The sequence below is a fragment of the Spermophilus citellus genome (genome assembly GCF_964194105.1).
Source record: "Spermophilus citellus genome assembly, chromosome: 2".
NCBI classification, from domain to species: Eukaryota; Metazoa; Chordata; class Mammalia; order Rodentia; family Sciuridae; genus Spermophilus; species Spermophilus citellus.
The window spans coordinates 26,083,225-26,155,313 of NC_138183.1; the positions used below are offsets into that span (position 1 = coordinate 26,083,225).

General features: G+C 38.7%; 1 protein-coding gene across 1 annotated transcript; it reads right to left on the bottom strand.

The window, feature by feature from the left end:
* Positions 1-9,724: 9,724 nt before the first annotated feature.
* Positions 9,725-50,891, bottom strand: RAD23B (RAD23 homolog B, nucleotide excision repair protein). The gene is made up of 10 exons (XM_081262253.1): positions 50,373-50,891; positions 38,486-38,567; positions 36,762-36,841; positions 33,490-33,758; positions 29,119-29,174; positions 23,643-23,770; positions 18,020-18,155; positions 16,776-16,903; positions 15,862-16,032; positions 9,725-12,156 (listed from the first exon to the last, which is right to left on the bottom strand). The coding sequence occupies exons 1-10, from the start codon at positions 50,436-50,438 to the stop codon at positions 12,043-12,045; spliced, it is 1,230 nt and encodes a 409-aa protein (XP_081118379.1). The 5' UTR covers positions 50,439-50,891; the 3' UTR covers positions 9,725-12,042.
* Between the last annotated feature and the right edge of the window lie 21,198 nt (positions 50,892-72,089).

Genomic DNA, 72,089 nt, shown 5'->3' on the forward strand with positions numbered 1-72,089 from the left:
GTGTAGCTTGAGATTCTGAGCTCGGTTAACCCATAATGAAGGGGATTCCGGAAGGTGCTAAAGCAACCTGGGCCACAGAGAAAAAGGGCTCTCGGGAAACTTTCCTGGGTGCCGACCCCCAGATGGCCTCTGGGGCCCAGGGGCTGCAGGGACCACTCACTGAAGAATCACATGAGCGAGTGAGGGCCGTCACTGCAGCTGCACTAGGTCAGCGATGGTTAACCGGGGGTGGGGAGCTTCAGGGGGGGTTGCAGGCCAGACAGTGGATCCTTCAGTGACCTCAGGCGTGAGGCCCAGCCCTCTGGCTGCAGGAGCTGCCTGTGTTCAAATGGGTTTTGAAGGTGAACAGAGCGACCTTCTGACGGGACAGGCTTCTCCATCCCTGCCCCACTCCACCTGCAGTAACGTAAACCCGAGAGAGGAACACTCGTCTGACTCCAAATCCTATCCGCTCTTCCTGTGTCCTCCCTGCAGGGTGGCCTTAGGAGGGCAAGGGCCAAGACCATCCCTGAGACCTGAAGGGAATCCTGTTGTCTTCTGGACCTCTGACATGGAGGGGGTGGAGGGGCAGGGAGGCCTGCAGTCAGTGTGAATCCCCATCTCCACCAGCGGTGTTCTAGTTCTGAGCACGGGGGCCCGTGGCTCAGCCTCTCTGAACCTCGGTCTCCTCATCTGCGCAGCATTTCTTCCTGAGGATCTAGTGCACTACCTGCAGCCCTGTAGGTCGATTCCCTCTCCTTTCCCCTGTGGAGCCTGGACAGAGAGGCCACTATGGGCTGGACTTTCTAACCCAGGCATCTTCCCTTCTTCCTGCTGGCCCGATTCTCCACGGGTGGCATCCGCTCTCCCAGTGTCCCAGAGAACCCAGCTCTTCCTCTCCTGCCTGGACCTTCTTTCTCATTTGTGCTCCTCCCCTGAAGCCACCTGGGCGCTCCCTCACCACGAGGGGGCGCGACAGGGCACGCAGAAGGCGGCTCACCTTCGCCTTTCCAGCATGTTCTTGTTGGGTCCTGCATGTCCCTGTTACTCACTCGGGTTTTCCTTGTATTTTCCCTCTATAATGTCAGACGTGCTTCTCTCCTCCCCAATCCTGCGACCTCCCACGGCGTCAATGCACAATGCCTCGCCCTGGCCCGGTTAGCTGCAGCCACCTCTGGAGCCGCGACCTAGGAACAACTGCGCACAGACGGTGGCGGTCAGACAGGCACCTGGAGATCAGGGTGGAGCAAGGGCGGGGCCTCTGCTGGCCTCCACCGAGCCTCAGCAAGTGGGGGGGGGGGGGGGTCAGTGGAGGAGAGGAGCATGGAGGCTGTCTAAGCAGAGTGTCCAGTCCCTGTGAGTGGGCAGAGGCGTGGACAGGCCGGGTAACAAAGCCCTGGACCAGGTAGAAGGTGTAGACGGGAGCAGGTCTGCGGGGCACCTTGAAGCCAAGCCAGGAAGCTCAGAGGGGCAGAGGGGCTGCAGCTCCAGGAAGGCCATCTTCCATCCGGGTCTCCAGCGCTGCAGCCACCTTTGCAAACAGCGGCTCCAGTGTCACTCAACGAATCCGGGTGGGAAACCCATGGCACCCCACTTTTGGCTTAAGCACCTCTTTACCTCTCGGGAATCATTAGGAAGAGTCTTTGCTCCTGTGGATTTTACCTGTCAATATTTACATGATGGAAATGAAGGGTGTGAAAGAAATAATTGTTAATCATGAATTCATTTAAAATAAACATGTTACGTGGTGGGATTCATTTTGGTGGTGCTGAGGATTCAGACTGGGGGCCCTGTGCGTGCTAGGCAAGTGCTTTGCCAACTGAGCTGCATCCTAAGTTACCACATGGTGGAATTAAAAAAAAAAAAGCTATGAAAAATAACTATTTGTCCACAGTTTAGCAATTGTGAATTATGAAGCTATAAACATTGATGTGGCTGTGTCCCTGTGGTGTGCTGTTTTTAAGTCCTTTGAGTTTAGACCGAGGAGAGGGATAGCTGGGTCAAATGGTGGTTCCATTCCCAGTTTTCCATGGAATCTCCATACTGATTTCCAGTTTGGCTTCACCAGCAATGTGTGAGTGTGCCTTTTTCCCCCGCATCCTCGGCAACATTTATTGTTATTTGTCTTCATAATAGCTGCCATTCTGTCAGGAATGAGATGAAATCTTAGAGTAGTTTTGATTTGCACTTCTCTAATTGCTAGAGATGTCGAACATTTTTTCATGTATCTGTTGATTGATTGAATATCATCTTCTGAGAAGTATCTGTTCCTTGGCCCATTTATTGATTGGGTTATTTGTTTTTTTGGTGTTTAGTTTTTTGAGTTCTTTATATACCCTAGATTAGTGCTCTATCTGATGTGTGAGGGGTAAAGATTTGCTCCCAAGATATAGGCTCTTTGTTCACCTCACAGATTGTTTCTTTCCTGAGAAGAAGCTCTTTAGTTTGAATCCAACCCACAGCAGCACAATTCACAATAGCTAAACTTATAACCAAACTGGATGCCCTTTAGTAGATGAATGAATAAAGAAAATGTGGTATATGTACATAATGGACTATTACTCAGCAATAAAGGAGAATAAAATGGCATTTGCAGGTAAATGGATGGCGTTGAAGAAGATAATGCTATGCTAACGGAGGTTAGCCAATCCAAAAAAACCAAATGCGAAATATTTTTTTCTGATATAAGGAGGCTGATTCATAGTGGGGTTGGGGGGAGAGCATGGGAGGAATAGACGAACTCTAGATAGGGCAGTCAGGTGGGAGGGGGGAAAGATGGTGGAATGAGATGGTCATCATTACCCTAAGTACAGGTATGAAGACACGAATGGTGCGACTCTACTTTGTGTACAACCAGAGATATGAAAAATTGTGCTCTATATGTGTCATAAGAACTGTAATGCATTCTGCTGTCATAGGTAACAAATTAGAATAAAAAATAAATTTTAAAAATAACTCTTTTTTAAAAATTAGAAGCAAGGTGTTGTATCTGATCTTGGCTGATCTCTCTGGGACCTAGTTTCACAGAGGACTGGATTCTCACAGCCATTTCACTCCACCTGCTGGATATCCCACCACAGGGACCTCTGGAAATGCCACTGTGTGGTTCACGCCACAGGTGGGCATGAACATGGCAAGTGGAGTCCTCGTGTCACTGTGAAAGTGGTGTGGACCACAGAGACTCCCTGAAGTGGTGCTTGTGCCACACCCAAGGAACTGCCGGTCTGCAGCAACAGGACAGTCGCCAGACTGCTAATGGCTGTCAAAGCATCACGAAGCACAGACATCACGGGAGGGATGGAGACTGGGTTCAGGGAATGTGAAGGGGCAGGGCAAAGGAAGCCAGCGTCACCTATGGGACCTGTGTAGTAGCTTTGCCCAGTTGACCTCAGTTGAACCCATCTGTACAAAAGGCAATAACACCTTGTCTAAGGAAAGCACATAGCACAGGGTGAGGCCCTGGACTTGTCAGCTCCCTTTCCTTGGACCAGAATAAGACTTTACAAAATCAGTAGCATTTTAGTAGCTGGGAGATGTGTTTCAGTACATGGTAGCTGTGTCTACTTCTGTAACAAGGACCAGACATGAACCCCAAATGCATGGACACCTGGAAAACTCTGGAATGTTAGCACAACCACTTCATCTAAGTGCAATGTGGCTGTCCAACCAGTGAGCTCAAATTTGGGCTGCATTACTATAGGTATCATGCACAGAACAAGGGAGGTGAAAGCTTTCTGAGGTTCATAGTGCTGAGATCCTCCCTACAGTATTGTTTATCAGAGATGGGGAATGGACTGAACACACTCATTCTACTCGGATTTCGTTTTCTCAGCATGGAGGAGACTTGGCTAAAGGATGGGAAGTAGTCAGGTAGACGCACAATCGCTTTTCTAAAAGAGCTGAAGAATTGACCCAGTGAAGAGGAGTGAAGAGGGGCACAGAGGGCCCCTGAAGAAGGAAACTAGGGCCTGAGGATGGATCAGACAGAGGCTGAGAGGAGACTAAACTGTCCAGTGGCCAGAGAGCCTGGAATCTCAGGCCTGAGCTTGCAGGTCTGAGTGCCAGCACATTCACATGGAGGCAGGAGGGGCACCGTGCTCGAGCCCTGGGTGACCATGCACAGGCCCTTCCCTGAGTTCTCAAGCCTCTGGCCAAGAGGAAGCCACAGCACCAGGAGACGATGGTCCCTGGAGGAGGTGGGTTTTATTTTTTTTAATTTATTTTTAATATTTTTTTTTTTTTTTTTTTTAGTTTTTTGGCGGACACAACATCCTTGTTGGTATGTGGTGCTGAGGATCGAACCAGGGCCGCACGCGTGCCAGGCGAGCGCGCTACCGCTTGAGCCACATCCCCAGCCCAGGAGGTGGATTTTAAATATTGAGCTCCCTGCAGCCCCCTGGGGATTCTGGATGGTGACAGTGCAGGGGTGGGACCAAGGCACCCTGAGGTCATAGAAATCACTCCCACTATTGAAGACAGCAGAGAGGGAGAACCTCCTCAGGGGGCAACAGCAGAGAAGATGTTTCCCCCCAGGCTGGCTTTGACTTCACCCTCAGCAGAACCCTTACTGCCCTAAAGCTCAGAGGATTGAAGAGACGGAGGAAGGCGGGAGGCCACGTCACTCAGCCCATGCCCCATGAAGGTGGTCTCGCCTTCAGAGTGCAGCCCGGTGGACCCACTTCAGCAGCCCTGCAGAGCAGTGGTGCATCTGTTCTCCGCCTGGGTCTCAGAGGCAAGGTCATCTGGCTTCTCAGCTGTATCCGGCTGTGTCCCCAGCCCTCCCTCTATCATGTGACTTTCAGGATCTGCCACAAAGGCCCCCGGGCTGAGGCAGAAAGCCAGAGCAGCCTTTGGGCCCCTGAGCGTTCTCTCAACTTCTTGGCTTTTAGACTGCAGGGGGGCAGAAAGGTGGAGAGCTGCAGGAAAACGACAAGCTGTCACCACCGCTTGCTCGTGGTCGTCCACCCTTCCACAGGGCCTCAGCGCCTCCCTGTCCAGCCTCTCCCTGGGATCTGTGAACAGAGGAAGGCCACAGCCCTGAGCCTCCGAGTCTACAGAAGACATCCAAGACATCCAGAGGGATGGGGTCCCTGTCCTAAATTAGGAGGAGGGGGGTCCTGGCAGGGCTTCCAGGAAGAGGGGCCATGAACTTACAAGTTGCAGAATTAGCAAGATAGAAGTGGGAACGTCCCACTCAAGTGAAGATGGCTCGTTATTGCTGGATGTATGAACCACGTAAGCAGCAGAGGCCAAGACGGAGGCCAGACAGCGGTCACCCTCTACACCACCTGTGGGCCTCACTCCACCTAGCCTCCAGGAGGCATGCAGCTGCAGCAAGACAGATAAGGCCTCCTGGTCCAGTGAGAAGGAGCCAGGACTGGACACTGAGCCACAGCACCATTTTCACCTCCACCTGTAAGGCCAGCGGAAAGTAGCATTTAGCACGTCAGTGCTCAGGAAAGGATAGTGGCCAAGCAGCTTGGCACCCAAGCTAGAAAGACACCAGCTGCCATGGGAACTGGTGATGGGGGAGCTGGAAATGACATCAGGGATGATGGGAACAATTTTCTGTTAGAAACATGGGAAGGGAGAAACCAGAAAGCCTTGCGTGCGGATCAGTTATGGGTACGGAGTGAAGGGAGTTTTCAGTGCTGGTGTAACTTGTGGTTACTTTCTTTGCCTGCTGAGGGGCTTGAAGCCGTGGACTACAGCAGCAACGAGTTCACCCAGCACAAAGTGTAGGTTTCTTCCTTCCTGTACTGGGGGTGGAACCCAGGGGTGCTCTGAGAACTACACCCCAGGCCTTTTTATGTTTTGTTTTGAGACAAGGTCCTGCTAAGTTGCGCCGGCTGGCCTTGACCTTGTGGTCCTCCTGTCTCAGCCTCCCAAGTAGTTGAGATTACAGGAGTGTGCCACCATGTTTTGGTTTCTAAATATAATGCCCAAGGAAGAGAAATGGAGCTCCTTGAAGTAATGGCTGATTCCAGGGCAGAGTTGTAGAAAAGCATGGGGTATCTTACTGTTCCAGGAATTAAGAGAGGCAATGGCATGTTAAGAAAACACACAATGGCAGAATCTGAGCCAATATGAGCTACAAAATAACAAGTGAAATATTATATGCCACTGAATAAAGCAGAAATCCAAGTCCACTCATTACAAATAAACTGAGGAAAAACAATGCAAAGATACGGAATATTATTACCTGAAGTGGAATTTGAAAACCATCCCCGGCAACAACCAATGCAGAAAATCAATAATGCTAAAATTAATGGGCAAAATTTTGACAAGAAAAAAGATATGAGCTGGGCTTGGTGGCTCATGCCTATAATCCCAGCAACTCAGGAGGCTGAAGCAGGAGGTTCACAAGTTCAAAGCCAACCTAAGCAAGTTAGTGAGGCCCTAAGCAACTTAACAAGACCTTGTCTCAAAAAAGGCTGGGGATGTGACTCAGTGATTGAGCACTCCTGGGTTCAATCACTGATTGGGGGGGGGGAGATGCACAAAGGCTCAAAATGTCTCATCAAATTACTATCGATTATTAAATACAAAAGGACACTAACATTCCAGGAAAGCCTGGCAGACACCACCTTCAAGTGGTCCAAGTGAACAGCAGTGACGGGACAGAGGGGCAGTCTGCCTGTGCCAGCTCCCAGGACGTGGTGAGGAGCACCGCAATGCTGCTGCTTTTTCCCACAGTGCCACCCTGAGTCCAAAGCTGAGGGCCACTACTGAAGATGGCTGGAGGGGCACTCCACAGCAACTGCCTTGACATTAAAAAAATGGTAAGGTCATGAAGATGGAGGAAAGTGGATCAAAGGGGACAAGTGTTGACTGACTACATGTGGTGAGTTCACGGAGCAGATCCTTTCGCTGCAGAGGACATTAGCCAAGCACCTGAAAAAATTTAAAGGGCTCTCCGAGGTGGTAGTGGGGTGAATGGAGCTCTCTGTGAAGTTCCTGTAAAGATGGCCCAGCAACTAGGGAGGCTGAGCCAGGAGGATCCCCAAATTCAAGGTGAGCCTGGGCAACCTATAAGGCCCTAAGCCACTTGGAAAGACCATCTCAAAACAAAAAAATAAAAAGTGGTAGAAACTATAAATCAGTCAAAATGCCAAACAGAAGTAAATCTAATTAAACAAAAAGAAGTCCATTCCATTTCTTCAAATGAAATATTGTAGACTACAATCTAAGTTTAAAAATCACTTGTCCTTATGAAACCAACCAATTAATACCTCAACTCCTAAACTTTTCTAAGGCATTGTCCCAAATATCCTCAGCAATTTTTAAATTAATTTTAAGGCAATATATTATTCTTCTAATCTGCTATTAAGTGCAAATACACAGCTTTTGCAATTGTACAAGCAAACACCTCATCTTAAAAGCAGTTTGAGACATTTCTAGACCTTTGTTATGGAGTGGAAGCTGTCAACAACCCAACCCAGTATCTTTATTGACCATTCCTTGAATCTTAGGATGGCAATTCAATTGGGCCAGTTTGCCTTCTTGAGCTAGATGTCTTTAGCCCTTGGATACTGGCACTCCTGATTCCCTGGCTTTCCAGTGTCCCCCAACCCAGCCTTTCCAGACCTCTGGCCTTGCACTGAATCACACTAGCCTTGTGGTTCTCCAGCTCACATACAGCATGCTGTGGGACTTCTAGGCCTCCATAACTGTGAGCCAATTCCACAATAAATCTCAAACCTCTACCTAGAAATTATCCTTTTAAATTGTTTTTTCTCAAGAAACCCATCTGATCCAAAATCCCAACCAGAGAGCTACTAAAAAAGTGTAGGATAGAGCTTCTCAATCTTTCCACCATGGCAAGTAGATGGCCCTCTGTATGTATGGTTCCAGATCCATGGATCCAACCAACTGCAGCAAAACAAACTTTGTGTAAAGAAATTGCACCTTTGTTCAGATTGCCATTCCCTAAATAGTGTAATGACTGTTTATACAGCATTTACATTATAAGGTACCTCTAAATAACCTAGAGATGGTTTTAAGTATACAGGGGGAATATGCACAGGCTACATACAATGTCATCTGCAGATGTGGGTATCCCCCATGGATACCAAGGGGCGACTGTTCCTGTACAACACGTTGAGGGATGCAGGTGAAGCTGTGTAAGGTGGAGTTGGGAAGAACACTACTCCTACACATCTCTACCCACAGCAAGTCCAAGCTGGGCAGCTGTGGAAGAGGAAGATGAAGAAAGCCTATAGCAAAATAATGAGAATGAAAACTCAAGTTTGAGATTGTGGCTGAGGTCTGGGATGAACTCTATAATTTGTGCACCTGGAAGGCACTGTTATACCTGTTAAAGAGGATCCATAACTATTAAAATGGCCAGTTAGTGTTAGTCCTCTGCACAGTGGAAAAGACCACTCTAGGGTCACTTTTTCATCCTCCCAGTCCCCTCTGTGGCAAAAACCCTATTAACAAGACCACTGTTTCCAAGTCCAAGTCTAACTACTTTACATTTTTTCATTCTTTATTACTATCCTTGCATTAATGACAGTGCTTCTTCCCATCAAATCCAAGCTTTTGTTCCCTGACTTCTGGTCATTGCCCTTCCTATCCCCCAACTATACCCACAGTCCTCACAATGACCTGCCATCCAAACAGACCCAATGTTGTACTCCTCCCTCCAGGGCTCCACCCATTCTTCTCCCACTGTGGTCGATTCTGGGGCCATGGATTCCCACAAGCATACATACAACTTCTTCACTGTGCCAGGTGCTTCTGACAGTATGCTCAGTACTGAATATCACTATCTTACTGTAAGAACTAGAAGTAGATAGCAATGGTGAAGAGTAATCTCAAAGTAGTCACTCAGACAGACACCAGGAAGCTAGCACAACAGGCAGGGGCTCCTCCTTCTGAATGGAGACGCTGGGGCTGATGCAGTGTCTCTGGGAAGTTGTGATGGTCACATGGAAATAAAACTAAAGCAAAGACCTGAAGTCAGGAGTCTAAGAAAGCCAAGAAAGGAATAAAAAACATCATTCAATGTTCAGAACGGGGCTGGCAAACTTTCTGTAATGGGACAGCTAGGAATTATATTTGGGTTTTGCAGGACATAGTCTCTGTTTCAAGTATTCAATAGCAAACCTTTGTAGCATGAAAGTAGCTATAGACAAAAGGTAAACAAATGAGCATAATTGGTTCAATAATACTATTATAGACACTTGAGACTGAATCATAAATTTTCATGTAATAAAAACTATCTTTTCAACACCATTTAAAAAAAAAGACCATTCCTAGCTCAGACTGTACGACAGGTGGTAAATCAGAGCTGGCTCATGTGGCTATAGTTGGCCAGTCTCTCTGGCTTAGAACAACAAAATGGAAAATGGACAGAAGACAAATGAAAGGACATATGCCCAAACCTCATAATCAGGGAAGCCAGTAGAAGAGATTTGGTAAGAAATTACTCATTCTTGGAAATTTAGCTCATCGTTTTACAGCAGCCTTAGGTTTGCTACTCTCAGTATGGAAAAGAAGGGGATTCTATAAGTCTCTAGCAGCCTTCATGCATCTTGGCTTACATTCCCACCAAGCATCCCATCTCTTTGTTGATGCGTTGGTTGAGAAAATAATCAGGAGACCCAATAACATCAAGCATGGCCACCTATATGTTATATTCACCAATTACTGAATAAAATACAAGTATCGGTGACAGAGGTATTGTCAACTTTCAATCTAAGATTCTATGAGAATCATTTAAAAAATGAGAAATGCAATGTTGTATGTATTGAAAATACTTTATAATTAATTCTCTAGAATCCTAGCCATCTGGTACAGGAAAAAAAATCATGATGAAAAACTTCATTATTTTTAAACAATGAAATATTTGATCAGAGGATGGCAAAAGAATTTTACAAATATAAACTCAAGACTTCCTCACATTTTCCATAAAGCAGCTAAACAATAGACGTATTCAAGAAATAGTTGACAACATACCTCAAATGCAAAATTCCAAAATCAAATAGCCACTTACATTTAGAGATTTATCAAAACTATTTGTAAATTAAACAATAAGAGCAAAAGGCACAAAAAGCCTATTTCATTTATGGTGTTTCAGCTGATTCTTTAAGAAGCAGATAAACAAGTAATGTAAGGAATGGCCAAATCTTGGCCTGAGCTGTCTTCCGGTAATTAATCCTACTATCTGTGGTTGTCCAAGGATAAAAGCTCCATGCCTTCAACTTCTGCTGTCACTTTCCAGAGGAAAGAAGCGGCTGCTGTTTTTCCCCGTTGCCAGTTTTTACTATGCTTTGAGCAACAAGGTAGCAGAGTGTCCTAAAAAAAGCGACAGTATTCCATTCTCCAACCAGAAATGCCACCCCTCTTCCAACTTATTGTTCGTCTTTGAAAGATAAACATATTTATGAATCTTCTATTTTATTATTCTCCTGAGACATTATGCATGATCCATTATAAAACATACAGATAATACAAAGTCCAAAAGCCTATCATGTTTATGGAATAAACACAGGATAGTTAAACATGGTACATTGTGAAGGAAAATCATGGTTTCGTTTATTTTCATAAAGACAGGTTACGAGTGCATGACGTAAGAGCTTAAGAGAGTCATCACCAAACTGTGCTAAGGAATTGCATGAGATTACGCAGGGAGAAGTCTGTGCAAATTCATCTTCTTACTTTCAGATGGTAGGAAAAATATTATTTATTTAAATAGTCTTGTTTATAGTCAGGAAAATAGATTTGATAAACTGAACAAGTAGACATCTGCCCCTCTTTCTGATCAAATATCAATGTCAATGAAAGAGATTCCAAAGAAAAATTGAGATGAAAAAAATTCCAAATAAAAGCCAACACTGCTATCAAGGTTTTTCTTTTAATATGCCATGAGTTATCTTGATTGTATATTTTCCAAAGTACTTTTCCAGACACGTTTCCCAACCCTTCCAAGAGACTTCCTCAGTCAAATATGCTGGGTTATAGTTCTGTCCATCTCCTCTTTTTGAAAACAGTATAATACTAATGACCTTAATGGTAATATATTCTTATCTAATAAGGAAAAACATTTACAAATATCAGAAACCCAGTTTTGAAACATTTGCATTATTTTTGAACTGATTCAGCATTTTGTGGGTTTTAAAAAGACAGCAGGTTTGACTTACGACTTGCTGATAAGCACATTTTTGCTGAGGAAAGGGGGAAGAGTGAATGCTGCATTTCTCCATTGGCCCCAAAAGTGCTAATTTCACAAAGGGATACATCAAAAGCAAACATGCAATGGTGGTTTTAAATTTTTTACTGCAATATAACAATGAAGTAAACAGTAATTAGACACCTACTAATTTCTCCCCAAAACAAACAAAACAAAAAAATGTAAACAGGAAAATAACTCTGCCTATACTTGTACAGCTTCTCAAATCATGTTTGAAGGGTCTCACATTCAATGATCAAGAAATTTTAAAATAGCAGTAATTATTTTCAATTTAAGAAAAAGTTCCCCTCTTCCCTCCCCCACCCCAAGTATTTAAGATGAAAGAATGGGCTTCCTTACACATTAATTTTATACTTTATGTGAAGCAGCAACAATAACCATCAATAATTTGGCATTTCTGTTTACAGTTGCTCCAAAATTATTTTAAATTTTAAAAAGCATTATCCAGTGTTGCCATGAAACAGAGACTGTAAATTCTAGGTAGCAAAGATCCTTTCAGAAACCAATATTAGGTCAAAGAAATATAAAGCAGGGCATTACACTAAATTTCTGGATCTAGTACACTAAAAAGAGTGAAACCCAGGAAAAGGTACCTATGTTTTATAGAAGAAATAATGACCTGCAAAAGCTGATTTTTGGTTGTATAATATTTTACACACTGTGTGGATTTGCGGCATCTGCTAACAGAAGCAGACATGCACTGTATTTATCCCTGCCCAATAATCTAGATCCCGCCCTCCCCACCCCAACAATCTACTACCATATACCAAGTACTGTGGATATGAGCCCAAGTCATCCCAGACAATCCAGTGAACAAAGTTAGTGTAATGCACTGGTGTGAAGTATGAGATAAAAAAAAGTCCCTTTCAATCTTCATCAAAGTTCTGCTGTAGAAGAAAATTGGCAGCCAAATTCTCATTCTTCTCACAAGCAAAATATGCTTGTATCACAAGTCCTTCAGGAAATCCTAATGCCTTTAACTGGAAGAAAAGAAGGAAAACATAAATGTAACCCATTAATTATGGCCCTTTTAATTTTCTTCATATACTCTGAATTCCAGCATAGCACTACTAACAGATCATTACCTGAAAACAATACCCACACAAAAGCTCTGAGAATTTTACATGAATTCAGTCCCACCTGAATTTAGATTCATTGTCCAACCCAAGGGCTAGAAGGTACTATGCAAATACTCTTTGCCATTAACACCAAAACCCAGAAAGTAACTATAAGGGCTTAAAAATAATCGATCTCACAGCAATTTGTAGATCCAATAGCTTATAGAACTTTAAAGGTGAAGATAAGGATGGAAGCACCTGGAGAGGCTTTAACTGTCTCAATGAATTACTTGTAAATGTTTTATTTATTAAAGTAACTTATGTCTTTCATTTGGATTAAATATTATTCTCAATCTCCTTCCCTTATTCAATACTTCACACTAGAAAACCAGATGATTATTTTGAAATCAACACATATGGTGACATATTTGGGGACGGTGGGGTTGGGAGGTGGCACTCAACCACTGAGCCACATCCCCAGCCCTTTTTTGTATTTTTATTTTGAGACAGAGTCTCACCAAGTTGCTGAGGCTGGCTTTGAACTCATGATCCTCCTGCCTCAGCTTCCCAAGCCGATGGGATCACTACAATGCCACCGTGCCCAGTATGGTAGACTATTTTCACTGCTTAACATGTATAGCATTTTTTTTTGAGAGAGAGAGAGAGAGAGAGAGAGAGAGAGAGAGAGAGAGAGAGAGAGAGAGAGAGAGAGAATTTTTAGTATTTATTTTTTTAGTTTTTGGCGGACACAACATCTTTGTCTGTATGTGGTACTGAGGATCGAACTCAGGCTGCACGCACGCCAGGCAAGCGCGCTACCGCTTGAGCCACATCCCCAGTCCCCATGTATAGCATTTTTAATGGTGTTTACCAGCTACTTAATTTCCTTTTCCTAGTCAATTAAAAAAAAAAAAATACCTGTGACTCAACATGCACTGCCTCTAAAAGACTTTTAAACACTCAAGGCAATTACCTAACTCATTAAGTATTATCATTTGTCAGCCAAATGCTATTTATGAACACTCTCCTCAACTCCTCAACTGTTTCAATCACCCTATATTAGACTATTTTTAAAAGTGACTTGTAAGAACTGGGCAAAATCCCAATTCAGTGTAAGTATCTATTTATCCACAAATAGAGGAGAACAAACTAAAAGAATGAGATGTTATCTAAATCTTGTTCAGCTCATAGCTGGGACAGTGGAAATAAAAGGTAGGTCAGTCAATAGAGTACATTCCGACCACATGTTTCTTTCTGTAAGAGACACACACTTTAGATTCAAAACCCAAAAATGTTGAAAATAAAGGAATGGAAAAAGATGAATATTGGTTTTGTTTTTAAACTTCTACTCAGTAATATATTGGAGGTTCTAGGTGGGTCAATTAGACAAGAAAAAAAAAGGGAAGGTATTCATTTTGGAAAAGAAAAAGTGTCTCTATTCTCAGACTTGTATATAGAAAATTCCAAGGAACATGTACACAAATTATTAGAACTAATAAAAATGAATTCAGGAACATTTTAGAATACAAGATCAATGTATAGAATTAAAATTACTTATGCTGGGCATAGTGACACGCTCCTATAATCCCAGGAACTCAGGAGGTCAAGGCAGGAGGATTGCAAGTTTGAAGCCAGCTTGGACAACTTACCAAGATATATATATATAAGTGCTGAGGGTGTAGCAAAGCATCCCATTACTCCAAAAATAAATAAATAAACTTAACAAAAGTAGTACAAAACACCCTGAAAACTATGGAACACTAATGAAAAATTATAGAAAACCTATCAAATGGAAAGATCCCACATTCATGAGTTGGTCAGACTTAAAACAAGGCAATACTTCCCAAATTCATCTCCAGGATAAACATAAACACAAGTCCTATTCAATTTAGCCAGCCTTGGGAGGGGAGGGGGGATAGTAGAGGATAGGAAAGGTAGCAGAATACAACAGTCACTAATATGGCATTATGTAAAAACGTGGATGTGTAACCGATGTGATTCTGCAATCTGTATTTGGGGTAAAAATGGGAGTTCACAACCCACTTGAATCAAATGTATGAAATATGATATGTCAAGAGCTTTGTAATGTTTTGAACAACCAATAAAAAAAAAAATAATTTAGCCAGCCTCATCTTTGTTTATTGGTGGCAGAAATTGAACAAGTTGATCCTAAAATTGAAACAGAAAGGCCAGGGATCCAGAATAACCAAGATAATACTTGGAAACAACAACAACAACAACAAAAACTGGGGCACTCAACACTTGCCAATTTAAAAACTTATTTAAAAAGCCACAGTAATCAAGAAAAGGAGGTAATGGCTTAAGAATAAATACACAGTTCAATGGAACAGAACTGAGAGCCCAGGAATAAACCCTCACATGTGGTCAATAGATTTTCAACAAGAGAGTCAAAACAATTAAGCTGGGAAAGAGAAGTCTTTTCAACAAATGGGGTACAAGTAACTAGATATCCATATATAAAAGAATGAAGCTCAATGCCCACAACTCACATCATATTTAAAAAGCAGATCAAAACTGATCAGAAAAGACAGGATAAACAACTTTCTCTCAAAAGCACAAGCAAAATTAGAAAAATAAAACATACCCCCCCCCATACACACACCATAATCAGAAATCATTAACCCTGACCTCAAAATAAAAACAATTGCTATAAAATAATTTGGGCAAATCTTTTTTACTCAAATTATATTACGGGGGCGGGGGGGGGAGCTCAAGACATAAATTAAAATCTTAGCAGGGTGCAAAGGTGTACACCTATAATTGGCAGACTGAGGCAGGAGGGCCTCAAGTTCTCAATCATCAAGACCCTGTCTCAAAATAAACAAAATTAAAAGGGTTGGTAGTGCAGCTTGGTTATAGAATGCTATAATAACTGGGGGGTTGGACAGGGTTGGGATGGGGACATGTAGAAAACACCTAATTGTAAACTCTGAACACTCTTGTGTATAATACATAAGGACAAATTATTATTGTCCAGATGACTTTTTTAAGTATATTAAGTTATTATACACGTTATCTGATTTACATCTCAAAACAGTTGGAAAAATAGGACAAGTATGATGATTACCTGTTTACAAATATCGAAAATGAGAGAAATCAAACAAATAATTACTGCATTGCCATGACCTGTACTGGTAATCAGTGTTAAAAAAAAAAAAAAAAAAAAAAAAAGGAAAAGGATGCAAAGAAAATCAGGATAGCTGGAATATGATGTATACTACACATCATTCTTATTAAATTCATATGCATATTTATATGACAAAAGTGAAGCAAAATTTGAAATAGAAATAATTTAGAATTGGGCATATACACTGTAAGATTTTTTTCCTTGAATTATAAAATGTCAATGAACATTTTAGTTTATTAATATATGTACATGTTTCATGCAAGAGAAGCACTTTATTTGTCCTATGGCTTTACAAAGGATAAGGTGGGGGAGTAGGGTCTCCAGGGCTAGATTCTATGTAAAATAATTCTCTACAGTGAATGGAAATGCTCTAGATCTGTTCTCTCTGGTAGTAACTACTAGTCCCATGTGACTAATAAGCATCTGAAATGTGGTTATTGTAACTAAGAAACTTTACTCTTATTTTTAGGGGAACTTACCCTTTCTATAGCTTCTTTTTCCTGAGGTGTTACTTGAATGTAATTCATATGCCCACTTCCAGCTTCTGCAATTCCTCCACTGCCACTTCCACCTCCTCCTCCTTGACCCCCAGATTCTTGAACTGGTTCATTTAACATCTGAATAAAATGCTCCTGGTGTTGGCTAATTTGCTGTGATTTGAAGGACAGAGGAAAACAATACACTGATATTAAATATTTTTTAGGAAAAACAGCAATTCTAAACACAAATAAGAAAGAAAAGGCTATAACTTCACAATGGCAATATTTTAAAAATAATTTCTCACCTATCATTATTACTAATGCAATTCAGTACTTTACACTAGGTAAACACTGAGGAGAATTCAAATTGTCTTTCATAAATGTCCCTCCCATAAAATCAATGTTCAAAGCTGTAGAGGCTGGATGCAGCCATGTATGCCTAAAATTCCAGCTACTTGGGAGGCTGATGTAGAGGATCTCAAGATCCAGGCCAGCCTCAGTAGTTTAATGAGGACCCCATCTCAAAATAAAATTTAATAAAGGGGTCCAGTGCAGCTCAGTGGTAGAATGCTTTTCTAGCATGTGTAAAGCCCATTCAATTCCTAGTGACAAAAAATAAAAATGTAAGCAGTTTTTGTTTAATTAAATAACTCTGAGTCTCTAATGTTAATATATACTGGGAATCTGCAAGAGGTAAATGTTTTCCAAATTTATTTGACAAACTGAAATTGATACAACTTCTATATCTCAACTTCTTTTCAATACACCTATATACAGCATAATGTTCTACTAAGTGTAATGTGGATTTAATCATTGTCAAGAACTAGTGAGGAGGGGACAGTATGTTCATGGACTTTTTCAAAATAAATATATTCTAAACCCACTTTTCAAATTAACACCAATTAAATAATCACCTGCAGTAACTGAGGATTCTCTCGACCTATCTGTTGTAGCAATGCAGGAAGCAGGGAAGGGTTCTGTTGAATAATTTGTCTCATCTGTTGAAACTGAGGCTGATTTCGTAAAAATTCAAGGGGATGCCCTGAAATAAACACAAACATTTAAAAATGAAAGTAGTGAATACACACACACACACCCCCCACACAAAGAGAGCTGGTTAAATCATATTTACACTGCAAATATTATCAAGTAAAAAATGAATTCTCAGATATAATAAAATGAATGATGCAATCTTCAAATTTTATCAATGTATGAATCTTATATCACAGAAATTACTATTGGCCAAAGCAGAAGAGTGCAGATCACCAAGAACCAAACTTCCTACAAGTTCCCTGCATACCACTACCCCCCCACCTGCAAAACAACAACAACAACAAAAAAAACCCCTAGGAATTCCTGTCCTACCTATATTCTCTCAAAATAAAAAGTATTAAATTTGTTCCAATTGTTCAAAAGTTGCTATGAAAAATATATACTAAAACTAACAAAAACAAAAACCCAGTTCCTTTATCATATAGACCTCACTTAAGGACAGGTAAATATTCTAAGAAATGTGTGGTTAGGCAATTCTGTCACTGTATGAACATCACAAACTGTACTGAAGCAAAGTAAAGCAGCTATGGTGTCACTAGGCAATACAATCTTATGGAACCCACTGGTGTTAAATGAAATGACTATATAGTCAAAAATCCATAAAAATCACTATGGTGAATTCCTGGGAAATGTTAAGCCAGAGAGAGAAAGGTATTCAGTATTTAAAAGTTAGGAATGTCAGGTTTGCACATTAGGAATTTTAATACAAGACTGTGTACAAAGCAATTAAGGGATTTTTGTTGTCAACCAGAGCTTAGCTCCACAAGGAGAACTAGGAAAAATACATGGAAGAATGAAGGAGAACAACAAGTAAATCATGGGCCTACCACAGGCTCCAGGCTTTGCTCTGAAGTTAGATCCACGGCAATGGAAGGGTGGATACTGACCAGTAAGGAGGCCCGAATTCAGGCTTTGTTCTCTTTAGATAATTGGAGACTTTAAACCTCTTAAGGTTTCATTTCCTAAGTTGTATGATAACTACTAAGATCCTGTAACAAGGTGAATGAATATAGAACTTATTTTCAATTATTCAACTGCTTTTGGAATGAATCCCACCTTAGCTATCTACAACCATTTCTCCCTTATCCAAGAGATTCCACTTTACCTCCAGAACTTGCTGTTGTAGTGGTTGCTGTTGTAGTTGCTGCAGCTGCAGCCACTGCTGAAGACTGAGGAGTCCCAGTACCAGCTGCTTGAGCAGGTTCAACCACAGCTTGACTTTCTCTATCTCCAGGAATTCCCTACAACACAATTTACAAGCTTTAAGACAATCCACCATACCAAATTAGCTAAATATTATTATACCAATAAAAGGCTGATAGTCGTTTTAAGATCCCTGCCTAATTTCCTAAAAGCATAAAACAGATGTCTACTTCAATTAAAAGTAAAGGATTATTAAACTGCATGGATTTGAATTATATTAGACATGGCCTGGGTGTATAAGGCAGCACTGACCAACAGAATTTCCCACAATGATGGAAATTTCTCTACTTGCACCGACAACTAAGATACCCACCAGTCACACATAATTATTTTAAGTTTTAAAATATTGATATGTATCTTATTAAAACTAAACCAAGGTTTTGAGCTACACATTCATTGCTCTAGTTGATTCTGAAATTCTCAGAAAATTTCAGCACCCATTGCTCAATGATACAAAGGACAATTTGTAACGACAGCCTTAAGACTATCCAAAGATGACGGTTCTGAAATAACTCCTGGGGGGAAAAAAGTTGACTCTCCCTCACTTGCTGCCAATGGCCTATTTCACAGTGTACACTCCCTGCTAATATCCCACAGAAATGCCCTGATTACTCATAGTTCTTCAGGTGAGACCAGTGTCCAGGACACTGGCTCCTCATGTCACTGGGGCTTATGCCAAAGATGTAAAAATTTGGTGCAGATGCCCAAGCCTTTCAAGGTGAAGACCTTGTAGCAAAGTAGCAGTTACAATGGGGTGAAAAGGAATAAAAATAATTATTCCATAGAGTTGGGAAAGTCTGAAAGTAATGAAAGATGGTATAACTATTGCTAAGTCAATAGATTTAAAAGATAAATACAAAAATATTAGAGGTAAATGAATGGAACTGGAGACTATCATGCTAAGTGAAATAAGCCAATCCCCAAAACCCAAATGTTCTTTCTGATATGCAATGCTAACACAATTGGGGGGGGGGGGAATAGAAGTTCACTGGATTAGACAAAGGGGAATGAAAGAAAGGGAAGGAGGATGGAAATAGGAAAGACAATAGAATAAATCAGACAATCTTCCTATTTTCATATATTAATACATGCCCAGTGAAACTCCACATCATGTACACCTACAAGAATGGGATCCTAATTAGAATAAGATATAAACCATGCATGTATAATACGTCCAAATACACTCTAGTACTATCATGTATATCTAAAAAGAACAAAAAAAAAATCTACTGTTAAAAAAATATATTGGAGGTAAACTTGTTCAGGATATTGCCAATAACACAAACGAGTAGGTCAAGGATGGCACTGCCACTTCTATGGTGGTATGCTCTATATTCAAGGAAAGCTTTGAGGAGATTAGCAAAGGAGCTAATCCAGTGGAACTCAGGAGAAGTGTGATGTTAGCTGTTGATGCTACAACTCCTGAGCATAAGCAGTCTATCCTTGCATGATAAACTCTTGGTCATAATTGCTAAAAATATTGATGGAGACACTCCAAGAACAGCTGTTTTAGTTGGCCTTTAGGTTGTGGCAGTAAAAGCTGCAAGTTTTAGTGACAACAGAAAGAACCTATTTGAAGATATAGCTATTGCTACTTGTGGCACACTGTTTGGATAAGAAGGTTTGATCCTAAATATTGAAGATGTTCGGTCTCATGAGTTAAGAAAAGTTGAAGAGGTTACCATCAACAAAGATGATGCAATGCTTTTGAAAGAAAAAGGTGACTAAGCTCAAATTGTAAAGTGTATTCAGGAAGTCATTGAGTAATTACTATGCTACAACTAGTGAACAACTAAATGAATGACTGGCAAAACTTTCAGATGGAGCAGCTATGCGTAAGGTTGACAGGCCAAGTGATGATGAAGTGAATGACAAGACAGTTACAGATGCCCTCAGTGCTACAAAAGTTGCTCTTAAGGCATTCTTTTGGGCGGGGGTTGTGCTCTTCTTTAGTACATTCCTGTCTTGGTCTCATTAACTCCAGCTAATGAAGATGAAAAGTTGGTATAGAATTAAAACAAAACAAACACAAACATTCAAGATTCCTACAATGACCATGCTAAGAATGCAGGTGTTGAATGATCTTTCATAGTGTAAAAATCTTTCAAGATCAAAGATTTTCTGAGTATGGAGGGAAAAGCAATCTGATCAAACACAAGTTGTTAAGTAAGAACTGCTTCAATGAATGTTGCTGAAGTGGGATTCTTCTGTTAACTTAAAGCAGAAGTTGTAGTCATAGAAATTCCTAAGGAGACAGATTCCGGAATGAGCGTGACGGAAAAGTGGTATGAGAGGTAGTATGTTCTGATTTTCAAAATAGTGCTTTATCATTATGAACGGTGACAGGAAACTCAAAGCAGGGTTTCTCACCAATAACTTCAGAGAAGTCAGTTGAAGAAAACAACTGAAGAATAGGTTAGTTGATGTTGAAGAAAATCACTATTAACTATCAGTTATTGGTTTCAGTTGACAACAGTTTACTGGGTTCACTGTCTAAGCCTTCAGATAATTTATTTTGTGTTTTTGAATAAAAAGACAATTATATATTTCTGATACTGGGTGCAAGAGCAGAGTACCAATACACTGCTTTCTTTTTTTTCTTTTTTTTTTTTTATTTTTTAGAGTGAGAGAGAGAGAGAGAATTTTAATATTTATTTTTTTTTAGTTTTTGGCGGACACAACATCTTTGTTTGTATGTGGTGCTGAGGATCGAACCCGGGCCGCACGCATGCCAGGCGAGCGCGCTACCGCTTGAGCCACATCTCCAGCCCCCAATACACTGCTTTCAATTTAAATCACTGGGACATTTCTACTACTATTCTGCTAAAAATCAGGATTTTAGTGCTTGCCATCACCAGACAAAGAAGTTCAGAAGCAATCTTTCTGTGGAGAATAACTGGGTACAAAGTAGAGATATTCAGTTATATGACAACCTTTGTGTAATAAAAACTGCTCAAAGTTAAATATTCTTTACTGATCCAATTCTGAGAATGTGTCAGAAAGTACCACATATAAAATTGTTTTCAAAACTCACAAAATAGATATTAAAGAAATTTAAATAATTTGACTCTTAGTTGATGCTTTTTATATGTCTGAAACATTTACCTTCTTGAGTTGTTATAGTTTAAAACTGCAAGAACACTTTCTGAACAACCTATTATGAATACATATACTTTTAGATTTTATAGCTACTACTACTGAAAGGACTTTATCAAATTCTTGGATTTTGAGTTGGGTCTGGTAGTGCATGTGTAACCTCAGTTACTTGGGAGGCTAAAGAATGAGGATCAAAAGTTTGAGATCACCCTAGGGACTTAACAAGACCCTGTTTCAAAAAAAAAAAAAAGAGAGAGTATTACAACTGAATAAGAATAAGAATGGTACATGCTTCTGTTTCCTAATAAACCAGAAGCCAAACCCATAAAATCACAAAGAATAAAGGGTAATGAATGGCAGGGTGATGGCTCACTGCATTAGAAACATAGTGGGCACTAGAAATGAGTATTTGGGGAATTGGTTGCCAATTCAAGTCCTCAGATGAAGTTATTAAGTGTTAGCAAACTATATACAGATTTAGGATCTTGAGTATCTACCCACTTCTCAACAGTTTTGTTAAACTAAAAAGTAAATCAACACTGCTATCGATCTACCTGTAATTTTCACACACGATACAGCTTCTTATTAGGTAAGTGGCCAATAATTCATTTCTTCTTTCCACTCATTCATTTTCACTTATATGTTAACTAGTAACAATTAAAGGTAGACCTTTTTCAGTCTATGAAATCAACCATAAATATATTCAAACACTTTAGACTGTTTCATGAACTTATTTCATCTGTTCTCATATATATATATATATATATATATATATATAGAGAGAGAGAGAGAGAGAGAGAGAGAGAGAGTGTGTGTGTGAGAGAGGAGAGAGAGAATTTTAATATTTATTTTTCAGTTTTTTTCGGTGGACACAACATCTTTGTTTGTATGTGGTGCTGAGGATCCAACCTGGGCAGCACGCATGCCAGGTGAGCGCGCTACCGCTTGAGCCACGTCCCCAGCCCCTTATCTTTTCATATATTTGTATTTAATTTTACATAGCCAGGAGGCTGAGACAGGAAGATAGAAAATTCAAAGCCAGCCATGACAACTTAGTGAGACCCTGTCTCAAAATAAAAATATAAAAAAAGGGTCAGGAATGTAGCTCAGGGGTAAAGTGCCCCTAGGCTCAACCTCTGGTGCCAAAAAAAATAAAATGAGATGCAAGCCAGGCACAGTGGTGAAGAACTATAATCCCAGCTACTATGGAGGTTGAGGCAGGAGGATCTAAAGTTTGAGGTCAGCACAGGCAACTTAGTAAAAACCTGTCTTAGAATAAAATATTAAAAAGGTGGGAATGTAGCTCAGTGGTAGAATTCTCCTGGGTTCAATCCCCCATACTGGTAGAAATAATTGAGGCTTTCCTGAGGCTAGCTGGCAACTAGAAAGGAATTTGCAAGGAATGGGTTACACTGTGATATGTATTCCTCAGAGTTATGATAGTGGATGAGGTTTGTGGCAATTCACAATCAGATCAAAACCTCAGAACACCAAAGAAAATGATAGAACAAAAATGTAAGATTAAAAAAAGATAACCTAGCATCATTCCAAAATTCTGCATTATTTTAGAATGTAAAACACATTTATATCAGGGCACAGTTGCACACAAGTCTGAGACAGGAAGACTGTGAGTTCAAAGCCAGCCTCAGCAATGGCAAAGTGCTAAGCAACTCAGTGAGACCCTGTCTCTAAATAAAGTACAAAAACAGGGCTGGAGATGTGGCTCAGTGTCAAGTTCCTCTGAGTTCAATCCCTGGTACCAAAAAAAAAAAAAGAAAGAAAGAAAAAAAAACCCCACATCTATAAAACTGGCAGATATTCATCCCAATAAAATGCCAAGGGCTTCAAATATCCACAATAACCTATTTATCAAAAACTTTTATTACCACTTAAAAAATAAAGGGAGGACCTATAAAAAGTTCCTTAACTGTTAATGACTATAAACAAGCTAACAAATCCAAATCCAGGCTAGGAATATTACACATGGAGGCACACACCTATAATCCCAACTCTGGAGGCTGAGGCAGAAGGATCCCAAGTTGGAGGGCAGCGTCAGCAATTTAGTGAGACCTTGTCTCAAAATGAAAAACAAAAATAAACACCCCCCTCAAACCAAAGTCTGTCCAGAAAAAACAGAAATTTAAGTTTTTATATTGTCCCCAACACATATTAAAATATGAAGCATGACTCCAAATGGATAGCCAATTGTATAACTCATTTAACCATGTTTCATCCTAACTAAAACTGTACCAGAATGTTTTAGAAAAGGCTGGATTTTATCAATACAAAATGTTAACTAATTCTAGGATAAATAAAAGCATTAATTATCTAGTAAGCATTATTTTTCTCTAGTGAATTCTTTTAAAATCTTTGAGATCTTGATCTTAAAACAAACAATGGAAACAAAACAAAACAAAAGTGTTTCTCACCATTAAAAGATACTCCACTGCTCTGTCAGGGTTGTTGAAACTGGCTCTCAGGGCTGCAATTACTTGCTCTCGTTCATAACCCATTGACATGATCTCAGTTACCATATTCTCGTATGACTGACCTGTCACTAAAAATGGGGCAGGGTATAGAACAAAACATTTAATGTACATTCTCTATACATTTCTTAAGTGTATATATGTATACAGTGTATCAGATACTACTGCTAGGATTACAAAAACAAATAACATATATGCAATAGACAGAATAATGATCCAGAATAAAAATCCCCCAGAAATGTCCATGTCCTAATACCTGGACAAGAGATTTAAAAACCATGTTAGATTACTTGGCAAAGGGCAGTGAACCTATAGGTAAAACTGAGGTTGCTATCATCTGACTTTAAGATAAGGTACCCCCACTGGGCTTCCTGGGTAAGTAGAAGAGGGAGGCAGAGAGGTTAAGGGAGCAAAAGCAGGAGAGAAAAGCTATACTTTTGCCTGTGAGAATGGAGAAAAGACCATAAATTTCAATAAAGTAGGAAGCCTTCAAAAGATGGAAAGGACAAAGAAAGGGTTTTTGCCCAATCTTCAGCAAGAACACAACCCTGTATCAAACTTCTAACCTATAATTCTGTAAGATAATAAATAAGTCTGTGCTGTCCTATACCACTAAGTTTGTGTTAACCTATTACAAGCCAATAGAAAAATAATACATTTCCTAAGTTCAAAAGAATTATCAGGTACAAATTAACAGAGAATTAACAGGAGACTGGGCTGCAAATGTAGCTCTGTGTAGATGCATGCTAGAATTAGTAGGAGATTAGGGAAGGCAACCTATAATAAGAAATACATGAGCTCAATTTTGATAACAGGTAAAGGAGCAATTCAAGCAACTGATTATAACACAGCAAGTTGGCAGTTTTCTTTTGATATCTTTTATTACCAAAAAAGTGGGAGAAAGGTGGTTAGTAAACAAGAAAGTTAGAATCTCCTATACAACACAAGACTGTTGTTATTCCAGTAAGTCACAGCCAGAAGTCTTTCTCCAATCTTCCCTTGGGGATGTGGCTCAGTGGTCAAGTTCCTATCTTGCTTTTCATGAAGAGGGCTGACAACACTTACCAAAACTATCAAGTGAAAGCTGTTTCCCCCCACTAATCTCATCTCACTTAAAATTATCTTCTCCTTTCACCCATGGTCTGGAAACTACTGCCTTTATTGCCACCTCAAAGCTCAAAGATTAGATCTGGTAACCCTCTCTTTTCTCCACCTTCCACCCTTCACTCCCGGAGTAATCATTCCAATCAGCAACTACGGATCAATTATGTATTTCGTTATGTGTCTTGTTTAAACAACTTCGCATGACTCCATCCTCATCTCTTTCAGCAACTGGTACATTTGTCTGCTCTCTTCCACACATGCTGGGTCCAATTCCTCACATTCCTCAACTAATTCCAATAAAGATTTCCCCTTAAATGTGTTCCTCTCCACAGGCTGCCTATCCACCTAAGTGCTTGAACCAGAAAGCTTGATCATTTCAACTTCTTTACCTGCCTTTCCACATCTAATCGGCCAGTATATCTGGTAGCTCCCATCTTTTTTTTTTAATATTTATGTTTTAGTTGCAGTTGGACACAATATTTATTTATTTTTATGTGGTGCCGAAGATGGTACGGAGGGCCTCACACTTGCTAGGCGAGCGCTCTACCACTGAGCTACAATCCTGGCCCTTCCATCTTAAAATCATAACCCAAACCCATCTAGCTCCTTTCTCCACTGCCATCACTCAAGATCAGCTCACAGCAACCACTGGTCTGGTTTATACTCTGCCCCCAGACCTACCACCCACTCTTTAGCCAGCAGCAAAAATGAGCCTTTGAAAAAGAAAAAACTCAGCTCAGGCTCTCCACCATCAGTAATCCTCCTCTACCCACAACCATCCTGAGTTTCTCAACAGGTCATCTTCCCTGCCGAGAACCTTCATGTGTGTAGCCTTCTATGGAGCCAGATCCTTCACACATTCCAGTTCTAAAATTAAAAGTGACAGTGTCAGAGAGGTATTGCCTAGCTATCTTAAGTAGAACTATTTTCCTTTGTAGAAACTCTCTGTATTAAAATCATTTAACATGATTTATAATTTATTTTTTTCTATTCCCATCCAAACACAGGTTCAGCCGAGCAGGGAACAGTGTCATTTTGCATATTTTTTCTATAGACTTTTCAAAATCTAAAGGTACTTTAATAGCAAAAACAAACAAACAAACAAAAAAAAACCCTAAATATGAAGTTTGTCCCTCCGAGGATGCAAGTGTTAATAGTGCTCTGTGTGGCAAAATGAGATGGAGACCCTCACTTATTTATCTAAAAGTGAATTATAAAAGAGCCCCTCCTCACTCTCCAGTTTCTTGTCTCACCACAGGAGCCTTCCCTCTTATACTTCTACCATCCTCCATGGAACCTTTACCAGAACACAGATGGGCAGATGTCAGTACCACATACTCATACTTGAACCTCCAAAACTGTATAAGCTAAACAAACCCCTTTTCTTTATAAAGCAGAGAGCCTCAGGTATTTCACTCCAGTTAAACACACATACACATACACACACACACACACACACACACACACACACACACACATATAAAACCTTTCTTTTCCCATCCCATAAACACTAATTTGTTTTTGTGTGCACCAAGGATTGAACCCAAAGGTGCTTAACCACTGAGCCACATCCCCAGCCCCTTTTAGTTTTTATTTTGAGAGGGTCTTGCTAAATTGCTTAGGACCTCACTAAATTGCTAAAGCTGGCCTTGAAATCACAATCCTCTTGCTTCAGCCTTGAGCCATGAGATTATGGGGATGTGCCATTGCTTCTGGCTACTTTTTAATATTCTTTTATTTTCCTAATCATCTATTGATGAAATTCTAGCACAGATCCACTCAAGTTGGCAAAATACTCTCCATCACCTAGTTTCCACATAGAAAAATAGATATCAATATTAACGAAATTAAGACATATGGAAGATTATATTTTTTGACATCATATATTTCATTTAGTTCTCAAAACAACCCAATGAGAAAGGTTTATTCTCATCGCCTTTTAACTACAAGGAAATTAAGGCTTAGAGATTATTACTAAGGTGATCAAGGTATCAATGGCTGGTAAATAACGGCACAAAGATACACAGAGACTGTGAGTCCAGAATACCTTACACCCAGTCATTGTACCACACTTCCTAAAATCTTATTTCTTAATTACTCAAGTTATTAAAAAATAAAAAAGACATGTCAGTCAGCAATCTGATACTTTTTAGATCTTAAAAGTACAAGCACATACAGTTGTACAAGGGACCATGTCATTCTTCAAGACTATAAGCAGTCTGATACTTATAGAAAAACTGGGGAGAACAAACAAAAGACAAAGCTAGTAATAAGGTTGAAGTGGCAATAAACATCCTTACATATTTCATTAAGAATGAGTTCTAGACTTATTCCAACCAACAATAATCCCATCAAAGTTGCCTTCTAGAAAGTCTACTCTCGCAGGGAGAAAGATCAAAACAAAGAAATGTTAAGAGTCAGGGTAAGAAACTAAACTAAGGCAACTAAGTAAGTGGCAGTGGAAACAAATATTCTGGAGACTTGAAAAGAATCAATCAGACTCACTGGGCCAAGGCAGACAGAGGATAATGCCAACTGTGAGGGAAAGGGTAGATAATGGTGTAAACAAGTTAGAAAACAAAGGCAAAGAATTGACGAGTGGAATAAAAAGTTGAGTCAATTTGAAATATAAGATATTTATGAAGGATGAAAGTTTTCTAACTGGTAATTTAAATAAATGAGTTTGGGAGTTCAGAGGGGTCTATATAATGGAGTTAAAACTTGGGGAATCCTTATGACAAATGCATGGTACTGTCTATTTCCAAAGTGTAGACTCTGAACTATGGCCTTAAAACAGAACCATAGAAAAACTTATATATTTTAGGGGCAGGTAAAATAAAAAGAATTAACTAAAAAGTCTGAGAAGAATGGTATGAGATACACATCAGGAAATGAGCAGTGTCAATGCCAAAGAAGGACAGTTTGAAGAAGTAGGAAAGCAATCCGGAGACCAGGTAGATGAAAGATTACAGGACAAAGGGGCAGTGGTGCGCACCTGTCATTCTGGCTACTCAGGAGGCTGAAGCAGGAGGATCAAGAGTTTAAGTCCAGGTCAGGCAACTCAGCAAGACCGTGACTCAACATAAAAGATATGTTGGGGATGAGCTCAGTGGTTGAGTGCTCTGGGTTCAATCCTGACACAAGGGGAAAGAAAAAGAGCAAAGAATTCTGGGACTAGAAAGCTGAGAAGGGGTGCTCCAGGAGACATAAAGATATAAAAGAAAGACATTGCCACTTCCACCAGAGGTTAGGTGTAGCAAGAGCAGGCAGAGCCTTGAATAATATCAGGGGCATATGCCAGGTGGTCCCACCTTTGAAGCTATAGAACAGTTTACCATTGTCTGGGTAACCTCCTTCTACAGCTGTTCTAATACCTTTGTAATAGTTCCCTAAGATTCGGCCTTTCTATGTTTGAAGTAAAGCAATTTCTGTCATCCTGATTAGATGCCAACTGCTATAGTACTTGGTGGCAAAGTAGTCCCAGTTAGCAGTCCCTCAAAGATGGAAATCTGGTTTTGATATATTCATGAACTATTAGGTATTAGGGTATCAGGGAAGTCCAAGCCCAGGGAGGTCAGAGGACCAACCCCACATCCCCATAGGCACTGTTGTTAGAATCCTACTGCTGCAGGAGCCCATACTGATCCCACCTGTTCCCAGACAATAAAACAGTACTATACCAGAGATAGTACAAAGGAGGGGAGCTGGTTTTTGAAAAAACACGAGTGAAGGCAGAGGAAAAGACTGTATTCAATAGATACAATTAAAAGTTAGGATGTTAGGATAGGAGGGCTGGAGATATAGCTCAGTTGGTAGAGTGCTTGCCTGGCAGGCACAAGACCCTGGGTTCCATCCCTAGCACCGCCAAAAAAAAAAAAAAAGGAAAAGTTAGGATAAAAAGGCATTTACTTGCTGTAAGTCAATAAAGTCAATACAAGGGACAAGATATAAATGAGAACCTCTAGGGTCAATGGGTAGGCATGAAAACTAAATGTGAATAACGTGAAGTATGGGGGCAGATGGAAGAATTTATTCCCTTTCAAAGACACTTTGTAACAAACTCACATTAGGAAATACAAATTACTTGCTATAAGGAACGGAATATGCTTAACATTAACTGTAAGAGTGAATTCTGAAAAACAACATTAAAAAATATTGTAGTCTTTGGTGATAACCCTGCTGAATAATTATTTAGATCAATTATTTTACAGCTAGACTATTAAAAAAACATGAAAATTAATGCATTATTGTAATCTTAAAAACTAACTTAAAATTCTTCCCTACCTCTAAGGTTATATACAAGGTAAATACTTACCAAGTGCACTTGTTGCATCTTCAAAAAGGTTTGACCGAGAAGCATCTCCTGATGTACTGTAAAGTTTTTAGAAAAGGCACATTTCACTAAGTATGTAATATTTAATTTATATTACTTTAGTAAGTATCCCATTTGTAAAGAGATTCTTTGTCTTTAATATGAAGTTTGGCTATAGTGCTTAAACAGTCTTGTCCAGGTTAACCCCAAAAACTTCACTGTTAACATTTTAAATTTGGGGGAAATTTTCAATCTCAATCCTCCTTCTATTTTGAGAACTCATCATTTAAAATGCCCAAAGTTACAAAAGTTAAAGACAGCTTATTCTATTTAAGAAATATGAAAAGATAATAATAGACAAACAAAATAATGCACGAATCAAGTTGCAACAGAGAAATACCAAAAGCAGTACACTGTAGAATGTCCATTCAGAAAACATGAGGAAACTCCATACTGAGGTTTATGGACAACTCCAAAAGACAAAACTAAAACAACATATACTTCAAAAAATATAGCATATGAAAAAAAAAATGCAGATGTGGGATAGCTTCAAGTTCTAACCTAAAGGAAACCAATGAGTCTAGTATAAAAAATAAACAAGTTATAAAATACCATGAAAAAAAAATGGATGAAGAAAAATAAACTGAAGGGCTGGGATATAGCTCAGTTGGTAGAGTGCTTGCCTTGCATGGATAAGGCCCTGGGCTCTAATCCCCAGCACCACAAAAAACAAGAAACAAAAAACACAAAAAATAAAAAATGAGTTGAAGTTTACAAATGTGGCAAAGGTACTAATTAGAAGTTTAAATGAATACACACACATATACTCTTACATCTCCATTTCAATTTTAAAAACAAAAATACATCATGCATCAAAGTTCTGAGAAGGCCTTTGTAGTATAGCAAGAATTAGGGAATCCAAGTTTGATTCATAAATTATTTAAACTTTCTAAGGCCTCAGTTTCTCCATCAACACCATGAGGTCAACTATAATAGTATCAAATACTCCGAAGTATTGTAGGTATGATTACTACCAGTGAAGTACTCAGGAAAGTACCACCCAATATGATTATGATCACAACAATCTTTTGGTACAACTGAAATTTCTTCATTAACTAAACAGTAAAATTAAACTTGTTGAGTCAAGTGGAGCACAACTTCAAAGCCGGACTCAGCAATTCAGCAAGGCCCTAAGCAACTTAGCAAGACTCTGTCTCAAAATAAAAAGGGCTGGGATGTGGCTCAGTAGTTAAGCACCCCTGGGTTCAATCCTTGGTACCAAAACAAAAAACATGTTCAGAAGGTAACATTTCAAAAAGAATATTTAAAAACTAATTTTCCTGCCCAAGGTCCCTACCACAGAGACAATGACTAATGTCAATTTCTATTTTAAAAAATGACTTGTCTTGCGTGTGTTTGTGGTTTTCTCACCTAATAATCATTCCACGTCAATACAATCAGATCTATCTCAATTTTTTTCTCCACACATGCATAATATTCAATTTAATGGACCAAATCAAGCTCTTAAAGAATGTATACTGGGTTTTCCAATCTTTATTCTTAAAGTTTTTCTCTTCTTCTCCACTAGTCCTCAGCTCCATTTTTTGAATTAAATCTTAATTGATCTGTATCTTAAATTCCTGGTTGGTTCTACTTCCAGCCTATTCCACAAGTTTCCAATGTGAGTCATTCCAGTTTTAATCATTACTACACAACAGATTTTAGTATTTGCTAGAACTAATTTCCTATAGAATAATTTGCACTAATTTCACAAATTGTTTTAAAAATTCTCTTTGAAGGATTAAAGACTTTAAAAAACCACCACTCTTCAATCTTGACTCTGCCTCACCACTTTTTCCCTCCCAGACCACAGGGGAAACCACTCATCAGTTAAGTATGCCAGAACTTTGCTACTTTTTCCTAAACAGTAACAGGCCAATGCACAAAAATATAGAATGTAGTTTTACAGCTGTTGTTTGGTTTATGGCTATTGCCTATACTGTTTTACAACTATTTTATTCAATAAAAAGCCTCAAAATCACATTCATTTAATATGCTTACATACTGTACTTTAGCTATCAAGGTTTCTCAAGTTTTAGTAAGCATTGAGAATTCACCAGGAAGAGTTTGTGCAAATACAGAATTCTGGGATCCACCCCTAGATAATTCTAATTCAGAATCTGGGGATTAAGAATTAATTTCAAACAAATTCCCAGTGATGCTGATTGCTGCCTATTGATTACTAACTACACTTTGAGTAGCACTGTTCTCTAGTATGAATAATACACAGGTCAAGTTCTTCCCTTATTGATTGATATTTAAGTTAATTTGAATTTGTCCTCTACTACACACAATACAATCTTTGTACACAAGTGCCATTACTCTAAAGCAGATATCATCTAGTAAAATGTACACTACAACAGACGGCTTTCAAAGAGCAAAAGTGACCTAAAGAAACATGTTCCTAAAAACTAAACATCAAGTTAGCAGTGAAGGACAAACTTCCTAACAACACACATACTCATTCCACATTTATCTCCTGATAATTATTCACAAAATTCCGTACTTTACAGAATTCTAGAGGTCTTACAGCACAGATGAAGGAACTAAGGCACATTAAAGCAGCTTGTTTTCGGAGTGTCCTTCATTCTTCTCATCCTGTATTATCCTCCTCTGAGATGGGTAATTTTGAAACATAAGAATAAGTAGCTAGCATACAAAAATCCAATTAGTGTCTGCTTTCCCGAACCACTGACCATCAACTCATTTATGCAACTCTGTAGATCTGATAAGGTAATCACAACTCTTCAGACTAGGTATACTATACCCCCAGGAAAAAAAGAAAAATAGAAATATAAAAAAATAAAATGATGACATCAGCACATTAAAATATACTAGCCAGTTATGAATTTCTCACTGTGAGATTTTAAAGGAGCTTAAAGCAATTAGAAAATAAGACATACTATAATGATTCCACATATTAAAGTTCACAATGTTTAAGTGGTTTGGGGAATCAGTGTGTTAAGTTTGTACCTTACTTTCATATAGACTGATCAACACCTCTTTCATGTAACAGCTTAACTTGACCCTGGGTATCTCCCATCATAAGAGAGTTGAATACTTTTCTAGTTCTGCAAGGGAAAGATGGCTCAAATTGGTGCAAGCCTGTAATTCCAGTAGCTCGGGAGGCTGAGACAGGATGATTGGTGAGTTCAAAGCTAGCCTCAGCAAAAGCAAGGAACTAAGCAACTCAGCTTAGAGACCCTGACTCTAAATAAAATACAAAATAGGGCTGGGGATGTGGCTTAATGGACCAGTTCAATCCCTGGTTCCCACCCCCACTCCCGCCCGACAAAAAAGATGGCTCAAATTAGGCAATGGTGCCACACAATGTTAATAGACAAAAATTCTAGGCAAACACAGGGAAAATATTATATTTCCTAAGCCCACAATATATTTACAGCATGGGTCCAGGTGACCCAGACTCCTTCAAACATGGCTGACTGGGTTAGATGCAGAAAACACACTTAAAGACAGAACACCAAAATGAAGTAGTTTTGAGTTACCCACAGTGAACCATAACCTGAAAATATTAAGTGAAATTTCCAGAGATAAATTATTTGTAAATTTTAAATTGTGTACCGTTGTGAGTGGCATGGTGAAATCTGTGCAAAAGTTCTGTCTAGAACATGAAGCGGCTATACTATGTATAAGACCTACCTGTTAAGTCTATATTATACTTTATATATGAAAGACTCATGTGTTAACGTCTTGGCCCCCAATAGAGTAATGTTTAGTGATGGGGCTTTTAGAAAGTGGATCATGAGGGCTCCAACCTCACAAGTGGATCAATACTGATACCTGAATTAACTCCTGGGGTGCTGAAAATGATAGGCAATGAGGCATACTTGGAGGAAGCAGGTCACTGGGGGGAATGACCTTTCGGGAAAAGTCACTTCTTGTCCCTGACCTATGCAACTCCCCCTTCCTGGCTGCAGGAGCTGAGCAGCTTTCCTTTACCACATCCTGACCAACACAGTCACTTAGCAGTCTCAGTCATCAGAGCTACTGTTGAGGTATCAAAGTGTTAAGTCACACACAGATTGCCAAGGTCTACAATACAATAAGACATTTTGAGAGAGTCTATATTCTATTGTAACTTTTATGACAGTGTATTGCTATAATTGCTTAAAATGCATTAGTTGTCATTAATACACTGGTAATGTGTGCCCATATTCCTATAGTAAACTATGAATACAGATCCAAACACATGGTTTAGTCAAATTTCAAAGTTTGGGGAGGGGGACAGTAGATAAGAAATCATTTTTTTTAATCAAAATTAATACATGCAAAAGTTCTTAATCCAGTTCTTACCTATCACTTGATGTTGGGCTGGTAGCCGCTGGTGTCTCCACTGGCTTTTCTGCAGCTTTCTCTTGCTGAGTTGCACTAGTAGGTGCAGGTTCAGAAGATGCTGTCGTTGTTGCTGGAGTGATAGATGCAGGTGTGGAAGTGGGGGCCAAAGCAGGGGTGGGTGTTGGAGCCTGAGTCACAGCTGTTGCTGTGGAGGAACTAACTGTGGTAGTAGTGGCAGAACTTGATTGCTGAGTTGGTGCTGGTGCTGGTGTTGTCACTGCTTTGGGCTAAATATATTAAAAAGGAAAATAATTATGAAAAAATACATCATTACATGAAAATACATCATATGAACTATATTCTCATGATGCTACCAACACCAATACAAAATTACAACTTGAACATGATTTTGTAAAAGAATATAATTATCAATACCAACACTTTGTTACTCTTGCATATTCAATATAATTTCCTTGAAATGCAACTGTAATAAGAAGTTTGATTATTAATGAACATGCTAAATATTCTGTGGCATTTTAGGAGGGGGAAAACTAATATAGAATGTAAATCAACAGGTACAAGTACAAAAAGGTTAACAATATTTTGAGATATATAAACAAAAAAATTAAGACCAAATGAATTTATAAGCACACACTCAGTGCTTTCTGAATTAGAAGCAGAGCCATAAGCTTCCCAGAGCAAAAATGCAATTACGTATGTATGAAAATCATACTGTATGGGCTCTATTCTCCTGGGGTCCATCAATATCCACTATCTGTTTAGCTCATAACTTTCCTAAGAGCAAAAAAAAGAGTTAACTGTTTTGGTGGAAGATGTGATTAAAATGCAACATGATTTGCTGTAAAAGTCAACAAACTGTAAAAGCTATGAGCTGCCTTGTATTTAATTTGAGGTAACAGACAGGATGTTAGAAAAAAGTACCTACTGCAAGGTCAGGGGAGAAGGTTTCAAAAAATACCAGTACCCTTTTACTCCCTTTATTCCTATTCCAGGACTCCTAGAGCTCGCTCTATGACGTTCTTTCTTTCTTTTTTTTTTTTTTTTAGTTGTAGATGGACACAATATCTTTATTTATTCTTATGTGTTGCTGAGGATCCAACCCAGTGCCTCACACGTGTGAGGCGGGTGCTCTACCACTGAGCTACAGCCCCAGCCTTCTATGACGTTCTTAATGGCCAATACAATACTCAAGATTATCAATATTCTTTTTTTTTTTTTTGAGGGGTGGTAGGGAAGGACCAGGGATTGAACTCAGGGGCACTCCACCACTGAACCACATCCCCAGCCCAATTTTTGAATGTTTTTATTAGAGACATGGTCTCACTGACCATTGCTGAGGCTGGCTTCAAACTTGTGTAGCCTCCCTGCTGGGATTACAGGCATGCGCCACTGCGCTTGGCCTTATCAATATTCTTTAAATACCAATGTTAGCAGAAATCCTTATGCAATGAGTTATTCTGGATAAACTGGAGCTTCACAAGGGTAAGGATTTCTATTTTTAGCACTAAAACATATTAACTGATCTAGATTAAATGCTTTATTTAAATTATCTGTGATTAGATGATTACTGTAGTAGACCAATGTCCCTATTTCCACAAAGTAATACTTGACCCTTATTCCTGACAGTACCAAGCCCCTTGGCTTTTGAAGTTTTTCTTCTTGCTTTTGATCTTAATTGGTTTCTCCTCTCTCCCTGTAACAAGGTCTTGCTTCCATAATGCCTAACTAATAGTTGGTTTCTGTTATAAACTTCAAAATAAAACAACAATGATTATCATCAGGATTCTGTGTAATAAATAGAGTACCAAGTAGCTATTCCTGGAAAACATGCACTTATTCTGACATCTTTTCTGCTTAATTCTTACAGTCTGAATAGTCAAGGTTAATGCAATACCAAAGGACTATGTTAACAATAACAAAACATCCAAATGTATGCCTATCTTATTCCCCCTTATGTAATATGTATAAAACTAGATTAAAAAATAACTTTACAAAGGAAGGAAATTATGGCATATGCTACACAAAACAGATGAACCTTGAAGACATTATGCTCCAAGTCACAAAAGGACAAATATTGTAGGATTCCTCTTAAAGAGGACAAATTCAGAGACAGAAAAGTAGAATGTTAGCTGCTAGGGGCTGAAGAGAAGAAGAATAAGAGTATTTAATGAGTACAGAGTTTCAGTTTGGGAAAATAAAATTTTTGAAGATGAATGGTGGTGATATTTGTACAGCAATGTGCTATATCCCTTATGCGCTACTAAACTGTATACTTGGAAATAGTTAAATTGATAGATTTTGCATTATGTATATTAAAACTAGATGATACAGGTTTTCCCACTTGATTCCTTCTCTGTATTTAAAGCTGAACTTTTAATAAGTACTTTAAGTATAGCTAAATGGCTCTTCTTGGATTAAAAAATTTTCAAGTCTATCTAAACCATTTAGCTGCTTTTTGTTTCTCAGTACATATAATTATTAAGTTATTTCATTTTCTACTATCAATTATGTAGTGACTTTGAAAATAACCTTTATATTTATTCCATTTTTGATCTTTGATGAACTTGTTTTAATTAATTCAAACTCACACTCAATGCTATAACACTACTTGCTATTGTTTGGGTTGCCTCACTTCCTCCCAACTCAAGTAGTTTAATCCCAAAGTTTTATTTTAAGGTATTAAGAACATGAATAATCAATCTTACTATGGTGTTTAGAGGAAGGGTCTTTGGAAATTGATGAGATCATTAAAATGGAATCCTTATGTCTAAATTCTGATCCAATGAACCTTTTTCTTATAAAAATTATCTACCTTAGGTACTTCATTATAGTAATGAGAAGCTCTTCTTTCTCAGATTAAGACAATCAACTAATGAGTTTATATTACACACCTTTTCTGCCTTGAGGAGTTTGTAACATTTAGCATATAACTTACCAAGCCCCTTTAAAGTACCCTTAATTAAAATTCCCAGAATAACACTTACTAGGTTTCTAAGCATAATTTAAATCACATGGTTATTTAACTACTCCAGCAAAAACAATTAATACATTTCATATTTCAACTGTTTTAATTTATATAAAAATTATGTTAAAACTACAAATGTATAAAACCATTAACTTTATGGTTGACTCAAGTAAATTTAAAAAATGACAGTTTCGTATGTAATCCTATGGAATGTATATAAATTCTGTCCACTGAGTGGACTTGAGTCATTCTTTTTTAAAAGACTAACATGCATAAAGACACACAGAATGAGGATGAAACTTACTTTTGTCACCATAACCACCACAAAGTTTTTCTCATCAATTTTGTATTCTTTGAGAGCAGTATCATCATTGAGGATTTTGCCTATATATTCATAGGAAAAACAATGTTTTTTAAGGCACAGTAATCTTTGACACATAAATGAAGTCAAAACAACTTTCTATTAATCACCAATGTTAATTCTATCAATTCCTGTCCCAAAGAAAATCATTATCCAATCAGTCAAGATAAAAATGAATGGAAATACAATTTAAAAAGGCATAAGCATTTGACTAAGTGATGTCAAACATATCTACTACACACAGAATGCCAAACAATTTTTAAAACTGTTATTAATTATATAAAAGACTTGCTGGGCAAGGAAATATAAAACAGATCCTGAGAAACGGGAGATTATAAAGACAAAGACAATTAAATACCGTGATTACTTTCATATTCGTTAGAAAATAACCCACATTCTCTCTCCTGATGGAAGGAAAGAACAACAAAACTTCCTTCTCCTAAAAACCAGATACGTAACAATTCAGAAATATTCCAATGTTAGAAATGTAAGATACTTGGGCTAGGGATGTGGCTCAAGCGGTAACGTGCTCGCCTGGCATGCGTGGGGCGCTGGGTTTTATCCTCAGCACCACATAAAAATAAAATAAAGATGTTGTGTCCACTGAAAAACTGAAAAGTAAATATTTTTTAAAAATTCTCTTTAAAAAATAAAAAAGAAATGTAAGATACTAAAAGACACTTCAGAAAATGACATGGTATACAAGAAAAGAGAAGATGGTACAGAACTTGGTAATGTACAAAGTAAACAAATGCAGTTATACTAAGAGTCAGGACTCCTTGAGGTTTCCGTTTCCTTAATTTAGTTTCTCATTTTTAAAAATTACTGCATCAAAAGCTGCAATTATCAAACCAGAAAGGAACAGTGTCTCTATTTTTTATAGGAATTAGACAACAGGCTGACAGAAACCAAAAATTGCAGTTCTATGCCTAAGACATCTTTTTAGGTTTCTGAATTCTGACCTATAAAAATACTGGGGTTGGATCACAAGGCTGGCATTTTTTCTAAACCATCTTAAAGAAATACTACGAAATTTTATCCAGCAAAGACAAAAGAATCTGCAGGCAATCAAAGACCACTGTATTGATAACTATAACAACATCGTTCAGTACTTCCTTTGAAGAACAAAGAGAATTTTTTCTCAACTAAATTTGGGTTTTGAGTCTACTTTTAACATACCTTGTCCTGGTTACCAATGAGGCTAATTAAATTTGCAATTTCCTATTCACATCTTTAGTTTTTCATTTTTAAAACTGGATCATCCTTTCCTTATTGATTTATAAGAAGTCTTAATATAAATTTAATTTTACAGGAATGATTTCGAGCACATAAACAAACACAATCAGTATAACCATTTAATACAGATTAAAAAAACCAAAATGCTGTTTGATTAAAAACACAAAAGCCAATTACATGATGCTTTAAAAAGATGAAAATACATAAAAATTATACCATTCAATGGAAAATATGTAGGGAAAATGTGAATAAAGAGAAGATTGAATATTAATGCCATATTCAAGTGACTGCTTTCATCACTTTTATCTATACAATTATGTTTCTGACAGAATCAATTTGAATATAGTATAATTTATAAGATAACATTTCTGAAACTAAAAGAATGTCACTATAAACAAGACAGTATATTAATTTCAATATTTAATTCATACCTGCATAAATTAATTTTTGGCCTGCCACTGGAAAGGCATCTTTCCCCTTTTCAGATTCAATCTTCTCTTTCAGTGCTTTCACCTATAGGAACAATAAAGATTTTTTTTTAAAAGCCTAAACAAAAAGTGACAATCCACACATTAAATAATGCAAAATTAAAATTTTAATATTTTAATTACAAATACTTCCAAAAACTACAATTATGTCTTTCTAATATCACACCCCCAAACTTACCATTAACTTGTACTTATAGATACAAAAGACATAAATCTTCCCATTACACACAGATTTTAAGAACTTCACTAGTTGACTTGACAAATTAAAACAAAGATCTGAAAATCAAAGATTTGGTTTTGCATAAAAAGTTTATGGGCTTATTTCCCAGAGTAGGAAAGTAAAGAAAAGTATTCTAAACTGGTCTCATCCATAATAATACTTCAGTATTAAAGGTTAAATATGAATGTTAAAAGGTAAATGACTCATTTTTAAGAGTGTTGTAATATTTCATTATAATCACCCCTGGGTTTTACAAAGACCAATTAAAACAACTGAGGAGTTCACAGTACAGTATTTAAAAAAAAAAAAAAAAAAACTTTACAGGTGGTTCAAAGTTCAACTAAGGCTGAGAACTACTGTGATAGTAACTGACAAGAAAGGATGGTACAAGAGTAAAAACATCAAGGGAACTTGGCTTTTCCATGTGCGTCAATGGAACGTTATTTTTTGATAATGGGTATTGAATCAAGGAGCACTTTGGTCACTCAGCTCTGTCCCCAATCCTTTGTAAAAGTTTTTTATTTTGAGACAGGGTCTCACTAAGTTGCTGAGGTTGGCCTCAAACTTGGTGATCCTCCTGCCTTAGCTTACTGAGTCGCTGGGATTATAGCGGTGTGACACTGCACCAGGCTGGAACTACATTATTTTAAAAGCACAAGGATCAAGGCGGAGATTCCATTTCCTCCAATTTTCCAGACTAGTTTTGAAAATTGTCTAAGTAAACTGTTCTGAGCCTATGTTAAGGGGATAAAGATAGATGCTTTGTTAAAAAAAAAAAAAATAGATTGGACTTTTTATTTAGCTTCAAATACATTAACATGCAAAATCCACATAATCCTTAAAATTCTGGAACCAATGAAAATACCATCCACTCCATTTCACAGATGAAGAGAGAGAACCAAAATCATCTATCTCTGTGACTTAAAACTTTTAAAGCATTTTGTAAATGCCACAGTAATCACCCTTGCTACACCAATCTTCCAGAAATGGGTCAGTAGTATCACTGCTATTGACATTCCTCAATATCCAGAGATCTCAACAAATTATTTTCCACTGTTCCAAATGTCAAAGATAAACCTAAAACAAGATTTTTTTTAAAAAGAACCCAGAAAATCAAGTCAGCAAACTTGAGAATAACAAATTACATACCCTTATCTAATGTATACTGTTTTTTTCTATTAGATGATAAAACTGTGAGTAAATTCAGCTCTCAGTACAGGACATAGTGGTTGAGCATATAGTGTGTGCTTATTTATTAAGTGCTGAATAAATAAGTGACCATAAAAGTAATATGAAGGAAATAAAAAGATAGATATGAAACCAAAGAAACAGCAAGAATAGCATTTTGCTGTCTGAATGAGTAAGGTAATAAAGACAAATTAATACACAGTCATCCAACAGAAATGGATGGAGTATAAAAACATCATTATTATTAAACAAATTAGATCAAAGAAAGTACCTGAACTAGATTTTGGAATGGGTTCAATGAGCTGTCCAAAATTTTGGTGTCATTTCTTCATCTCAATAACAATGATATTTACTTCCAATCCATTTAAGTCATCTCACAGGACACAGGCTGAATTGTGTCATCCATAAAATTATTGTATCTTTGAAATTACAAGTTAACAATCATCTATTTCTGCTGGTTCTCAACAACTCTTCATTACACTTGCTCCAAAGCCTCGCAGATACTTTGGTCCCTAGTCTCTGCCTTCACTTCAATCTTCACTACCACTCTCTTGGACAACACTGCCATTCCTCCTATCACCTTCTTCCTAATATCAGACTCCTTTATCTTTCCAGCGCTTCTGTTAGGCAAAATTCTCTACATGAACCAACATAATGTAATCTCTAGCAGTATCCCAATCACTCTACAATGTCAAACTCTTCCACCTGATTTAGCTAATCTGAACCTTTTATATATCTGACTCTATACACATTTACATCCAGTCTTGAAAATACTCCTGGAGAAAAGGAAAGATACTCATCATCTGTTATCCTGACCAGCCCTCTCCTCCAAATCTGATGCCCAACACCCCCTCCCCTGCTCTGCAAAGTCTGCTTTCTACTTTATTCAAAACAGAAAATATCAGAGAAGAACTCATCCTCAACTTCCTGCCACAGGACTGACACATCTTATCACATCCACATCTATCTAATCTCCTCTCTTCCCATTAACAAAAGTGCTATCCCTTCTTTCCACTTGTTCTGACTCCCCCTCCAGTGAATAGTCTGCTAAACTGTTTCCCACTCTTCTCATCCCAGCTTTAGAATCAACTTCTCCCTGAAAGCCAGTTCATTTCCATTCACATTCTTTTCTCTTATGACACTGTGCCTCTGAAAATAAAACACAGCCAATATAATGTTAAACATAGTTGGTACGGATTTTACTTTCTCTCCAAAGAGAGGCAATCATAATAGCTATTTGAAAGTGCAAACACAAGCTAAACCTACCATTTAATTAGTTTCCTAATCTGAACACTACGAATGCATCTCGTTGGCACTACACTAGTTCAGGTTAACAACCACTGAAAGTACAGTCATTTGTGGCACAACATTTTTGTCAACAGTGAACCTCATAAAATGGAGCTAAAACTAATTCCCATCACAGTGACATCATAGCCATCATAACACTGTAGTGCAACACATTACCCATGCACTTGTGGTAATGTTGGCATAAACAAACCAACTATGCTGCTACACAGGTATGTACTACACATACAACTATGTACTACACAGGTAGTGCCTATGTATTACCTGTAATACACATGCAGGTGATACTATTCTTATTTTCTAAAGATGACACTAACACACATGAAGAGAAAAGGTTTAAGGACACAAGCTCTGGAGGCAGACTATTAAATGTGAATCCTCACTAGTTAGTCAGCACATCAAATACTGTTGTACTTGGAGCACTAATTCAGGCATTTTTAAAGCAATCTGTCTGCCTTTGACTAAGTTTGTCAAGACAAAGTTATATGCCATTATAACACAAAAAACTGAAAACATTTGTTAAACATCAATTGAGATGAAATGGTATCATTGCACAAACATTCACGGATACTATGCAATATTAATGAATGAAATATCTACAGCTATCTTTAAAGGGAAGTCAATGGATAAACAAAAAAAAAATTTTTAAAGTGTAGTGCTTATATATTACCTGTAGAAATATTTTTTAAAGGACTGGAAGAAAACAAAGTACACAATGGTTGTTACTTAACAGGTCAAGGTCTTATACCTTTTACTTCATTTACTACAACAAGCCTAGATAATTTAACCATTTTTAGAGAAAACTGGAGTTAAAAAAGTTGCATCATATCCCCCATCAACATTTACTCACGATATACATTATGCTGCAATTTTGAGAGATTATACAGGGAAGGGTAGTTCTACTACCACATAATCTAATTAATCAAAAATAACACCAATCAAATTTTGGTGGTTACCTATCAGCAAAAGAGAAAAAGATTCCCAAAGCAAAATATGCTTACAAAAGGATTTCCAAAACTTTCCTTTTTGGTTTCCATTTGAAAAACTGGCACAGGCACCAAGAAGCAGCTCCAAAATTTCTTCTCAAAAGTAGGTTTGGGATAATTTTAAAACACAGAATTGATTATATAAACATGACTGCTGACTTCAATAGAAATTGGAAAATTTCCCTTCTGGATCCAAGGAATAATAATAAAAAAAAAATGTAAAACATGAAAGGACATTTTCTTTTCATTAAAACAATAACTGATATTATAGAATTATATGAGAAGAGAGTAACAAAGATAATACTCCAACTGGAGTTATCATCCAAAAAACTATTTGAAATCCAGAATCTATTTTCCCAACAGAAACCATGTAAAATGGCATTCAGGACCTATACATGTCAACTCAATCACATTTAAAATATGTTACTGACCGCACAATTTCAACAAGATCAAAACAGACACAACAATTGAAAACTGAGAAAGCAGAACTCCAAGATACCCACAGATTTTAAAGTTTCTAGAGAAATAAGCTGGTCTTGGTGATGCACACCTGAAATCTTAGCCACTAGGGAGACTGAAGCACAAAGATCACAAGTTCAAGGTCAGCCTCAAATACTCAGTGAGACACTTTCAAAATAATAAAAAACTGGGGAGTGGGAGGTGAATTTTCAGTCCACTGCCCATGGCTTCCATCCCCAGTTCTAATAATAATGGTAATGATAATAAAATTTCTATGCAAGCAAAGAATGAATCTAATGCAAAAAAAAGGAAGGAAGGAAGGAGGAAAAAAAAATTCAACCAGAAGTGTGAGGGGGAAAGAGGCTGAGGTTTGTATCTACGACTTGTGCATCAGTCATCTGTACCTGATCTACTTCCTCTGCTGGAATAGGTTTACATAATTTCTAAAGAGATCATAAAGTTCATTTGGCTGTAAAACTCACTTTTTTTAAAAAAGTCCAGAATCTATTTTCCCAACAGAAACCATGTAAACTGGCATTTGGGTTCCTAAATAACCTACCCATGCCAACTTATCATATCACATAAAGAAATTTATCTGATCTTATAGGGAATAGATGGTACAGCGAATTTGGCAGGATCCACTCTGCTACAGTAGACTTAAATTTAGTACATTTCTTTCAAAATGGAAATGGAAATTTTACATATCACTTATCCAAAAAAATGTCTCTATTTTCAAGTCAAAACAGCAGGACTTTGTTCACTGTTCTAAACTGCTGATGTGTCAAGCTGAGAAAATGAAAATATCTCATTCACACAAACCTTTAAAAAAAATGACAGTGAAAAGACTGATCAAAATAAAGAAAAACTGATAAAAGCAGAATTTGCATAAAAAATATCACAATTTATTTCTAATTTCACAATTCACTATATAACTTTTTAGACTCCTTATTTCACCTGATTTTCACATCAACTTTAAGGAAGACAGGTCAATCATTATTACCCCATTTTACAAATGAAGAAAGAGATTTTTAAAGTATCGTGCTCAAGAACAAAATATAAATACTAAGTGGTGGCAACCCCTCTAGGAGCATTATGGTGCATTTGAAAGAGAGAAAGATGTGGAAAAAATGTAAACAGTTTTGTGAGGGGCAAGGAAATAGAGCAGTAGCTAAAGAGATGTGGCGACAAGGGCTTTATTAAGATGGGAAAAGATGTTTATGCACTCTAGAAGTGGAAAAACAAAAGATGCAAAAGAGAAAAGAAGATATGATACAGATATTAAAGAAAAGTAGAGGGATTGGCCTTAGGTAAGTACCATCCACAATTAAGAGACCAGCAGGTATATAGACTATGATAGGACCTTGTAGAGGTTCTATCCCAATTGTTTGGAATTCTTGATAAAATAAAAACTAGGACTATTAATAGTTGAAAATAAGAGGAGAAAATAAAAAATGTCCATATGGCAGTGAAGAACGAAAGGATTAGTGAAATGTGGACTGTCGGGAGCACACTACAGGTCGAATTAATTTTTATTTCATGAATTCAAGTGAGACAAGTCCATGTAGCTATACATTTTTCTTTGGCTGCACTGATGTAAACACAAAATCCAGCTGAATTACATTGGGATTTCCTAAATCAGAACAATGGTGTAAGAGTGGACCATGTTGCCAAGCACTATAACTGTCCTTAAGCATTATATACATATTATCCCAAACTCACAGAACCTTCAAAACCTTATTTATTTTCAGAGCTACTGTCCTCATTTTACAGATGAGGAAATGGGCACTGATTGGGTAACTTGACCAAGGTCACACATCAATTGGTTCAGGGAAGACTTAAACACAGGCAGCATGGTTACAGGCATGCTTCGCCAACTCCTCCAAAGGAATGAGTATATTCACTGCCTCTACCTTAGCTGGACAAAAATGGAAGTGTTAACATGAGGTGTAAGGGCCAATGAAAAGGTAATGGGATAAAATGGATTATAAATCTCATTAGATTTGGAATCAGAGGGAATGTAGTGTGAAACACTAAGTTTACTGGTAATGGAGGAAGAGATAATATTTGCTAGGAATAGTGAGGGATAGTTACATGTCCTGAGACTGAATAGTTGAAGCAGAATAAAAGGAAGATCACTAGATAATGAGATTAAAGAACAGAAGGACAGAGATCTAGGCAAGACTATCTTTTGTAGAAAATGAAACAACCAAAACCATTTACTGTTGATTTTAATTTCCTTTAAAAAAAATAAACTACTATATACTTTTCACAATGTTGTATGGGTTTTTTTCTTTTAAAAAAATATCTACTATATGTTATCAAGCTTAGAATTACTGTGTTCAATCTTATATTTACTTTAAGTCACAAATAAAAGCAGGGACATCAAGAAAAAGAACTGGGCCCTGTGGAGCAGGCCTGTAATCCCAGCTGCTCGGGAGTTCAAAGCCAGCCTCAGCAACAAGGTGCTAAGCAACTCAGTGAGACCCTGTCTCTAAATAAAATAGGGCTGGCAATGTGGTTCAATGGTCAAGTGCTCCCAAGTTTAATCCCCAGTACGGGGGTGGGGGGCAGCGAGGCAGGGGATATAATGTCAAAGATAAGTAACACTCTAAGTCCAAGGCTACTATTTCCACTTCCTCACATACTGCTCCTTGTTCAATTCACTTCCATCTAGCTTCTGGCAATATCTCTACTAAAAGAAAGCAGGTCACAAATGACCTCCAAGTTGCCAAAATCAGAGCTCTCATTTCTCATTTTACTATTAACTGCTCAAGCATTAGATACATTTGACCCTTTTTCCTCCTACAAACTTTTTTTTAAATACTTACTATCTCAAATGTTACTCCTTAACTGATCTCTGTTCATCTCCACGTATCAGAGCAGCTCAGGATTCAACCCTAACTAAATCCATCCTCCTAGCAACATTCTCACCAAAGTCCCACAATTATAAAAAGCACAAAAGTTAATTACATACAAAACTTAGGTATTAGAGATCAATTTTCTCAAGGAATAGGCACTGAAAACGACTGCTGGAGATCTCATCCAGTCCCATGGCTTCAAGTTTACCACATACGCTGGCTATTTTCGTGTCTCTATCTCCAGCCCAAACTTTTCGCTAATCCACCCTCATAACAAATATCTCCACACAAATATTTAATATTTAACAAGCACGTTAAATTTGAGTTCCTATCCTAACTTCCAATCCTGCTACTCTCTCAGCCTTCTACATTTCAGGAAAGAACACAAGTACTCACACAATCTGTATAACCATAATTTAGGTGTAATCTTTGATTTCTCAATTTGTATCATTCCAACCCATCAAAAAATTCAACTCTCCCTTCCCAAACATACCCCAATTCCATCCTCCACTCCCACCCTAATCCAAACTACGATTGCTTAAAAGTATTGTGCAAGCCTCCTAACAGGTCTCACTGTTTTCCTTCTTGCCCACCCTACATCCACTTTCCCTACAGCACCAAGGTAACTTTCTAAAATTATAAACGAAATTCCCCACTGCTGATGAAGACTTCCCATTTTACCTCAAAAAACCCTAGCCTACAACACATCCTCTGGCCCTTTGCCTAACTCTAATCTCCCCTTTACCTCAGTAATACAGGTCTTTTTTGATTTCCAAAATACACTCTTAAACTCTTTAAAGGTCTGTGCCCTAGCAGTCCCCTACAGAAAACACTCCCCTCATCTCTGAATGCTCATTATTCAGATCTCAGACTAAATGTTACCTTACCCAGAAAGACCTTCTGTGACTAGTCTATTTAAAAATCAAGCACTACACCATCACCTCACACTATTCAGTTTTCTACACAGCACTTATCATTGCCTACTTCTTTATATTTGTTTTTCAGTATCTTATCCCTCTAGAATATACATACACATCATGAGAGTCCAGCCTGGCATCTAATAGTAAGTACTTAATAAATATTTGTTAAATAAATGAATCAACATGCAAACACACAACACTGAGGGAGCACTGACTTGACATTTCACCAAAAGAATGTATTTAATTCATTAAAAAGATTTCATTATGTGCCTACAATGTGCCAGGCTCTGAAAACACAGCTCTGGTAGAAACCACACAAGACTCCAGTTTCTTCACATATCTGTTCTACCAATATGCCAAGAACCATTCATTTCACCTCTACAATATGGTACTTTATGTACTACTACTCAATGTTTAAGGCACTGTATCTAGCATGACTATACTGAAAATACAATAAATCACAACAGAAACAATCTGTTGGTAAATAATGGCTAACAAATACTACACACAGAACTAATACTAAAGAAATACTTTATAACAATCACCATCATCACAAAAATAAACCACAAATGAGGTAACTGTAGATTCCTGTACAACACACTAAATATGCTGTTTATAGAAGTCAAAACTTCATAATTCTCTTATCAAAATCATCCAATGTACAGTTTTAATGTCACTTATATAGTAATGTAACTTCATTTCAGGTCCTGCATTTAAAGTTTACTGGCTTCCCACTCCCATTATTTAAAGCACATAACCAGTGTCAGGGGTGAGCACATATAGGATAATTCTACATACCACATACTCCTGTTGCAATGATTTCAAAATTTTTATTCTAGAATCTGCCTGTTCTTAATTAATGGCTGTAAGCAGCACCAACAAAAAACTAAGTGACTTTGGATCTGAGCTTAAAAACTATATGCATTCCATTTTCTCCTAAATGTCCATCACATCAAACTGTTGAATTTTTATCTTTTAAGAATAGCAGTATATCAGCCATCTCACAATGCTTTAGTACGTAGGTTATTTAATTATCTTCTATATTTTATAGTAAGTCAATCTATTAAAAATAGAATATCACATAATGAAAGAAGTCTCCCCATCTCACTTGTAACACATTTCACTGTTTCTTATTGCTTATATGTTCTTAAAGAGGAGATGCACTACTACAGTAAAAATAAAGAGAGTTTTGCAAAGGTTAACAATAAAGGCAGAGCATGATAATGGTCATGCACTGGTACAAAATAATAAGGGAAAGACTTCCAACTTTCAAAAAATAGAGCAAATAAAAAACACCTTAAAAACAGATTATCTTGCCTTTTCCATTTTCTACTACCCTTTTTAGCCAGAGCAGTTAGGTCAATAAAGCTCCCATTAGACCCAAATCATGACCTTCCTATAAGTCCCTGTAACTCCTCCAGTCCAGCCAGCATAGCTCACTAAACATTTACTTATTCAACAAATGAATCTTTAATACCCACCATCTCTCAATCTTCTCTTCCTCCTCATGCTCATCTAGAACCCAGGAAGTTTCTATACTAGCAACCTTAAGTTATTTAATTTCCCTGGTTCGTACCAGGTAAAAATTGAACCAAATGTTAAGCTACCAAAATACAGATCTGAGAAGCCCAAATCTATTAATTGTAGGTATACCTACAGATCTCACTAAGAATTCTATCTTTCTTAAATTTTAGATCTATTTCTAAAACCTCTGGTTACATAGTTTCACAAACTAGAAACATGACACTGAACATGATTTTCAATGTTTCCTTTTTATAGGAATTCTAAAGCACTGTATCAAAAATAAACATTAATTACAACACCCTATGAAGTTAAAATAAGAGCAGGGGGTATGGCACACTGGCAGATGTCTGAGGCCCTGAATTGATTCCCACTACAAACCAAAAAAAGATGGAATTAGAACAGTTGTCTTGAAAAACTTTTTTTGAACTTAGCTCTTACATTTAAATTAATAGCAACAATGTATATAAATAATAACAAAAAGTTGAGGAAGCCATTGTAACAATGAGCTTACTGAAAATATAGTTGGGTAATCATACATTCCCTGTAAATTACTGGAAGATAAATGTAGTTGAGAATTTATACAAATGTACACAAACGTTATAAACTCTGATTTCAGTGGAGTATAGTCACTGCAGAACTTCAACACACCACACATTAAAAAAAAAAAAATCAAATCTTAGGTTTTGGTAATTCTGACATTAATTCTGAATATGATGCTGATAATTATAGTGGCAAAAGGGCACCAACATTTATCACCACAAACAATCAAAGGCAAAGAGGTATTTTATTTTATGTAGTTTTGTTTAAAAATTATTCAATAGTCAATTGTATTTTCATCCTCCACTAATACACAAGTAGTAAGGGAATATTCAAGAATAATTCTATTCTATTCGTAATATCAGTCCATTGGATGTCGACAATTACTTCTGAGGACACTGAAGTCTCTCATATATAAATCTTCCGAAACTTTAAGAATTTATTATACACACTACATATGTTTTACAACAATGAAATATCTTGATATCAAGTCATTGTGTTCCACAACTGTAAAAAGGTTAGGAACTCTCGGTTTAAGAAAGTAAAGACATAGAAAACTTTATAAGAAATCTAACACTGCATCTTCACTCAAAGGTGTCCAATGATTAAATAATCGATTTCATTTACTGATGGAGAACAAAATACCACTTAATCCATACATCTCTACAGGTATTCCTGTTTAGAGGATAACACTAAGTAATTTTCTCTATCAAATGAGTTACAGGGCCACAAAAGGAACGGAGTTCTATTTAACACCAAGGCCTCATCTTAAAATAAAAAAAAAAAAAAAATTATATGGAGGGGGGAAGCTGTAAGTTGCTAGTTTAAACCTCGTACTGTAACCATCTTGATGGTATACAGCAGCCCAATCCCAGAACATACAAGCGAATTTACATTCATGACACTAAGATTCTTGGTAAAAAGTTTAATTAACTTTAACCATGTCACTTTTTGCAGTTAGAAATACAGAAGAGAGCATCAGAATTTATCACGTGAACTTTTGAAGTATTTAAAACTTCAACAGCTGAAGCCATTTGCAGTTTTTATATATTTCTCCTCTTGAAAGCTACTATTCGGGGATCGGTCATAGAGGTTGCAGGGTTCCTTCCAGAACTTCTGAGACAGAACCCGTTAAATCTGAAGCTGAGTCTTGAGCCTGGATTCGAAGGGCTCTCAGGCAAAAAAAAAAAACAAAAAAACTTCACTAACAGGCCTCAGAGCACAATTTATGTGGGTGTGGGTTTGGGTGGCCGCACGGCGGTGGTAAAATAACCTGTGATAACACAAATCAAAGGTCTAACAATTCTAAGGAGAAGGGGCAAAGAATTCCTCTTCCCCACCTCTCACCACTCACCTCTAGCAGGCTGCAGACAGAACCTGATACTTTTTCAAGGCTCATCATCTCAGGTTACCAACTCCTAGACCTTAGTGCCTAACCAGGTCCCTGCAGGGGTGGTGACGACGCCTACATCGCCCTCCCCCACCTGTGCACCACACCAGCAGGCCAAGCTCCACAGCCCAGGCGGCCCCGTCCTCCCCTCCCCTCCCCCTCCCGCCTCACACCACGCGCTCGAGCCGAGGCCTCCCGTGCCCGCGGGCGTGGGCTCCACGCCATCTGCCTCCAGGCGTCCGGCCCCCCGTCTCCCCTTTCTCGGGCCACAAAGCCCGCGGAGCATCGGGAGGGTCGGCCCGCCGCCCCCCGCCGGGGCCCAGCTGCGCTCTCCCGAGGTCCCGGCTGCGGGCCCGTGCGCCGCCCCCCGCCCAGGCCTGGCGGGCGCCCGGAGCTCCCGCACGCGGCCGTCCCCACTGGGCCCGCGGCCCCGCCGCACGTACCGTCTCCTCTGGGTCGATGTCGATCTTGAAGGTCTGCTGCTGGAGGGTCTTCAGGGTGACCTGCATGGTGCCGCCGCAGCTCCGCTGCCGGGCCTGCGCCGGGTGGGGGCCTCTGGGCGGGGTCTGTGGCCTGGCCGCCCCGGGGTCGCCCGCGCTCCTCGCGCTCTCAGGAGGAAGGCGGTGGGGGTGGGGGCTTGTCACATTCGCCTTGCGGAGCGGCCTCTCCCCCAGCCCGTGCCTGGGGCCGCGCCGCTGCTCCCGCGACTGCGGCCTTCCTTGCGAGCTCGAGCCGCGTGCTTCTTCACGCGCCGGCCGCTGAGTCCACAGGAGGAGCGAGGGGACCCACGAGAGCAGCTGAGAACCCGCTACCTCACCACAGGATGGTGGCCGCCATCATCGTGACTCGCCGAGACGTGCCCCCTCCCCCACCAGAAAAACCTGGGGGATGGGGCCGGGCTGTCCAAGCGCGCAGGCGTAGGGTGCGGCGAGCTTGTGCGCAGGCGCAACCAGAAACTCCGCCCCGGAACAGGGGGTGAGGCCGCTGGCGGCTCTGGAATGTTGGAGGCCGGGATCGGGTGTGCGCAAGCGTACACCGCGGGCGTCGGTGGCCCTCGGGGTTTCCTTGTCGCGTCTGCTGCCGGGCGCGCAGGCTACCCGCCTCCAGTCGCCGCCCCGCCTACGTTCAGACTCCGCCCCGCTGCACGAATTGCGCAATCCGTCGCCGGGGAAGCGCTACGTGGAGGCACAGCTGAGAGTGGATGCTGTGCCTGAAGCCAAGGACCCAGAGGGCGGTAGTCGGGGCGGAGTATAAATGAAACGATCGCGGTAACCACAGTGGTGGGTCAGCACTGTGAGGCGCTGGCAGCTGTGCGAGCTTTTGTGGTGTCAATTCATTTTTAAATCCCAGAGTAGACTTCCAACTCCAGACTGCCTGGCTGCAGATTTTGTATTCACTCTCTAACCTTAGTACCTTGAACTTAAACAGAAGGATGGATCTAAAACGGAGGTCAAGTTATTCATTTGGATAGAACAGGTCTCTTGTGCCCCATCTCATCCAGAGGAAAAGTCAAAAGTTCTAAAAATTGAGTGCATCACCGCATCCCTTGCTCTACCCCTACATGGAATTGTTGGTGGACAGTAGGCAAATATGCCCCCAAGTGCCTTAGTTGCACTTGCCATTCTGTCTCCTCACCTGCTAAAGCTTTGCTCAAATTTCTTTGCCTCAGTGAAGTCTACTGAGGTTAAGTTACTAAAAATCACAAATTCTCTAGCTCCATTATCCTATCCATTTGTTCTATAGCATTTATCATCTTCTGATTACCATATAATATACATATTTATTAAATTTATCATTCCTTCCCCTTTGAAACCCAGGCTGAAACTGCACAAAAGCAAGGTTTTGCTTAGTTTGCTGATAGTCCCTTCCAGAAACATTGCAGATGCACAGTAAATATTTAGTGGAATGGAGGAATGTGCTCCCATTTCATTAGCAGTAATTTGGAGATAAGGTCAATCAGCTCATTGATTGTTGGGGCTGGGGTGTGTGGAATAATGCATGTAAAATATTAGTACAAGGAACATGACAGTCCTTAAGTGCTTAACTGTTAGTAGTATGCCCATTTACTGAAGAGATGACTAAAATACTGAGATGTTGAGTAATATGTTTAGAATTACCAAACTGGTGAGTGGCAGATCCAGATGGTGAACTCAGGCAGATGACTTTAGAACTGGTGTTCCTGGGTACCTGCCTGACTGCTTCTTTAATAGTCCCTCCCTCCATGATATTTGACTTAAATTGCTCAAGTATCAAACACAGTTACAGTCAGACCACCATTAGCTGTATGACCAATAGCAAATCACCACTCTGAGCCAGCAGCTTCATAGATATAATGTCACTGTAGTTTTTCATGAACTCTTAAAGTTTGGATATAAGTCTTTCATGAAACTTTCCTGAGCAATCTTCCTTTCCTCCTACATGATATTTCTCCTCTCACAGCATCTATTTACCTATACGGTGATTCAATATCTAATTATCTGTCCTCTGTCTTCCTCTGTGTCTTAGTCACCAGGTGATCTCATCTTGGTCCTTGTTTTGAAGTACCTCCAGCCTGGACTAAATCTGGACTCTTAGCTATAGAGTCAGTCTACCACTTAAGCAATATTTTCACTTGTAATATAACAAGCCTCAGAAAAATAGCATGGCTGAACAGAACAATTGACTTCCTTATGGACCTTTCTTGCCCCTGCAAACTGTTCACAGCACCCCTGCCCCCACCATTCTCAGTTTTCCCTATATTGGTTCAGGGTATCACCAGTTACCTGGGTATTCAGACCAAACCTAGTCCTCATTCCTAAGTCCCTTTCTTCCCTATCTTTCCCTTCCCTACTTCCATCCAATCCATTAGGGAGTCCTGTCAATTTTATTCTCCAATCTATATCCAACTCAGCCTTTTTTCACCATTTCTACTTCTATAATTATAGGTGATTCCATCATCCTTCACCTGCCTCCAACTGGTCTCTCCACTTTTGCTCTTCTTCTTCCAGCTGCCTCCCCAACAGCCAACATGGTCTTTTAAAATGATAGATCATGTTACATCTATGTATATCTATGTTATATCTGTTAGTCAGATTTCTGTCACTGTGACAAAATACCCAAGATAATCAACTTACAAGGAGAAAAGATTTATCTTACCTCACAATTTCAGTTCATGGTCCCTTGGACACATTGCTTTGGACCTGTGGAGCACAGTACATCATAATAAGAGAGTGTAGAGGTGCAATTGCTCACCCACTGACAGCCAGGAAGCAAAGAAAGGGACAGAAATGGGTGGAGTCCCAATATCCCCTTCAAGGGTAAGCCCACAATGACCTAACTTTTTTCATTCAGGCTTCACCTCCTAAAGGTAGTGCTAACAGCTGATAACTAAGCCTTTAGCATATTGGCCTTTAAGCATATGGACATTTACTATCCAAATGTCCTTTAAAATTACCATGACAACACCTTGGACTACTGTCACATTCTCCAGATTCACCTCTTTCCTTCTCTCTCCCTCTCATGCAGTCATCCTTCTGTACTATCTTTCTTTCATTTACCTTTTTTTTTCTTTTATTCCTCAGACAGGCTAAATTGCATTCTGTTTTTGTACTGCTGAGGTTTTACAATGCCGGAACATGCTAAAACACTTTACCATTGAGCTATATCCCTAGGACTCGGCTGAGGTGGTTCTGTCCTCAGGGGCTTTGCATTTGAGGTTCCTTCAGCTTAAACTCTTTCTTTCTAAATAGTTGAATGACTCTTTTTCATTGTCAGATGGTTCTTTATGATTTGAATGTCTCCTTTCAAACTCAGGTTGAATTTTTTTTCCCCCACAGCACAGGGGATTGAACTCAGGAGTGTTCTACTACTGAGCTACATCCCCAGCCCTTGTTTTTTCCCCCCCTTTTTTTTTTTGTTTTTTTTTTTTTTTTTGTACCAGGGATTGAACTCAGGGGCACTCAGCCACTGAGCCACATCCACAGCCCTATTTTCTATTTTATGAGACAGAGAACTTGCAATCCTCCTGCCTCAGCCTCCTGAACTTCTGTGATTACAGGTGGGTGCCACTGTGCCTGGCTTCCCAGCCCTTTTTTAAATTTAATTTTGAGGTATGGTCTTGCTAAGTTGCTGAGGTTGGCATCAAGCTTGCCATCCTCTTGCTTCAACCTCCTGCACCCAGAGTCATGTGAAATTTTACTGTCATGTTCACAGTATTAAGAGATGAAAACTTTAAGAGGTGATTAGGTTCTTCCCTGATGAATGGAGTAAGTTATTAGCACAGGAGTGAGTTAGTTATCTCAGGAATGGCTCTCTGATAAAAGTGAGCTTGGTTCCCTTTGTCTGGTGTGTGTTCACTTGTCTTTCCACCATGTCATGATGCAGCATAAAGTGCCTCCATCACCAGATGCTAGTGCCTGTGCTTGGACTTCCCAGACTGCAGAACCATGAGCCAAATAAACTTCTATCATTTATAAATTACCCAATATGTAATATTCTTTTAAAGCAGCAGAAAATGGACTGCTACAGGCTCCAAGTCAAATTTTACTTTCTCAGAGAGTACCTCTCCAACAGATACAAGTAAAAAATACATACAAGTAAGTGTCCCTCATCTAATAAGTTTAGGATGAGAAATGTTTCAAATTTCAACTGTTTCAGATTTTAGAATATTTGTATATATTTTACTGGTTGAGGATCCCTTATCCAAAAATCTGAAATTCAAACTCTCCAAAATCCAAAGCTTTTGGAGCATTGGTAGGGTGCTCAACCTACATTAAACCTTTTGTCTTGGCAAGGCACTTGCTTCTTGGGGAGGTGAACTCACTGCCATTCTTGGCTGTTGTTCTAGCACCTACAACAGTGCCTGGAGCACAACAGGTTCTCAGTAGCATATGTCAGCTGACTCCCAGATCAGTTATAAGCTCCATATGGCCAGGTGTTGTGTCAGTCTTATTCATCATGTTGTCTTCAGAGTCTGGAACAATGCAGATGCTTCAATATCTATTGGTTGAAAAATGGCTAAGAAAGTGTGAAAATATTCTAAAAACTAGTATATATTGTACAAAGTTATAATAGTAAATTCATCCTCTCCAAATACTACTGTCCATCTACAAAAGAAAAGGGAAGGGAGAGATTCCATATATTAATGTATGTTAAAAAAAATTATTCTTCTCATGGTAAAAAAAAAAAAAGCAAAGAAAAACAGCAATATAGAAAAGGATTGATTGAAACATCTTCCTTCCCTCTCCTTAGAAGTAAGTTTATTTTGAGTGTTTTTAGAAACTCTCTAGATATATACAAGAATATATTCTGCCATTAGCTGTGGCAACAGTAGATTTTAAGTGTCAGTTAGTTAAAAGGTTCACCCATAATATTTTCTAAAGCACAGTGTTAAGATAAAATTGTTGTTGTTTTTTTTTTAACTATTTCTAGAAAAACTGCATACCAGACATAGTCATTTTGACCCAGTAAAACCAGTTGGATAGGCTATATGGGCCCTCCTGGAATGCCTAAGCCCATAGTCCCATAGTTCACATGCTAGATAAGGCCTTACCCCTGTGCCACAGTACAAAGGCTTTGTCAACAAAATCTCCAGTCTCCCTTCTGTCAGGTCGGTGGCGGTGACAAAGCAGCCCGCGGGGGAAAGAATCAGGCACCAATAGAAACAGCCTTTCAATCAGTGGGATCTCCTGACTAAGGTCTGTCAATCATCAGGACCCCCTGGCCAATCTGAAGTTCAGCCAAGCTCCCCCTGACCAACTCCAGTGGGACAAGGGACTCCAAAAACACTTTTCCTGTCCCAACCCCTTCCCTTCCTGCTGTAAGCCTCATAAAAGTCCAGTCCGGTCGAGCTCCCATGCGGTTTCTCCTCAGACCCTTCTCCAGTCCATTCTGTCAGTCTGATCGAGTTCTGCCCAGGAGTGATATCTCAAATAATGCCTCTTTAGGTGGCCTTTTTATATCTGCCTCCTTTGGTTGCTGCCTGCCTCGCCTGATCTTACACCTTCTACAGTAGATAAAACGATGGAAGGAGTCATTGATTCCTAAGAATTTTGCTTGTATGTTTTAGAAATCAATCAAATGGTTTCAGGGGAAAGGATGAGCAAGAGGAGAGGCCACAGCTACTGATCTAGAAAATGCTGGGTGTATTAGTCCATTTTGTATTACCATAGTGAAGTGTCTGAGGCTGAGTGACTTCATAAGGAAAAGAGATATTTTGGTTCATAACTATGGAGGTGCACAAAGGAAAGAAGTATATCTTGGCTCAAAGCTCATTCATGGCCTTGCTGGTAGAGTCCAAGGCAAGAAACAGAGATGCATATGCTTCTGTGGATTTCTGGACTCTCTCTCCCTCTTCTCATAAAGCCACCAGTATTCAATCATGGGAACTCCACCTGATGGCCTTATCTAATCTTGATCACTTCCCAAAGGCCAGAGCCCTAAATACAACGGTCAGATTAGGTTTCTAGCCTCTTAAAAATATCTCACAGTGGAGCTTACATTTCAACCCACAAACCCTAGGGGAACATATTCACACATTCAAATTATATGCAGACCATAGCTCCAGGGTGAGAATACTGCACTTCAAACAATTCATTACACAAATAGAGTTTGAGACTGTCCATACCAGGAAGCATTCTGGGGGCTGGGGAAACAGTAGTATCCATCAAACTTCACTGCCCTCATGAAATTTGTATTCTAGAAGGATAATAATTAAATAAACATAAAGAACCAAAAATCAAAAGGTATGCATATTACACCACATGATGATAAGTGCTATTTTTTCTTAGAAAGCATGAGAAAAGAATCAACAGTGCTTGGGAAAAGGAATGTTGCTACAGAGAATATTTTAAATATGTTTCATTCCCACCCCACCACCCCTATCATTTTTTCTTTCCCTTTGTCACCTAGTAGTTAGCCCCGACAGACCTAACCTCTCTGGAATACTGCAGTGTGCTTCCTGGGCCTTGTGGGGAGGGAGGAAAATGAAGTTAGGGAATTCATTCCTCCTTGTGATTGGCAATGCACTTGATGCAAGGTTATCTGCAGGGTGACTCCTCTTCAGGTAACACTATTCCAGATTCTGGTATTGAGCCCTACCTTGTCCCTTCAGGCCTAGAGGGTCTTATTTCTCACTCCAGAGTCCTGCAGTCTCCTTATTGTTTTCCCTATACTCTATCTGTAAAGAGTCCCTCTATTGAACCTTTCTGGAATACACCTCTATGAGTTTTCCAGGGCTGTGTAACAAAGTACCACAGACTGAATGACTTAAGACAAGTGAAATTGTATTATTTATCAATTCTGGAGGCTGGAAGTACAAAATCAGGATATTGACAAGGCTCTGCTCACTCTGAATTGTCAGGGAGAGTTCTTCTGTCTCCTCCTGGATCCTGGTAGTTTTATGGTAGTCCTCCATGTTCCTTGGTCTGAAGCTAAGGCACTTCAATCTTCACCTCCATCATTATATGGCACTCTCCCTTTCTGTGTCTGTGTTCCTGTGTCTCCTCTTACAAGATATAGGGACTCAGCCTAGCATGACTACAGCCAAATGGTCATGATTGCCATTTCCCACCAAGTAAGCCTAGTGTGCATTCTGAACCCTGGGGATAAAAGCTGTCATTAAGATAGTCAGTTGAGGGGCTGGAGTTGTGGCTCAGTGGTAGAGCACTGCCTGGCATGCATGAGGCACTGGGTTGATCCTCAGTACCATATAAAAATGAAATAAAGATATGTGTATACCTACAACTAAAAAATAAATATTTTTTAAAGAAGATAGTCAGTTGAGCATTTTATGTCATGCTCCTGGATTATTTCTTTACTGATGTGTAATATGTTAATGGTTTTGAGAAAGCTCAGGTACATTACGCTCGGCTGAGTCCCACCTGATATAAAAACCTTCCTATGCCTTGGGTGCAGGAAGCCTCCTGTTTTGCAGCCACTCAAGAAACACTTCTTTTCATAAATCCCTAATAAATTTAATTTTGTGCAATCCTGGTTTCATTGGCTTCTTTCTTTGGTCTCTTGATACCTTCCACCTTTGGCAGCAGATTCACATACACCAGGCTTTTCTGAAATAAGTCAGATTAGGAGCCCACCCTTACAATTTATCTAATAAATCGCATCTACAATGACCCCACTTCCATATAAAGTCAGATTCTGAGGTACTATTTTGTTTTGTTTTGTTTTGTGATGAAGGGAAGGACACAATTCAACCCATAAAAATACCTAATTTGAATGGGATATCTGTTTTTCTGCTGAGGTCCAGATTGACATACAGATGAATTAAGAAAAGTCCCTTACTGTAGTGATATTAGTGCAGAGAGTAGAAAAGAAGCCAGCCCTGCAGTTACCACAGAAAACTAGAGGGAACCTAATAAGGGAAACAATAATAATAGACAGTAAAGTTCACCCTCCCATTGTATTTCTTCATCATGTGCAGATAGGTGCAAGGTCATGAGGTTGAAGCATGCTTGGTGCATAGAAGGAATACTGAGGTCAGCCAAAGGGGCCAGGGAAGCAAGGGAGAAGTGAGCCTATGGGTAAAAAAGACACATCAAAGACTTCAGCTTTAATTCTGAGAAACACGGAGAGTCAATGGAGGGTCAAGGCAAAGAAGTGACATGTTGCAGCTTTTGTTTTGAAAGGATTGCTCTGATTTCTACATGGAGAACTTCCTAGGGGAGGTAAGGATTCAAAGAGACTAGTTACAAGGTTATTGCAGTAGTCCAGTTGAGAGTGGTGACTTGTGTCAGTATGGAAGCCACGCAAACAGAAGTGGTTGGTTTCTGGATTTATTGAAGTTAGAGCTGGCAGGTTTTGCTGGTGGAGTTGATGTGTGGTCTAAGACTCACCAAAGCATCACTTCATGTTAGGGAACTCCCTTGGGATCCTGTAGTCTGAGTCAAGAGTAACTATGCTCGCTGATATTGTACTGCAGGATATTCATAGTCTACCCAGCAAGTGATCTCCGAGTACCTACTCTGTACCAGCAGTGTGTTGGAAATACAGTGATGGACAAAGTCTGATTATGGATTAAAAAAAATAGCAACATTTCATTTAAGCTTTTTTATAGGCAGAACACATACTGTCATGAATTTGTTTAATATAGTTGCTGCTGTAGCATCCATTATTAAGTCTGACGTTATTTGAGCCCAGTTGGACCACATCACCTTTAGCCTAGTTAAAACTTCCCCCTTCCCATGTGGTTGTTTGAAATATAGCTCACTTATTCTTCATCCCAGTGACTCAAAACCCATGTGCCACAGCTGTGACCACAATAAAACCTAATGGCTAAAACTAAAGTCATTCAAATAAGTATCTGTCCCTTCCCATGTGTTTTGTTTAAACTAACCACTCCTTCAACCCACGCAAATGCCCACCGTGGGAAAGCCCAAGGGAAAACACCCAAAAACTTTAATAAAGGTCTAGCTCCACAGGTTCCTGCTTTCCACCTGATGGTTGAGTTTTTGATGTCCCTGGACTTTCCATAGGCCTCCTGTCACCATTCCTAACCTATTTGGGATCTGTAAGTAATAAATTTCTTCTGTTTCATGGTTTTGGTTCCACCTCCTCATGTGTCTCACCTGACCAACACTGAAACTACCCCCCCACTGTCCCCTATCAAGGGTGTCCTAGAGAGTGTCTGTATTGGCTATTGCCACTCTCCAGAGAGATACCTTAACACCAAAGTAGACAAATAACACAACAATAAAAATCACAACCATGCTAGCTGTTGGCAATGGCTCCCCTTACCATTGTTTATAAACGGATTAGTGATTTATGACAAACATTTATGTTCGTGAAACCTCTTTCCAAATTCTAGATGTTTGTAGAGTGGTGACATTTTCTTAATTACAAAAATACTCCCATAATGTAATAAAAGTGTTCCTCTCATTATTAAAGGCATTTCAGAAGCAGACCATAATTTAAAAATACTTTTTAAAACAATTTCAGTCTATAACAATCAAGCTTTAAAATTATCTTTTGTCTTCTAGCGTAAACTTCTGGCTCCTTCAACCTCCAGGTGCTCCCAACACCCAAGTTTCTCAGTCCTCTGAATCTCTCATTGATCATCTCCATCACTGCCACGGTGGCCATTCCATTCATGGGTCCATCGTGCTTCTACTCCTGCCTCCTTATAGTCTGTTCTAAAAACAATAGCCAGATCTTATCTATAAATGAGATTGACTCCACTATGTAAAATTAGGAAGCAGACACTGAAATAGAGTCAGAAGTATGAGTATTTTCGCGGGATGGGGAGGTGGAGCAGTTACCAACTGTGAAAAATAAAGGGGAGGAAGCAGAATTTGGTAAGGAAAACTTTTAAAATGTAATATTGATATGTTCCTGTGCAAGGAAAGAGGGAAGGAAGCAAAATTGAGCAGGAAAAGATTCAGCCTATGATACGGAGTTGACAAAATCTCAATCAACCCAATGGGCTGCTCTGGAGCAAATACTAACCATTAGAGCAATCCCTGTTCCAACACAATTACCTCACTCCGGTACCCAAGCCATGCTCAGTAGCTCAGGGCTACCCAGGAATACCTGACAGCTAACTACACTTCTCAGCTAAGTACTCACAGACAACATTTTCCTTAAAGGGTTATCTGAGCAGTGTACTTCCCAGTGAGTCTTCTGATCAGTTACTATGTTCGGTGAGATGCTAAACTTATAAATCATGCACTCTGTAAATTACTAGATAGTGGTATAGGCTGAAGCTCTGTGGGCAGGAAATGGAAATCTATACCAGAAATAAATGTCCACTTCAGTAAGAACAAATTGCACGAACTTCCTACATGCAAACACCCCAGTGCAGACCACTTGCCACTGAGACATTAGTTGATCCCTCAAAAACGAGTGTCATATTGAGAATTCAGCACTGGGCTCTGTTTGTTACAGGTATGTGGGAAGCCACCTTCACCCATGAAGCTTCTTGAGTGGTCTTTTGCTTGGTACTCAGCCATGGAGGACTTAGGTCTCCCCTTGGGAACAATCCTAGCTTTCCCATGTGTAGACTGCTGAACGCATGAGATATCTGCCCTCGCTGTACTAGTCGGACAGCTCTCCCTCTGGAGTTGGGCATAACCCATTGGGAACTAGACAGCCCACTTTCTACCTTATTTGGTAAAGAACATTCCATGGAAAACCTTTGAAGCTCCCCCATATAAATAAAACAAATGCAGGCTCTAGTACTCTCTCTTTCCAGTGTGGAAGCTTAACCACTAAAGTCAAAGAGCTGTCCCATCCCCATTTCTAAAATTACTTCCTGTGTCCTGTGGTTTCTTCACTTTATTTCACAGCCAGCTCACTACATGCAGAGGAACTCCAAATTTCATTGTCGGTGCGGGATGTGGGTGAGGCAGGTTGGATATTCAGAGGTGATGATAACTATCAACTTGGTAAGAGTCCATGACAAGGAACCATGCATACTGGCTCCCACAGTGCCACCATGGTCACTCAATTCATGGGCCCATCATGCTTCTATCTTGTTCCTTTTAGTCTGTCCTAAAAACAATAGCCAGATTCTTTTACAACATAAATCAGATCAGTTCACTTTTGCTTAAAACCTTGTAATGACACCTTACTTAGGAAAATTCTGAGTCCCTTACAGTGGACAAAACCCTACATGATTTGTCTTCCTCTCACCTCCCCTTCTTTTTCTGATTTATTTGCTACACACTTCCCCCGCTCACTGTTTTCTGGCCATTCTGGTCTCCTTACTGTCCCTTGAAGTGGCCAGGCCCACTGCCATCTAAGACTTTTGTTCTCTCTTCATATAAAACTCTTTTGTAGATATCCACCCTTTCCTTCACCTCTTCCAATCTGTGCTTAAATCTCACTTTCTCAACTATACCTCGACCCTTGATCACCCTATTTATTATGACAAAATGCCCAACACTCCCCAGTTCAGCATTCCTTCATGCTCCTTATCCAGCTTTCCTTTTTTCCCCTTTTAAAATTACTATATTCTAAATATAGATATTGAAATTATAATCCATTACTCCTACCTTAAGACTGGTGAAACGGGCTTGCTGAATGTATAAAACCAAAACTTGAAAACAAAAACTAAGGAAGTAAAGGGCCAAGGAAAAACAGCCAATGCTTTGTTCCTTGCCTTCTGAGATCAGCCAGAACCCAGGGAATGTTGGGACCAAAGGCCCTGCAACTCCAGTGAGTCACCTGACCTCCTGGTCAGAGGGAGCATAAGGACCCTAGAGAAGAGGAAGCCAACCAGTACTCATGCTGCAAAGAGGAGGGATCATTGGAAAGGGAAGCCACACATGGTCAGCAAGACCTTGACTCATCCTGGCAGATGGCACAACTGGTAGAGGAAAAGCTGAAGGAGCAAAGAGACGTCTCACAAGTTCCCAAGAGTAACTCCTTAAGGAATTTAAGTTCAGGAACAAGGTCAATTTTGACCAACTTGTTTTTAAACACCTGGCAAGAAAGTATAACCAAAGCACAGTCATACACGGATGTTTGAAAGCAAAAAATGGTTCTTGTAATGTGCCTGGAGATGTACAATTGAGTTAGCCCTACCAAAAATAAGTAAAGATGGAGGCTATAAAAGAAGGGTTCTTTGGAGTGCCTGATAATTATCACTTAAAACTGTCAGAGTCACAAGTTTCTTTCTGAGTCAATTTGAGACCTCCAAACTGCCTTACCTTCTACAGAGGCAGGTTTGATCTGTGTTTTACTGACATGTTTATCTATCCCCAATATTTATTCCATATATTAACTATAGCTCAAGGAGACACTTGTGACATTATAAAAACTAAATGTTGTATATATGTTTCTAACAACTCTGCTAACATTTCTAAAGCTTTAAATGTCCTCCATTCACAAACCAATGCCATGTTGGTCTCCACCGTAAGCTTTAAAGAGTTGATGTCTTCATGGTTTTCAGAGACTCACCAATAATACCAATTGCCTTTATGTTAACACAAAAGTGTTTACAAGGAAATGATGCTTTGCTGTCCTGTTCATTGTGGTCCTAGCATGATCCCTGCCCTATACACCTCACCCAGTCTCCTGCCAGCTCCTGCCAGAAGACTGCCATCAGTCTCCTGGATACTGAATGTCCTCAAGAGTCCATGCCTCACCTGATAGAAAACCATTAAAAAAATCTAGGCCATCAAACTCAAGCTGGTACTATGACAAGACTACAAACGGATCCTACAAGTGAACCCCAACACTCTGCTGTTTCATCTTGACCAGAGAGGATGAAAGTTCTGTGAATACCAAATATGCAGGGACAACAGTCAATTGTCAACATGAAGCAGCAATAAGAAGATGAGATCTCTAGCTCCTCAACCACCCCAAAAGAATTTGGGGATCATGTCTCTTAGGGGGAAATGCTAGGTAGGAGTTCAGGGATTCCAAGATGGAACAGGCAGGGTAGAAGAAAAATGCCAGTAGTGGACATGACTGGGAGATGAGTCATCTTGTCCTTTGTTTAAGATAAGTCCTGTTACCATGACAACTCCCACCACTGAGGACTTATCATCCAAGGTAACTCCTTGCCACAGGTTTGGTGTTCTGAAACAGCCAATGGAGGTAAAGTGGACAGACAGTATTCTAACTAGGTTTTCTAAAGTACCAATGGAGAAAAATTGAACACCATTCTCATCAGGTATTGTAAGGTAACCAATGGGAGCAAATGGGGTAAGTTTTCAATCATGTTCATGTTAGGAAGAGAATGCCTCAGAGTTCAGCATATAACACATTAATTTCCAGACATTGGGATCTTCGGCCTCTCTCTCTTTCTCAGCCCATTTTGCTCTACCTTACAGAGTGCTGCTTCCACCTTAACCTTCAATACATCTGTACTCTGCCTGTGAAAAACATTTTTAAAATAAAATTACTATCTTCTAACATACTGCATAATTTATGTGTTATTTTACTTGTTTAGTGTTATATCCTCTGCTAGAAGACAGGGATCTTGGTCTGTTGGCTCTCTTTCTTTAAGCACTCAAAAGTATGTCTGAAGCGGAGAAAGAGCACAATAAATAATGCGGGGGGGGGGGGAAACACCTGGTCAAAGAGAGAAAATTGAATCTAGGTGATAGTGTGTATATGTGTCTGTATGAGTATATACATACATACACCCGTACTGTGATGCTGGGGATTGAGTCCAGGGCTTCAAGCATGCTGGCCAGGGCTTCAAGCATGCTGGACAAGTACTGTATCACTGAACTATACCTCCAGCTGTTCCATGTTAAAATTAACCAAGACTTAATAACTTCCAACAACATAAAAATGGATGGGAGAGGTGTTTTCATAGTTTTCTGGTGAGCTTACATTTGTCACAATCTTTTGGAAAGCATTTAGCCATATAGGTGGTTCTTAACTTCTAGGAATTCAGTTCTTGTGCACACCAAAACCTTGTCCATTCTACATGCATACCCCTAAAACCACTTTATTGGTTTAACACCTAACTGTGATTTGGAAAATTGATTTCCTAGCTTTAGTCAGCAAGCTACTGGGGCAAAGGCCTGGCAGTAACATTTTTGTGTGTGTTTAAACAGTATCATTTACGCAACTCATCTTTCTTTTTTTTCTTATTTAAACTGATTTTATCATCAGTTTTGCAAGAAAGAGTAGAAAAATTGTTAGCAACAAATTATGAAATAGATCTTTTGCTAAAGTTCAATATGCTTAAATATTTTTTTCTCCAACCCAACATTCTTTTTCACATTCCAACAAAGTTTCTCATTTCCAGTTAAAGTTGCTTTTAATACATGATTTTTTTCAAGTATACCTGACTTATCTCTTAAGCTGAAAATCATAGCTGGCATCTTATTGAAATCTCATGCACTTGTTAATTTATTATAATTTATTCTTTAGCATTTACTGGGATGTAGATATATGTCAAATCCTATTTTGGATAAACCTCTGAATCTTTGCCCTGAAGAACCTAAAATGAGAAATAAATAAGTGAAAGATCTATGTAATGTGCTGGGCTTGAGAAATGTCCCAGGAAGTCAGTGAGGGTTGATTGACCCTGGGTGATGGGGGAAGTGGATGTGGGGGGACACATCATCTTTTCAACTTCCCTATAACTTTCATAGCTGGTTTTCTAATCTGTGTATAGGCCAGATGTTCTGACAGTTATATTATAATATTCTGTAAAATAACTTCTGAGAAAATTTATATAACTCCATATATTTCCTAGAAGAAACTCAATTTAGAGCATTAAATAATATTTTAGAACTTTAAGTGAAAAGTGTATATCCCCTTTTCATGGACCCATAATTATTATTTGTATTTTTGCAATACTAGCCTGCTTGTGTTTTACAGAGCTGTTTGTTATACTAGGTATTAATTAAGAAGAGCTCCAGAACTAAACATGTTTGAAGTTCAGATAGTAATTGCTCCACTGATATATCTATTCTTGCATATTCATTGTTAAGTGAAATTTATTTTATAGTTTCTGGCTCCCATTTGTATTCTCAATTGTTTTAGTTTTTTTTTCTTTGACTTTCCAAATTATTAGAAAGTAGATATATCCCACATGTGGTTTAGTTAAAAATGAAACCAATAAAGTGCAGCAGGGATTGTAAGTGGAATGCCCCCTTAAACACAGGGAGAATTGTATATCTTTCTCTTCTATGTAGCTTTCATGACAAAAACAGTGGGTCTGAGAAAGCTAGAAATGAGGAAACCTCAGCAGACAGAAATAAGTTGGTTGTGTAGCTGAATTATATGACATTTCTAAAAAGTCTCCATATTGAACTATTTCTCAAAATAATTATAAGCCACCTCAAGATAAATTTTCACTTCATACAAAGAATTAAAAAATAGAGCAAGGAGTTAAAACAGTAGCCTCATAGAGATCTCAATATGTATCCATTTACTATATCCATTTAAACAGATGATGGTATGATGAAACATTAACATTTTTAATAGGGAAGTGTTAGTGCTAGAATAATTTGTTAAGTATTTAAAAACTGTTGTAGATTGCATTGTGTCAAAAATATGTCAAGTCTTAACCCATGGTGACTACCTGTGACTCTGACTTTATTTGGTAATAGGGTCTTGGAAGATGTAATCAGGTTAAGACGAGGTCATATGAGATGAGACTAGGCCTTAATGCAATGACTTGTATTCTTTTTTTCTACTCAGTAAAGGAAACAATCAGGAATGTGAATTTAGAACCCCACAGAATGGGAGAAAATCTTTGCTATCTACTCTTCTGATAGAAGATTAGTATCTATAATATATAAAGAACTAAAAAAACTTAACATCAAACCCCCAAATATCTCGACTAATAGACGATCAAATGAACTAAACAGATATTTCTCAAAAGAAGAAATACAAATGGCCAACAAATGAATGAAAGAATGTTTAACATCATTAGTAATTGGAAAATTGACATCAAAACTACACTGAGATTTCATCTCACACAAGTTAGAATGGCAGCCATCAGGAATGCAAACAATAAAAAATGCTGGAGAGGATGTGGAGAAAAAAGAACACTTACACTTTTGGTGGGACTGTAAATGAGTACAACCACTGTGGAAATCAGTATGGAGGCTCCTCAAAAGACTAGGCATGGAACCATCATATGACTCAGTATTTATCCACTCCTCAGTATTTATCTTAAATAATCAAAGTCATCATACTATAATGATATATGCATATCCATGTTTATGGCAGCATAAGTCACAAGAGCCAAACTGTGAAACCAACTTAGGTGCTCATCAACAGATAAATTAATGGAGAAAATATGTTATATGTACACAATGGAATTTTTTTCAGTTATAAAGAAAAATGGAATTATGTCCTTTGCAGAAAATTGGATGGAACTTGAGAACATTATGTTAAACAGATAAGCAAAAATCAGAAGGTCAAGGATCATATGTTTTCTCTCACATGTGGAAGCTGGAGAGAAAAAAAGGAAAATAAAAGTCAGAGGTGAGGGAGTCTCATGAAAATTGAAGGGACATCTGCAGAGCAGAGGAAAGGGATCAGAGGAGAGGGACGGGAGGGAAAGGGGAAATTCTGTGGAATGATATTGGCTGAATTATATCGTTTTATTGTGTGCATGTATGAAAATGTAACAATAAATTCATCATTATACACAACTATAATACACCAATAAAAATATGGAAAAATAAAAAAGCAAATATCCATCAAATTTCTAATTGGAAGCAGATATACAAGCTTTTAAAATATCCATAGTGGAATAGGTCACACAAAATTTCATTATCTCTTTATCAAATAAGAATATAAGAAGAAAGATATGAAACAAACTGAAAAATATTTCCAACATATGGCAAATATATATTTAACACATAAATTACTCATGCAGATTGAAAATAAAAGCACTGAGAGTCAGTTAGGCAAAGCACAAAATCTTTATACTGAAATAAATAAATATGGTGAACAGGTATTTATATAGTGCTTATTGTGTCACCCAAGATGCTTTATATATTCACTTTTAACCCTCATGTCAATTATGAGATGACCTTGGTGAAGTTAGTTAATCTTGTACCTCAATTTCCCCTCCTGTGCATATGTTTAAGAATCTTTCCATGAGAGTTACAAAGAAGATTGCTGAGTCATAAAGAATGTGTAGTTTAGATTTAATAAGTTCTACCAAAATTCTATCCAAATGCTGTTTCAATGTACATTCCTTAGCAACACTGTTCAAAAGCAGCAGTTTTCTTGCCTCCCTAGCTAACCCATAATAGGTTCCTTTTTTGCCAATCATATGAACAGGTCACTCCTTCCAATCAAGAATTCAAATCCTATACGTCCTTATCAGTACATTCAATTTCTGTCTGAAGCATATCACACACAAGAGAACCCTAGTAAATTTGTCAGTATTTCCCCAGAAGAAACTTTGCAGGCCAGGAAAGAGTGAGATGGTATATTCAAAGCATTGGGGGAAAAAATTGCCAACCAAACTTATTTTAGATGGCAAAAATATTCTTCAGCAGTGAGAGAGAAATAAAGATTTCCCTGGACAAACAAAGGCTGAGAGTCCCTCACCATTAGACCTGCGTTATAAAAAAAAAAAAAAAAAAATGCTAAAGGGAATTCTTCAAACTGAAATGAAAGTCCTCTGGTTAATAATATAAAAATATGAAAGGACAGTTAGTCCTCTATAGTGAGGCTTCCATATCCATGGATTCGACCAGCCGTGGATTGAAAATATTTGGGTAAAAATTGCATTTGTACTGAACTTGTATGGATTCTTTTTCTAGTCATCTAGTCATTCCTCCCTCAACAATAAAGTGTAATAACTGGTATTTTATCCTCTCATTCAAAAAATATCTGTTGAGTGCTAGTGTGTTATAGTCATTAATTATAAAGCAAGATCAAAAGGCAAAATTTCCTACTTGTATGAACTTTACATTCTAAAGAAGAATATAGAAACAAAGTTAAGTATATAGAATATTTGATAATGACATGTAAGAGACAAATAAAGCAGATAGGGGAAAGATTATTTATGTCTTTCTTGTGGCATTTATTGTTTTCTATTCTAAGTGCTCACCTTTTTGATTTGGTAAAATATAAATAACAAAATTTATCATTTGATAGTTTTTAAACGTATAGTCCAGTGGCAATCATTACAGTCCCATGGCTATGCAACCATCATGCATGTGAATCTCCAAAACTTTTATGCCTAACAGAAACTCCACACCCATTAAACACTAGTGCCTAATTTCCCTGTCTCTGCAGTCCTAATAAACAATGCTCAACTTTCTCTCTCTCTGAATTTGACTACTTTAGCTATCTCACATAAAGGGAATCATAGGTTATTTTTCCTTTATGTGTCTGGCTTATTTCATTGAGAATATGTTCAGATTCATCTATGATGTAGCATGAATCTTGCTTGTTCCTTTTTAAGACTGAATAATATTTCATTGTGTATACAGACAACATTTTGTTTATTCATTTGTTAATGAATATTTGGATTGTTTCTATCTTTTGGCTATTGTCAATAAAGCTCCTGTGAATACAAGTATACAAATATCTGTCAGATCTCCTTTTTAATACACCCAGAATGGAAATTGCTTAATCAAATACTAATTCTAATGTTTAATGTTGTGAGATACCACCATTCTTTTTTCCAAAGGGACCATACAATTGTACATGTCTAAGCTTTCAAACTTCTCCACATCCTCACCAACAAATGTTGGTGAATGTTCATTCATTTTTTGATATCCTGGTGGGTATGAGGTAGTATCTCATTGTAGTTTTGATTCACATTTCTCTAATTATTGGTAATGGTGAGCATCTTTTCATGTACTTGTTGGCCATTTGAATATCTTTTTTGTCTTTTCAAGTACTTTGTCCAATTTTTTATTGGGTTTTTACCTTTTGTTGTTGTGTTTTATAGCCTTTACATATTCTCATGTTAATCCCTTATCAGATATATGATTGGAATATCCCAATTCCCATTCCTTTTTTTTTTTTTTTTTTTTTTTTTTTGTGGTGCTGGAGATTGAACCCAGGGCCTTGTGCATGCAAGGCACTCTACCAACTGAGCTATATCCCCAGCCCCCAATCCTCATTCTTTGAGCTGCCTTTTTACCTTGGGAACAGTGTTCTTTGATGCATAAATCTGAATTTTTGATGAAATACAACTTATCTATTTTTTTCTTTTGTTGCCTTTGTTTTTTTGGTTCAAATCCAAGAAATCATTGTCAAATTCAATGCCTTGAAGATTTAACCTATATTTTGTTTTGTTTTGGTTTGATTTTTCCCCCTGTGTTCTTGTCTAAAAGTGTTTTGGTTTTGGAACCTTAAGCTTTTGATCATTATGAGTTAATTTTTGTACATGTTGTCAGATACACGTTCAACGTCTTTCTTTTTCATATGGATAATATGTGTTCCATTTGATAGTTTTCATAATGCAAGGCTCCTTGAGGATAATACTGTGTCTTATAATCTTTCATATATCTTATAGTTCCATGTGTTTAGTGAGATCAATGCACTTTTAAAAACGAATGTTTTGTGGTTATTGATCATTGAATTGAATTGAAAATACAGCAACTTGATTATAGTACCTAGCACATAAGAGGTATTTTTAAAATGTTTATTGAATTAAAGTGTTGAACGTATCTCATTCTGAGGGGTTTTATTTTCAAAGAAAACCGTTTTTCTAGTAAGTGATGTTGACAGGATGAGAGAGTGAGGAGATTTTTAAAAATATGGTATTACACAATACTCTGAACTAAAAAGAGAGTGATACAAATACCAAAAATAATTTATAAGGCTATTATCAAAATAACTATTGGACTCTCACTATAAGATGGTGAATCAAAACTAAAGTTCACCATTTCTATTAACTTTAAATCTTTTCAATTAATTAATTAAAAACAATAACCCCAAAACACAACAGCACTGGAAAGTGAAGCAAAATGATGTAGTAGTTACAAAAAAATGGTCCCAATGAACCATGCCTGTTGGTACTTGTGCCTCTGTGTAGTTCTCTCCCTTACTGAATTTGGATCTTAATCAATAGAACACACGGAGAGCAATGCTATGCCATTTTGGATCTGAGGTTTTAGAAGGCCTGGCACCTTCCTCTTTTGCACCGAGTGCACACCACATGTACAAAGTTTGGTTAGGATGCTGTACAGAAAGGCTATTGCAAAGCCCGGGGAGGATGGAGGGAGGGCAGTGTGGAGAGGCCTTGGAGACACGTAGGAGAAGTCATCTTGAAGGTCTCCATGCAGCAAAGCCTCCAGAGGTCCTCAGATCTAGCCATAACTACGTGAGAGACCTAAAGTGAGGCCAGGAGAAGAACTGCTTATCTCAGCTCACAATGCATAGCATCATGAGATAATAATAAACTGTTGCTTTCACCTGCTAAGTTTTGGGAAATTATTACTCAGAGATAGTTCTGGAATCTATACGGCTGTTGGAAATGAGCTGACAAAAAATAAATAAATAAACCCCAAGTTGATTTTCCTGTATGAATTCAAGGAAGAAAATTCTAAGCTCAGAGCTGGGGCACTGTAGTCAGGAGCCAGCCCTGGGATAATCCAGAGAATGGGAGGTGAGGTGGAGAGTGACATGGAAGACTTCAGAAATTGTTCATCTTCACTATAGTGACACTTGCTAAGTGAGGGAGCTGCCACAGCCAGCTCCTAGGTTGGGTGGTAAGGAGTTGTGAGTGTAGTCCTTCGGGTTTTTATGACAAACTGATTATACCATGGTAAATTCCGCATGTCTTCTCAGTAATCTTTTACAGCATCCCTGGTATCCCAAGGACAGAGGCTGGAATGTTTGGCAATGTTGAAAGTGCATGTTGGGGGAAAGACATCAAAGCAAGGAATTTGGAGAACTTCAGTTATCTTACTTGAGTTTCTACTCACCCTCTTGGAAGGCAAGTAACTGAAGATATTAAAAAAGCAGAGGTTGAGTCTTACCGAGTTTGTTGTTTTTAATGAATAAAGCACACAATGAAACAAATTAACAAAAAACACAACAGGAGAAAAAAATCTTTTAGCCAGTGCAATAATAAGAGCTATCACTTATATACTATTTGCCATGCACTGAAGGTCACTGTTCCAATTCACTTGAAACGTAATAGAAAATGGTGGCAAAGAGTTTTAGTGGTGTATGAATGACAGCAGTCTGATCCCAGAGTTTTCACTATTAACCACTAGACCATGTTAACACAATGTGATGAAGGTGACAGTTCAAATCAGTGGCAAAATAAAGGATGCTTCAGTAATAATGATAAGCTTCCAATGCAGAAATTAAGCCAGGTATAGAAGGGGCCTAAGCTCAGAAAACTTCATTCATGAAAAAGACAAAGAATTACAATGAAGGTAAATATAAATTCCATTCTAATCACAGCTCTAGTTAATACAGCATACTTATAAATCAATAAGAAAAAATTGAGTGCTATAATAGAAAACTTGCCAAATTATTTGGACAGGCAACAGAAAATGAAAATATAATTAGTCAATATATACACATTTTTAAAAAATGCATTGTATGCTGAGGCTGGGGTTGTGACTCAGTGGTAGAGCACTTGCCTAGCAAGTATGAGGCACTGGGTTAGATCCTCAGGACCACATTAAAAATAAATAAATAAAATAAAGATATTGTATTCATGTACAACTAAAATATATATATATTTTTAAAAAGCATTGTATGCCAGGTGCAGTGGCATGTACCTGTAATTCCAGCAACTCAGGAGACTGAAGCAGGATCGA

Bases quoted from the DNA above. Each gene is read 5' to 3' on its own strand.
- RAD23B (XM_081262253.1), bottom strand. From the start codon at position 50,438: ATGCAGGTCACCCTGAAGACCCTCCAGCAGCAGACCTTCAAGATCGAC. The intron at 33,759-36,761 runs GTAAGTTTCATC...TAATATATTTAG, and splicing joins TGGTGGTTATGGTGACAAAA to CCCAAAGCAGTGACAACACC. The intron at 18,156-23,642 runs GTGAGAAACACT...ATTGTGTTGTAG, and splicing joins CAGTGGAGTATCTTTTAATG to GGAATTCCTGGAGATAGAGA.